We start from the raw sequence: 71629 nt of genomic DNA, 5'->3' as shown, positions 1-71629 counted from the left end.
AAATCAATAGCTTTCCTCTACACCAATGACACACTCACTGAGAGAGAAATAGGGCAAATAATTCCTTTCACAATAGCATCCAAAAAACTGAAATACCTAGGAATCAACCTAATGAAAGAAATCAAAGACCTCTTCTATGAAAACTATGGCACTCTGAAAAGAAAGAATGAAGATGATATCAGAAAATGGACAGACATCCCCTGCTCCTGAGTAGGAAGGATTAATATAGTGAAAATGACCATACTTCCAAAACTGCTATATAGATTTAATACAATTCCAATTGAGATCCCAGCAGCATACTTCATGGACCTTGAGAAAACAATCCAAAAATTCATTTGGAACAAGAAGAGACCCAGAATAGCAAAAGCAATTCTAGGTAACAGAGACATGACAGGGGGTATCACAATCCCTAACCTGCAACCATACTACAAAGCTACTGTGATAAACAGCATGGTACTGGCAAAGGAACGGACCTGAGGACCAGTGGAACAGATTACAAGATGCAGAAACAACGCCAGACATGCTCAGCCATCTCATCTTCGACAAAGGAGCCAAACACCCTCACTAGAGGAAAGATAGCCTCTTTACTAAATGGTGCTGGAAAAATTGGGTTTCAACTTGCCAAAGATTAAAATTAAACCTATATCTTTCACCATGCACTAAACTAAAATCGAAATGGATTAAAGATCTAAATATTAAAATAGAAACTCTGAACCAGTTGGAACAGAGGTTAGGTAGAACCCTTGAAGACATCAGTGTAGGAAAAGATTTTATGAACAAAACCTCAGTTGGCCATGAACTAGCACAAACAATCAACAAATGGGATCTCTTCTTATTAAAAGGCTTCTGCACAGCAAGAGAAACCACCAGCAGTGTGAAGAGACAACCCACAATGTGGGAAAAAATCTTCACCTGCTTTTGCTCAGACAAAGGTCTACTATCTCGAATCTATAAAGAACTTAAAAAGATCAGACCTTCCAAATTTAAAGACCCAATCCAAAAATGGGCATCTGAAATGAACAGACATTTCTCAGACAAAGAAGCAGAAATAGCAAATAAATACATGAAAAAATGTTCAACATCACTGGTCATTCGAGAGATGCAAATGAAAACAGCTCTTAGATTCCACCTCACTCCAGAAAGAATGGCTGCTATCATGAAATCAACCAATAACAAATGCTGGTGGGGCTGTGGGGAAGGAGGAACAATGCTCCACTGCTGGTGGGAGTGCAGACTGGTGCAACCACTGTGGAAATCAGTATGGAGATACCTCAAAGAACTAGGACTGGAAGTCCCATTTGACCCCACCATTCCACTGCTGGGGATCTTCCCCAAAGAATTAAAAGTATCATACCACAGTGATATATGTGCACCCATGTTCATAGCAGCGCAGTTTGTAATAGCTAAAACTTGGAAACAGCCCAAATGCCCATCAACTGGAGACTGGATAAAGAAAATCTGGTTTTTTTAATAAAATGGAGTACTACTCAGCCATAAAAAATGAGAAATTAGAGACATTTATAGCTAAGTGGATGCACATTGAGGCGATACTCTTAAGTGAAATAAATAGGACACACATGAATAAATACCGAACAGTTTCTCTGGTGTGAGAAACTGAAAGTGTAAATAAGGACTAAATGTATAACAGGTAATGTGAAATAGGAAGAAAAGGGGCAAAGGGGAAGGAAGTGGGAGGGCTAGGGGAAAGGATAGAAGGGAATGGGATTAATATGAGAAAATGGAAAAATAGGAACAAAATCTTTGTAAATAGGGAGGAATGGAGGGGTTGAAGGGAGGGCTGTGCAAGGGTGAAAAATAAGAACCAAGAGAGACTATGTAAAGGTGCAAATTTCCAATGATGAATGTCATTCTATTGTATACCTAAAATGGACCAATGATTAGAATGAATAATTGATAATGTAAAATAGGAAGAAAAGGTCCAAAGGGGTAGGGGTATTGGGAGGGGCAGGGGAAAGGAAAGAAGGGAAAGGAAAAATGCTGAGAAATGGAAAAAATGGAAATAAAGTCTTTGTAAATAGGGAAGGGTGGAGGGGGTGAAGGGAGGGCTAGGAATGAGGGAAAAATAAGAACCAAGATGCATCATGTAAAGGTACAAGTTCCCAATGAGAAATGTAATTGTGTTGTATACCTAAAATGTACCAATAAAAGAATTTAAGAAAAAAAAAAAGGTTTTGTGGCTCTGTATTCTTATGAAAAGTTGATATTATCTCATTTTTTCTTTTAAGTCAATGTAGCAAGTGTAAAATGGTATCTGCATTGCAACTGTAATTTCTATTTGCTAGATTACCAGTAGGCCTGAATTTTCTTTCCTAAACCCATTGACTATTTTTGTTTCCTCTTTTGTTCAATTTCAGTTTATATTTTTCGCCTAATTTCTTTTGGTTCCTCTATCTTTTTCTCTTAAGTTGTACATGTTTTTAATATTTGGATACTCAAAATAATTTCAGGTACTAAAACTCTCTTAATTTATAGTTTGCCTTTGCACTTGGAAAATAGTTGTCTTATGAAGAGGTTTAAATTTTTAGTGTAAGCAAACTTTTTCTCAGTCTTCTAGTGATCAATACTCTTTAGACTTCTTAAAAAAACCATTTACCTCCTAAAAGATCATAAAAATATTCCATAGACTATATTTAAGATATTATACTTTTAATCTTCAGTACAAATATCTCATGTTTCTGAAAATGATATTTCGTGCATTGAGTGTGCGATTAAAAAGACACTTGTTGTCTTATTTTTTCTATTTTTTCTCTGGGGATCCTCTATTGCCCCAGCACTATTTATTTAAAAGGTTGTCCTTTTCCTATTCCTCCCCAGGCTACTCATACCATTTGTCAAATTTCCACATGTCATTTTTAGTTCCACTAATTTGTTGTTCAATTTTGCTCAGAAGGACCTGTCTTAATTCCCATCTCTTCAAAATATGTTATGATGGACAGGAACAGACTAGTGAGAAAGTTGCATTGTGGGTGGTGGCAGATTTTAGTTGAAATTATAGTCCAGACTGAGTGCTGGCCTTACCAGGAAGAACATGGCTTAGTTATGGAACCCCAGGTTCATCCACTGTGTGACATGTACCAAGCACTTTGACAATTCTAATGGCAAGATCTGAAGGTGACAAGGTAACACTAACCCTTTTTCAATTGGTTAATACGCTGTAGGTGGAGGTATCCTAAAGGAGCTGAAGGGGTCTGGTACCAACATCAGAGTCAAGAGGGCAGAGATACAATCACAATAGTCAGATGATGTGGAAGCAATTGCTTTTTGAAGCATCTGGAAAAAGAAAGAAAGGAAAGTCCTACAGAAACCATGATTTGCGGATTTGAAATTCCATCTCTGACCCATCCTGCATTTAAAACATCAGGTAAGTTTTACATGTTTGAGCCTCAGTGTCCTTTTCTGTGAAGTGGGGCAAATAAGAAAACTACAATATTGTTTGCAATTTTATCATTATTACTATAAACATTTGTTGCTTCCCTAATAAATACTTTATGTTATTTTATTTAATTTTCCAGACCAACCCTGAGTGGCTGGAAATATCATTCTGTTTTCACAACAAGAAAAGTGAAACTCAGACAAGTTCAGCAGCTGGTCCTAAGTCACACCACTGCTAACTGGAAAAACAAGTTTGACCATATGCCGTACTAGTATTTTCCATATTGCACCAGGCTGTTCTGAGACACTCTGAAGAGTTGGGTCTTGTATCTAAGGAGATGCAAGTTCTCTATCATGGTGGGAAATTACTGTTTAAATGGGAGTAGAGCACTGAGGGAGTTATACCCAACCTCCCCACATTCTCTATATGTTAATCTCATCAGCAGGATCTTGAATGTTTAGTGGATAGTCCTAGAAAAATCACAGTGTGGGGTGATATCTCCAGGGATCCATGGGCCCTCTTACTTAGCTCATCTATTGCCAATTCCAGAATCATTAGGAAGACCCAAGATGCCATCCCAGTGGCTCACCACTAACTAGCATTATGAGAGGGAAAACATTGCATTCCTGAAGAAATTGAATTTGGCAAAAATGTCTCCCTTTTGCTTCCTCACCTCCAAGCCAAGGCAAGCCTGGCTTTTCTCTGCTCAAAGATTTTACTGGAGCCTAGGATTTGGGAGAACAAAGCACTCGCTCTAGAGATTCTGGTCTGGCCTCAGCACCTTAAGATCCATGGGTGACTTTGGAAAGATGAATAGTATTCTCTGGGCTTTGTTGTTTTTGTGTAATAAATGGGATTAATAAGCTCTCTAGCTACCCTCATGGAACTAATATGAAGTGTAGAGTAAGGAGCTGGGTATGAGGCTTTTTTGAGAAAATCAAAAGTATCACAAAGTTATGAAGCATCATTATTTGGTTCATTAAAGGTTTGAGTTGTTTATCAGTTTGTGGCTCTCCAAATTCCTACTCCTCCCTGGGAGGGCTAATTTCTGAGGTCCCAGAGGATAACAGTGCAGTGGTTGGAACCCCATGGCAGGATGATCTCATCTCCCTTTCACTTGTTTCCTTATATATGGCCCTTCCTTATTGACTGAAGGGCGTACACAGAGCCTCTCCCTCTTTCTCTCTCTTCAACAGAAACTTTGCAGCCTGAGGACCTGTAACAAGGTGAGTAGTCTCAGAGGGTCCCCTTCCACTCCTTGAGAAGCCATCTGAGTTGCTACCAAGTGAATCAAACCTCTTATTTCACAGATGATTCATTGTGGAAAAAGTCATGATTAGGATAATACATGACAGAGAGTAAGAAGCTGGGCATGTTGGTGCATGCTTTTATCTCAGCAGTCTGGGAGAATGAAGCAGCAGCATAGCAAGTTCAAGCCCATCCTGGACAACTTAGTAAAACCCTGACTCAAAATAAAAACATAAAACATTAAAAGAGCTGGAGATGTAGCTCAATGCAAAGACCCTGGGTTCAATACCCAATAACTCTGCTGGAATGATCCTATATCAGGGCACACTGCCTGATTTGGCCAAGTCCTTGCTTGGAACCTGCTTTCTGTTTCTATTGGAGTATAAGGGCATTCCAAGAATCCAGCCTTCCTGCCTGGGCCTATTCCTCAGAGAGGAACTTGAACTGCAACCCTACATCAGAGGTCCTGATTAGGTCTTCATCATCGTATGCATAAAAGGTTTAGTTGGGTTGTCAGAGCATGGAGTCATGAACTGGATATAGACAGCCTGAAGTTAATGCTTGATACCTGCGTGTGTTAATCTAGGAGGACCTCTTCAGTTAAGATCACCATCATGACTTCATGAAGACAGATTTCTTGGATGAGCAGAAAAATCCCAGAATCTTGGTAATGATGAGTAAGTCTCACCTCTATAGTTTTAGGGTCATAGGGCTTGTCTGTAAGGTATATTCTTTTTTGCCCAGGCTTATTTATTCACAGGACCTAACCTTCCTACTTGCCAAATTCTTTTGGGCTCTTTTTGTGAAAAGGCATAGGTCGTATGAATGGATTGTTCTAACTGCTCCCAAATGAGTCCTTAGAAATGCTCAATCTAGACAAAGGAAGCTGAAGAGCTGACAGCAATGTATTGGTGCCTTTTACTCAAACCTGTACCTCCCTCAAAGCATATCAATGTCTCATCTTCTTATATCAAGTCCAGCTCATCCTGAAAACCTTTCCCAACTCATACAGCCCAATACAATTCCCATTTCACTGAAAGTTCACTCATTCACTTATTTAGAAATATTATGCACATACTATATAAAAACTAGGATGATAGGCCTTGAAAATGCAAAGCTGAATCAGACAGAAATCTGTCCACAAATCACAGTGGAGATGAATTGTGTTCTACGAAGAAATAAGATAAAACAGGTTAAAATAAGAACCAAGAAGAGTACAGTTAAAGTGCTGTAGAAGTTTAGAGGAGAGGAGTTTGAGATGGAGAACCATGAAAACCTCTATGGAGAAGGAACACTTCAGTCAAAGGATTTGAGAACTTGGAGTTAATAAGAGAAGCATTTCAGACAGAATCAACAGTTTAAGAAAACTGGGGAGGTATGAAATCAAAGAGTAAAAATTTACAATTTCAGTTAAATTGAATTGGAGCAGGCAAATAGGAGGTAGTTTAGTTAGCCTTTAATTGTTTTATACGTATGGGAGCTGCTTTGCTCCTAATATTAATATGTCAACTCATATAGTATTTAGTGAATAAGTTAGAGATGTATCATTAGGACCCACAGGAAGACACAGGAATCACTGATGTAAAATTTTTCAGGACAGTAGAGTGAATGTCTCACCCATACAGAGACCGCTACACATTGACTGCTACCACATTATGGGGACCTAATGGGATTCTGGCATAGAGGCCTTTACCAGCTATTCCTTTGGGTCTGTAGCTGTTCCTCTGCTTTATAATTGCATATAAAAAGTGAATCTGTTTCAAAAAGGCCACACATACAGGGTCTAGATGCTGGTTGAGCAGGAGGTAGAAGAGAGGCTCTTCTTAATCTGAATGCATTCAGAGCAGCTCCGGAGAGAACTGCACAAGAACATAGAATTTTTGGAGGGAACTTTTTAGTTGGAGACATTCCTGAAATGTGTATAAACAGAGAAATTTTAATTGTCAACATTTATCCTGCCAAAAAGGATAGAACATTTGTGACTGTATGTCATTATGAAGATTATTCCCTGCTATTTATGCTGTCAAGAATGTACAATTACATGTGTACCGATAATAACTTCTGCATTAAGTCCCACTGCCTCATTTTATAGTGGCTCAATAGCTTTCAGAATATTAGTGAGAATCCTTCTGTCAGTGATGGAAAACATTCTAGAACTCAGGGACCTTAACCCCTACGCAGGTATTTTTCCTACCTCTCATCTCCAACTACTTCTGAAAGAAGAAATCCTGAAGAAACTTAATTTCCTAGTGTAATCCTTTGTTTATGTGACATGAGTAAGTACATTTACTGCCTTTGACATCTTTTCTATGGCAAAATGTGAGGGATTTTGGCTCATATGAATATATGAGTGTTCATTTCATATATTTGTTGACCATTTATTTGTATGTCTTCATTTAAGAATTGTCTGTTCAAATCATTTGCCTTTTAAATCAGATGTCATTTTTGTTGTTGTTTTGTTTTGCTTTTGGGTTTTTGTTTGTTTGGGGGTTTTTTGTTGTTTTGTTTTTTGTTTTTTGCTTGATTGGTTTTTGTTGTTCCTTCTGCTTGAATTCCTTAAATATTCTGAATATTAATTCCTGTCATATGAAGAGTTTGCAAATATTTTCTCTCATTCTGCTAGTTGTCTCTTCATGCTGCTGATAATTTCTTTTGCTGTGAAAAAACTTCTTATTTTAATATAATCTCATGTGTCTATTTTTGCTTTGTTGCTTGAACTTTAGGGTCTTATTTAAAAACTCTTTGCCTATACCAATATCTTCAAGTAATTTATAGTTTTGAGTCTTACATTTAGGTGTTTGATCCATTTTAAGTTGATTTCTGATGAGAGGTAGGGAACTAGTTTTGTTTTTCCACATGCATATGATAGATTTTCTAGTGCACTAGGTATCAGTAAGTGCCTCTTGGGACTTAGAAGCAGTCATGTTGACCTGGCCAGATTAGTGGACAAATTACAGATGTCTTCATACAAATGCTTTCTCTGATGACCTCATGGTTGCTTAGGCATTAGCAAGGATACAATAAGCTGGCCCAGCAATAACACTACTTTAAAAGACAGAACATCAGGCATTTTATAAGTACATTTAGTATTCATTCTAAACTTGATATCCAACTCAACAATGCTTAGGGGGTAGATATTATCCAAAGTCTAAAACAACTTGGACTTTGGACAGGTTCCAAGGTCCAATGCCACTGGTTACAGAGGATACTAAATACATAGTACACTGAGTATACCATTATGTGCACTAATAGGGCTAATTTTGTGGGTGAGGTGGTGGTAAAATTATTTAATAGGCACTAAACTGCTACAGTAGATTACAGCTAAATATTACCCTGGATGTGAGATCCCCAGAGTGACTCAGGGTCAACATTATTGATTTTTGAAAAACTGACACTGTGTCTTGGATTTAAAATAATTATAATAATTTGGAATCTATCTTCATTATTCCTAGATCATGGTAAATACAGTTGTAGAAATCATAACTTTTAATTATTGTTATCTACAATGGTTTAGTTATACTCAAAAACAATTTAACTATTTCTAGGTACCAATAATATTTGGTTACTATTTTTTTTGTTGTTTTTAAATTTTAAAATTTTTTATTTGTACATGCTTGTGTATGTGACTACATTCCCGGTGGGAAGTTGGGGCATGCATGTAACATATCTTCATTCTTTTTGCATCCTCTTCCTCCTCCCTCCCTCTACCCCTTGGTTCCCTTACCTTTTACAAAAGATTTCCTATTTCCCTTATCTTTTATTTTGCTCTTTATTTATATATTGAGTTTCTCATATAAGAGAAACTATGCGATATTTAAGCTTGTGTCTGATTTATTTCACTTAACATTGTGGTCTATTTTCTTTTCTTTTTGTGGTCTATTTCCTTGAAGTTTGCTGAAAAGTTCAGTGTTTGTTCAGTAAAACTTCTAGAGTTTATCACTTTGGTAAGTGCTTTTCACTTGCTAATTCCTGAACTGTAGCCTTGTGTTATCTCAGAGGGGTCCATTTCCTCCTTGGGTACTTGCTTATGTCTTTCTCCAGTGAGTTAGTTCTGGTCACCATGTAGGACCCCATTTTCCAGCTGCCACTGTCCCAGATGATAAGCAAGATACAGCTTCATTCTTGCTCATCACTTACTGTCTGTCCTGTTTCTGGTCCACAGTGATGCTTACCTTGTTGTTCAGTCCAGTTATTTATTTTGGACTCTGTCTCTTCCTAAACCTATTTTTTGCTACTCTGTATGCAACTATATCATCTGACTAGAACTCTGGGGTTCTCAGAATGGATATTCTACATTGCTGTGTTAAAGCAGATGGATGAATGATTAGGGCACTTTCAAAATCTATCCTTGGATTAAGACTCGGGAGTGGTGGACCTGACTGCTTTTACTCTATTATGCCATCCACTTAAAGTGAGAGCCAGACACCAAGCAGCCTGAGGAAGTTATTTGTGAAGTTTTAGAGGTGTCAAGGACACTATTTTTTTTAGATAGCCTTTAAAGAATTAAGGTCCCATGGGAGAAACTGTCAGTGATAGGAATAATTATGCTTGGGGATGGAGGCAAGAAGACTGAATTGTAACTGATGCTCCCCTTCGCCATTGGTCTTCTGATGTTTAGAGTCAAACTGGTGACCCACAGGTGGCAGGAACACCCTATGCAGCCTTTTTGGGTGCTGATCTACCTTCAACTTCTGTTCTCTGCCCTTATTTTAACAAGGATATTATTGGGTGAGTTTGCGTGACTTACCTTATAACCAGCCCTTTTTGCACGAAGGCTTAGTATAATCTAATAAAAACAGCCTCACCCACTTTCCCAGCTGGACTGGACAGAGGCTGTGTCAGTGCCTACCTGATTCTCCAGAGGTCTGGTCAGCACATGCTGCCTATTTATGTTACAAACACAGGCTCAGCCTCTTCCTCAATCTGTCTCCTCACCCCAAACTACCAACCGATAATCCTCCATCCCAAGAGCAGCCCCCTCTCCGCCTCCCTGGCTCCTCACAGTCCCTCCAGCCCAGTGTGCTCCTCCTCCTTCCTCGGGGACAGCCTAGACCTCTTTGGCCTCCATGACCCTCATCACTTGGCCCAGCCCCCTCCCTCTGGCCTGCCCTCCCTCCCTTCCACCCCCTTCCTACTCCAGCCTCGATACCTCTCCATCCTCCATCACTCATAGCTGCAAGAACTCCCCCTAGCTGCCTCTTCTCCATCACACACATACACACACACACACACACACACACACACACACACACACGCCATCTCTGTATAGCCTCCTTTCCCCTCCATCACTCACACAGACATGCAGACACACCGACAGACACATACACCAGCCACTCCACAGCATCTCTTCACACACACACACCAAGCAGCCGCTCTGTGTTATGTACATGCGCACAAGCATACTGGTTACTGTATTTTTTAAGATGCATCAAAAAGAAGAAAGTCAAAGAAAGGAATTTGTTTGATAAGCAGAGGGCAAATATTCTGTAAATCCATCTCTTGCTAAAGCATGCACACAATGAATACAACAAACCATTGGCAAAAAACCCCAAACCATTAGCTTCCATTATATTTTTGGTAGAAACTGATAGTGCAGTTGGTTGTTTTGTTATTACATTTTCTATAAAGAGGACCTAATGGAATGAATTGATGTTATTACTTCATAGAGCATTGAGGTAAATTCATGTAGCATTCTAAACCTTTATTAACATGCTGGGGAGTAACATCCTATACCTGCTGGAGACACAAGAAAGAGGCAGAGTCATTGAGCCACTATCACTGGTCATTAAGGACCTCTGTAATCTTACAAAACCAGTATACATATATATAATGTGTGTGTGTATACATATACATATATATATATCTGTATATATACTGTGATTATAAAAGTACACCAGTTCATTGTAGATTATTTGAAAGCAAAATAAGAGAAAAAAGGAGTTCAAAATCTCCTATGTTCCTACCAGTTGGTGGAACTGACAGGCATATTCTTCCTGCCATTTTTCTAGGTACTTGCCTACATGGTTCAGGTACAAATTTACTTCCTGAGAGCTCTTAATTTTATATCAAATGTATCATTTGTTATGAATTGAGACTTTTACATTTTATAGGTGATTACTTGTGGTTTGTAAGAAATCTACTGACCTGTGTATAATTACTTTTGACCTACCTTGCTAATTTTCTATTAATTCTGAGTTTTCTGGTTTCTTTCTTCCCCCCTTGGGTGTTTATTTATACAATTGTATTGTTTCCAAATTATTTTTTCTTTCTCTTCTTTTCTTTTTTAATGTTTTACTTATTTTTCATTAGTACATGTTTGCAGTGCATAATGATAACAATTATGAGGAGGAGTTAGTATATAATACATCTTAATTTTTTTCTCTCTTTTTTTTTATATGCCACCCTTCCTCTCCTTCTCTACTCCTTCCAACCCTTGCTCCTGTTCCCAATTGCAAAAGCTCTATTTTAATCATTTTTTTCTTTCAATTCTTTTTTTCCATTCCCTTTTCTTCCCCTCCCTCCCTTCCTCTTCCCTCCATTTCTTGCTACCCTATCCATTTGAAAAGATCTCCCTACTTCCTTTATAATATTCAAGCATCTTAGGTCTCTTGCCTCAGACTTTTACAATAATGAAAAAATACTTAAAGTAACGAAGGTCATTGCTTTTGTTGCTTTTGATTTTAATAGAGTGTCAGTACTACTTTGCCACTGTGAAGGATATAGACTTGCAAGAGGCTTGCGATAGGCATGTCTTGTTACATAAAGTTACATATTTCCATTCCCTGTAACCACTAGAGTTTTGTTGTCATTTTTTATTTTTTTCTTTTCTTCTCTACATTACAAACAGATGTAGATATTTATGAGTTGCCTTTTTGAAAATTTTCCTTTTTAAATCTAATTAATATGTCTAGAATGTTAAATTATCCTCTCTTTTCCATAAATCTATTTGATTATGGTGAGTTTTCTTTATTATACTTAGGATTTCTGCATTCATCTTGCCAAATAAGGGTCATGAAAAATAACTCATTTTTTAAAATCATTGTTACATTTTATTATCAAAATTTGCAAATTTGATGAATGTCATTATATTGTATACCTAAAATGTACCAATAAAATTAATTTTAAAAAGAAAAAAATTTGCAAATTTTGAAAAAAATAAATGGGAAATTTTTCTTTTTTTTCTAACCTAAGGAAGGCTTATATGGAAATTCTATTTATATTAACATGTTTAAAATAGGTTGTATATAAGAGGAATAAATTTGGAGCCTAAAAGTGGATGTACATTTTGGACAGGTTTTTTTCTTTTTCAAGTTGTAGCTGGTTTACTGTATTTGGGGGCAGTTCAAACAGAAGCAGATATTATTGTGTTATTATTGGAATTTATTTTTGGTCTGTGAGTATCCATATTTTTTTATTCTTCATTTTATATATCTTTACTTCTTTTCTCTCTTGGACATGCCAGATATTTATTTTATTTATAACAGATTTGTATGAATCTGTGGCCAATTGTTGTGTCCCTTTCTGCTTTACCATCTATTCATTTTTTCTTTGAGTATAATTTTATTCCCCAAATTTCCTCATAGAGGTCCTTACTAGGAAGACCTCATTTACTAATTCTAGGATATAAAATAGGTAAGGGTTATAAATACCTTTTATGAGGAGAGGAAGGAATTCCTGGGTAGCAGGATCAGACAATGCACACAGAAGTCAGGTAAGGATACAGAGTTGAAGGCAGAGAGAGGGTTAATGAGTGAGGTGTGGCCTGAGGAGTGAGAAAATACCCACTGGGAAACATGGAAATTTACCCTGGGGCTTGGTACATGAAAGTAGGTCCACATATTTTTATTGAACACTAAATAGTGAAGACTGATCCCTCCCACTCTTCAATTTCTTCTTACAGGGACTTATGGAGCCAGAATCTGGGGTCAATGGAACAGCCATTGCTGAGTTTATTCTACTGGGCTTGGTGGAATCACCAGGGCTTCAACCAGTTGTCTTTGTGGTCTTCTTTGTTGCCTACCTGGTCACCGTTGGGGGCAACCTCAGCATCCTGGCAGCCATCTTGGTGGAGCCCAAACTCCACATCCCCATGTACTTCTTCCTGGGGAACCTCTCAGTGCTGGATGTTGGGTGCATCAGTGTCACTATTCCCTCAATGTTGGGTCGTCTTGTGTCCCACAAGCGTACAGTTCCATATGGAGCCTGCCTCACACAGCTCTTCTTCTTTCATCAGTTGGCCGGTGTAGACTGCTTCCTGTTGACTGCCATGGCCTACGACCGGTTCCTGGCCATCTGCCGGCCCCTCACCTACAGCGCCTGCATGAATCACACAGTCCAGAGAATGTTGGTGGCTGTGTCCTGGGTGTGTGCCTTCACCAATGCACTGACCCATACTGTGGCCATATCCACACTCAACTTCTGTGGCCCCAATGTGATCAATCACTTCTACTGTGACCTCCCACAGCTCTTCCAACTCTCCTGCTCTAACATCCAACTCAATGAGCTGCTGCTCTTTGGTCTGGGGGTCCTCATGGCTGGTGCACCTGTGATTCTCATTGTCACTTCCTACACCCATGTGGCAATTGCAGTTCTTCGAATCCGCTCTGCTGAGGGCAGGAAGAAGGCCTTCTCCACGTGTGGTTCTCACCTCACTGTGGTGGGCATCTTCTATGGGACTGATGTCTTCAGCTACATGAGGCTGGGTTCAGTGGAGGCTTCAGACAAAGACAAAGGCATTGGCATCCTCAACACTGTCATCAGTCCCATGCTGAACCCACTCATCTACAGTCTTAGGAACCCTGATGTGCAGTGTGCCCTGCGGAGGGTGCTCACCAGAAAGCAAGCTATGGTGTGAAAGGTGTCTCAGGATGGCCAAAACTACACAGCAGCAGTCCCTGTCTCTCCTAGATCTCTGATCAAGATGACTTTTGTTAGAAAGTAATACTCTTGCTTTCCAAAGGGGCTCTACTTAATAGTAGGTATACACATCCTGCAGAACAAACCCCTTGACCAGCCATTTGGTCCTGGGAACCCTTCCCAGTTCTGGAATGAGGTGGAACTCAGAAAACTCTGTATCCTGGGAGGCTCAAGTCCTGCAGGGAGGGCCCTTCATTTCTATTTTTACTAAGATTCTCTAAAATACTAGCAAAGATTCTCTCCAAACTGGAAAATGAAAAGTCACAGCTTAGTACAAAGAAGTGGCACATCCTGGCATCAGGCTTCCCCTGAAAGCAGCTCCTCCACCTGCTTTCACAGTGAGTCCCACGAAAGGATTCAGAACTTGTGCAGTAGAACTGGGAACATTAGTTTCCAGTACCCTGCTGACATTGGAAGATTCTTTATTTTATTGATTATAAACAGAGTAAATCTAAAAACAATCTGAACTCTATCAAAAGGTATATGGTTAAAGGATATTCTTTATAGGTGTATTATTTTTCAAGCATTTTTATAAGTTCTGATAAGTAAAATTCCTAAGTTAAATGAAATAAAAATTTAAATTTATATGAATGTATATTTTTCCTCTTACTCTACAAAAATTTTGGATATTTTATGATTCCAGTGGTGAATAAAACTACTTATTCTCCAAACATCTGATAACAGTGAGTGGGTGCTATGAATAACTTCTTTTAACTTTTGACAATATAATGATTGAAAATTACTATCATTATTTTGATATGCACTTTTGATGTTCACAAAGTTGAATATATTTTCAAATATTATCCCTGATATGGTCTGAATTGTGTTTCCCTCAAATTTCATATGTGGAAGACTTCATCTCCAATGTGATTTATTTGGAGATATGATCTTGGATCTCTCTTCTCCTCCTCTCCTCTCCTCTCCCCTTCTCTCCCCTTCTCCTCCTCCTCCCCCTCCTCTTCTTCCTCCTTCTTCTCCTCCTTCTCCTCCTCCTTTTCCTTTGTCTCTCTGTCTCTCTCTTTTCTTTTGCTTCTTTCTTCCCCACCCCTCACTCCCTGCCACATGAGGATGGACTGAAAAGGTGCACATCTGCAAGCCAGAAAGAGAACCTTTACCAGAATCTGACCGTTTTGGAACAGTGATCTTGGAATTTCAGCTTCCAGAATTGTGAGAGAATACATTTCTTCTGTTTAAGCCACACAGCTTATAGTACTTTGTTATGACAGCCTGCAAAGACTAATACAATCCATTTGTATTTCTTTGTTGGTAACTATCTTTTCATATTCTTTTCTCTCTTTCTGATGGATTGTGTTTTTAATTGATTTACAGGAATTTTATTCACTGTACATTTAAATCCTTTGCCATATATTTTGCAAATAATTCTACACAGTCTCTCAACTTGCTATTTTTCTTTCACCTTTGTTTTTTATACCTTCTACCAATTGGAATTTTATATTTTCATGTCAGCTCCCACCAGAGGCAGGGTTATATTCTTTGCAGTGAGAGCAATAGATACAATAGAAAAACTAGAGTTAAGCTGGAGTCAGATTTAATGCTATGGACTTGACTATTGGGGATGGAACATGGTTACTGTTATTGAAATAGAGATGTTTTAAGATTATCCCTGGAACACAGTTCTTGGTATACTGGAAGCAATAGTCATCACAGGCAGAAGCTAAAAGTACACTATTTGGGCAAAGGGGGCTAATGCAAGCAGGGGGAGAGTAAGTCATAAGCATTATTGTTGAGATTTTGTGCTTGTAATCAAACAAACACAAGCTTGAACACCTACTTCTCAAATTCCTATGTAGTCTTAGACAAATTACTAAGTTACTTTGAGCCTCAAGTTATTTATTTATAAAATGAGTATAATAAAGGTACCACTTCAGAGAATTGGTGAAAGAGTTGATTGGGACTTAATACATTTAAAGCTCATGGAATAATGCCAGGTCCATAACAAACACAAAATAAATCTTATCAGTTAAGTAAAGTATGTTACAGATGGTTCCCTACCAAGAATTTTGAGTGTTATTCCATTTAATTCTCCCAACAACTCTAAGAGGGTATATTACACACACTTCACAGATAAAGAAACTGAAGCCCAAAGATTTTTAGCAGTTGCTAATAAATGGAAGACAGGCCTATCCATCTACAAAGGCCAGCAAGCTTCCGGAACAAACCATGCTGTCACCTAGGGCTGGGTAGATAATTAGTTGTCTGAAGAGGGCAGGAGAATCTGAGGGTTGTAATACATAATCACACCAATTTTCTGTCTTTCCTCGTTTCTATCAATAGACTAAACTTCTAAGTGCCTGGCCTGAAAATCATAGTAGGGAGAAACTTTACAGTTCATCCCCCCTCCCATCCAGCTTCTCCTAGCACAACGCAATGATTCTTCTTCCTCTCCAGGATCATTATGAGACTCCCGAGATTCAGTCCCTCTAGCCCTAACTAACAAGGCCCAGGGTGGAAACTTTGTTCTCAAGGATTCATAAGAATTTGAAGTTGTAAAGGGCCATTATTGCCCCTTTCTTTTGTTTCCCTCTCATCCCCGGATCTAAGGCAAGTTTCCTTCTTATCCTTAGATTTAGAAGTCAGTCTGCCTCAGCTCCCAAATCCTGTTTGAAACAGGCAGCAGGGGGGAATGATACTCTCAATCTTAGAATCCAGATTCAGTTCTGTCTCCACCTCTAGCTCCCTTGGGTGACTTTGGGAAAGCAGACTGCTTCTCTATGTCCTCATCTTTTAACTGAGTTTTTGTAATATCTCCCTTCACTATCCCCATAGACTAATATGGGAAGGGGGTGGAAATGAAGACATTGGAGAAATTCTAAATTCCCTGAGGTGTAAGGCCCCACTGCTTCACTACTGCAGTATTTATTAGGGCTTGTATTATTGACCTGTCTTTGGCCCTCCCCATAGCCACCTCCTCCTTCATGGGACTAATTTCAAGGTCCCAAGAGGCTAATACTATGAAGGAAAAGCCACACAACAGACATGGTCTCAGACTCCCTTTATCTTAGTTCCATACGTACAGCCACCTGTTGCTTTCAGTATAGCCAACTAGTGTGGTTTCTTGCCCCTTCACATCCCTTTCCAGGAAACCTCACTGGCCTCCGAGCCATCACAAGGTGAGTTCTTTTATGGCTCTCCCTGCACTCCCATGTCACAGGAGAGAGATGTTAGCTATTTCTTAGTGAGTCAGATCTCGTTTTACAGATGTGAGAATTAAAGACTCAGTAGCAAAAATAAGAGACCTGCTCAGGATGACATCAAACAGGTAAAAGAGCTGAGTCTATCACCCACTGAGGCTCCTTCTCCGGGCAACTTTTAAATCCCATCTTTTTTGGGTGAAGTTTATTTCCAGATTCTCTTAGGAGGTCCGGAGGTAGATTCAGTGTTCAGTTTCCCTGCCTATAACTCTATCGTTACAGTGCAGCCTGGCCGGACCCCCAGTACCAACCTTGATGCATGAGGGACCGAGGGGAGCCTCAGAGCAGGGGATGGTTACAGCATAATTAAGGGGCCCTGGGGCTTGGGTGGGCCCTCAAGAGAGGTACTGTAAGGGTATTTCTCATCAGTGACCACACTTGTGATCCTATCATTTGAGACAGCCTGGTAGAGTCCAGTGGACAATACAGAGATCCCACATTCCCTTTATTTCCTGTTCATTGAGCATTAGACAACAGCTACAAATCTGGCCACAATTTTAAAGACTATCTCTTCTGATTGCAAAAAATATTTGTGATATTTATATAAAAAGCTATGTCCAAGTGTGGATTGCTACAACTGTATACCCCATTTGACAAAAAGAAGCGTCATCCCTACAACAATAACCTTGTGCCTTTCACTCAAACCCCTCCTCAAAGCAATCCTTCAGTTTAGCACAAATTCCAACTTGTCCAAAATATCCTTTTTTAATTCCTATTAGTCACATTGATACCTCTTTGCTAGAAATTCTATTTGTCAAGTAGTGCAGCCATTCATTTATTTATGAAATGGTTCATAAATAAAATGGGTTGATGTATATAGGTTCTAAAGATCAATCAGCCATGAATGTTGTCCTGAAATTGGAATAACTAGACTAAATGGCTAAATGATTATGCTAAGAGCTAAGTGCCATGTAGAATAAAATATAAGTCAATTTTAGAATTTGGAAGACACAAATGCCATTTTAAAATGGGCACAGACCAATCTGGGAAATACTTCTTCAGGAGATAGCATTTGAGCTGAGTTATGAAGACTTTGGCTATGTTACACTATATAGAAAGTGTAACATATACAAGGATGGGGTATAGGAAATCCCAGCTATTGTAATCTGATGACATGGTTAAAACGAAGAAGGGTATCAGGGGGCAGCTACTGACTGGCCATGACCCACCTACAGCACCAATTTGAACTTGAGTGATCACAGCCTACAAGGTAAGACATTAGATCTACAAGGGAAGAGCTATAAAGACCGTGGGCTGGGTCTCTGAGTCTTAGAGTGGGTCACAAATAAATTCAGGGAGAATTAAAAGAGAAGGACAAGGCTTTATGAGACACCTTGGGTTCTCAGAGTGGCAGTAACTATAGTGGTTAAGGAAAGAGACTCTGAAGACAGAATGCCTGGATTAAAACCCTTCTATGGCTCTTGCTTTCTGTGCTCATATTTTTCTTCCTATAAAATAGGGATTAAGAATTGTACTCATTTCATGGGGATGCTGGGAAGATTAAATTAACAAATACAGAAGTACTTACATTGTTGTGACCTTATAACCTACTTTAAAAGCTGAAAGACATAATCTATGCTCACTGATTTTTCTAGCTAGTCTTCTTGTTTTTATATATGAACTTTAGAACTAGTTTCACACTTACTTTTTAACCTGTTGGTATTTTTGTTTTGAATTGTTATAATTTATTAATAATTTTAATTATAATATTAATAATTAGGATGTAAATGAAATTCTACTGATACAGACTTTTACCACCAAAGAACATGACTTATTTTCCCATTTGTTCAAATACAATTTTGTGTCTTCCAGAATATGTTGCTTTCTTTATGAAATTTTTCACAACCCTTGTTAAGCTTAATCTTTGGAAAGTATATCATATTCGTTATTATAAGAACTTTCCCCCTACCATTATATCTTCTAATCTTTTAATAAAAGCATTCTTGTTTTTATGTATGTAAACTACTGACATCTGTATGTTAATCTTGAATCTAGCCACTTTGCTGAACTGTTTTTATTGATTTTAATAGTTGTTCTCATCCTTGGTTTCTAGAGTATCTGCAAATAATTCTGATTTACCTCATTCTTTCCCATTTTTATACCTTAATTTCTTTCTGTCATATAATTGCTTTGCCCAGTATTCCAAGAACTATATTAAATAACAGGTGTAATTAGGCTTCTTTTCTTTGTTGTTAAAGGGAATACTTTTTATATTTCCCCAAAATGTACTACCTTTGGAGATGAATTAGTTCTATGATTACTGTAAGTACATCTTCACTTATATCTATTTTTAAATAATTTTAAAATTAATAATAAAAGTGTTTTCTAAAACCTTTGCAAATCTAGAGATAATAATGGTTTTCTCTTTTAATCTATTAATATAATCAAATATATTAACATTTCAAATTATTTTAAAACAGCTTTACATTCCTGGAATAAACCAACTATCACAATGAATAATTATTGCTTCATATTTATACTTACTAAGTCTTATTATTTCTCTTAGGATTTTGTTTCCATGTTAATAACTGACACTGGCCAATATTATTCTTTTCTCTTTCTTTTTTGTTAGGGTATTACTTTTTGTTGGGAATCAGTTTTATGCTTCTTTCATAAACATAGTCTGAGAAGTTTTTCTTCTTCAACCTTCTGGAATTGTTTAAATAACACTGAAAAAACTCTATTCTTTAAATGTTGGACACCCTATTTTTGCAGGGGAGGACGGATGATCGTGGTAGAGTAATAAAATGGAGTAACAGATTGAACAACTTTCTCTATTTTTCCTATAGTAATTATTAGCTTGTTTCAATTTTCCATTTTATCAGAAATGAAGCTTTATAAATTCTATTTATATCAAACTTTATCCAGTTTTTCCAATTTTTAAAAACTTTTCACATAGACCAGGAAAAAGTAGACTTTTAAGTAGATTTTTGTCTTTTAAGGTAACTGGGGTTTTTACCTTTATAATTTATCATTTTTTGCACTTGTGATTTTCATTTTTATTGAGTTAATTCAAAATTTAACTATTTCTTTATTAAATTCTTTTACCGGTACATTGTAGGTATACAACACAATTACATTTCTCATTGGGAACTTGTACCTTTACATGATGCATCTTCGTTCTTATTTTTCCCCCATTCCTAGCCCTCCCTTCACGCCCTCCACCCTTCCCTATTTACAAACACTTTATTTCCATTTTTTCCATTTCTCAGCATTTTTCCTTTCCCTTCTTTCCTTTCCCCTGCCCCTCTCACTACCCCTACCCCTTTGGACTTTTTCTTCCTATTTTACATTATCAATTATTCATTCTAATCATTGGTACATTTTAGGTATACAGTAGAATGACATTCATCATTGGAAATTTGCACCTTTACATAGTCTCTCTTGGTTCTTATTTTTCACCCTTGCCCAGCCCTCCCTTCAACCCCTCCATTCCTCCCTATTTACAAAGATTTTGTTCCTATTTTTCCATTTTCTCATATTAATTCCATTCCCTTCTTTCCTTTCCCTTACCCCTCCCACTTCCTTCCCCTTTGCCCCTTTTCTTCCTATTTCACATTACCTATTATACATTCTAGTCCTTATTTACACTTTCAGTTTCTCACACCAGAGAAACTATTCAGTATTTATACATGTGTGTCCTATTTATTTCACTTAAGAGTATTGCCTCAATGTGCATCCATTTAGCTACAAATGTCTCTAATTTCTCATTTTTTATGGCTGAGTAGTACTCCGTTTTATTAAAAAACCAGATTTTCTTTATCCAGTCTCCAGTTGATGGGCATTTGGGCTGTTTCCAAGTTTTAGCTATTACAAACTGTGCTGCAGTGAACATGGGTGCACATATATCACTGTGGTATGATTCTTTTAATTCTTTGGGGAAGATCCCCAGCAGTGGAATAGTGGGGTCAAGTGGGACTTCCAGTCCTAGTTCTTTGAGGTATCTCCATACTGATTTCCACAGTGGTTGCACCAGTCTGCACTCCCACCAGCAGTGGAGCAGGGTTCCTCTTTCCCCAGAGCACCACCAGCATTTGTTATTGGTTGATTTCATGATAGCAGCCATTCTTTCTGGAGTGAAGTGGAATCTCACCATTGTTCTCATTTGCATCTCTCCAATGGCCAGTGATGTTGAACATTTTTTCATGTATTTATTTGCTATTTCTACTTCTTTGTGTGAGAAATGTCTGTTCATTTCAGATGCCCATTTTCAGATTGGGTCTTTAAATTTGGGAGGTCTGATCTTTTTAAGTTCTTTATAGATTTGAGATAGTAGACCTTTGTCTGAAGAAGAGCCCATGAAGACTTTTTCCCACATTGTGGGTTGCCTCTTCACACTGCTGGTGGTTTCTCTTGCTGTGCAGAAGCCTTTTAATAAGAAGAGATCCCACTTGTTGATTGTTTGTGCTAGTTCATGGCCAACTGAGGTTTTGTTCATAAAATCTTTTCCTACACCGATGTCTTCAAGGGTTCTACCTAACCTCTGTTCCAACTGGTTCAGAGTTTCTATTTTAATATTTAGATCTTTAATCCATTTTGATTTTAGTTTAGTACATAGTGACAGATACAGGTCTAGTTTTAATCTTTGGCAAGTTGAAGCCCAATTTTTCCAGCACCATTTAGTAAAGAGGCTATGTTTCCCCTAGGGAGGGTGTTTGGCTCCTTTATCGAAGATGAGATGGCTGAGCGTGTCTGGCGTTGTTTCTGCATCTTCTAATCTGTTCCACTGGTCCTCAAGTCTGTTTCTTGCCAGTACCATGATGTTTTTATCACAGTAGCTTTGTAGTATGGTTGCAGGTTGGGGATTGTGATACCCCCTGTCATGTCTCTGTTACCTAGAATTGCTTTTGCTATTCTGGGTCTCTTCTTGTTCCAAATGAATTTTTGGATTGTTTTCTCAAGGTCCATGAAGTATGCTGCTGGGATCTCAATTGGAATTGCATTGAATCAATACAGGAGTTTTGGAAGTATGGCCATTTTCACTATATTAATCCTTCCTACTCAGGAGCAGGGGATGTCTGTCCATTTTCTGATATCATCTTCAATCTCTCTTTTCAGGGTGCCATAGTTTCCAGAGAAGAGATCTTTGATTTCTTTCGTTAGGTTGATTCCTAGGTATTTCAGTTTTTTTGGATGCTATTGTGAAAGGAATTATTTGCCCTATTTCTCTCTCAGTGACTCTGTTGTTCATGTAGAGGAAAGCTATTGATTTTTTTGTGTTGATCTTGTATCCAGCTACTTGACTGAATTTGGTTATTAAGTCTAGAAGACTTTTGGTGGAGTTCTTGGGGTCTTCTATACAGAGTATCATCATCTGCAAATAATGACAATTTGACTTCTTCATTTCCTATCTTTATTCCTTTTATTTCTTTCTCTTGTCTAATTGCCGTGGCTAATGTTTCCAGAACTATATTGAACAAGAGTGGTGATAGTGGACATCCTTGTCTTGTTCCTGATTTGAGTGTGAAGGATTTCAGTTTTTGACCATTTAGTATGATAATGGCTGTTTGTTTTTCATAGATGGCTTCTATCAGTTTGAGGTAGAGACCATCTATTTCAATTTTTTGTAGGGTTTTTATCATAAATGCATGTTGGATTTTGTCAAATGCTTTTTCTGCATCTATGGAGATAATCGTATGGTTTTTGCCCTTGGCTCTATTGATATAGTATATTACATTGATTGATTTTCATATATTGTCCATCCCTGCATCCCTGGGATGAATCTCACTTGATCAGGGTGTATGATCTTCTTGATGATCTTCTGCATTCTGTTTGCCATTATCTTATTAAGGATTTTTGCATCTATGTTCATTAGTGAGATTGACCTATAGTTCTCTTTTTCAGTTGGGTCTTTCTCTGCTTTGGGGATCAAGGTGATACTTGGTTCCAGGAATGAATTTGGGAGTATTGCTTCCCTTTCAATTTCATTGAAGAGTTTAAACAGTAGTGGCAGCAGTTCCTCTCTAAATGTTTGTAGAATTCAGCAGTGAAGCCATCAGGGCCTAGGCTTTTCTTAGTTGCTAAGTTTTTAATTACATTTTCAATTTCATTGGTTGATATTGGGTTGTTCAGAATTTTCAGGTCTTCTTCGTTCAACTTTGGTAATTCCTATGTATCTAGGAATCTGTCCATTTCTTCTGTGTTGTCCATCTTATTGGCATATAGGTGCTGGAAGTAGGTATTGATGATCCTCTAGATTTCTGCTGGGTCTTATGTAATTTCACCCTTTTCATTCCTAATTGCATGGATTTGGGCCTTTTCTTTCCTTTTTCTGACAAGGTTGGCTAAGGGTTTGTCAATTTTGTTGACTCTTTCGAAGAACCAACTCTTGGCTTCACTGATTTTTTGTATCATTCTCTTAGTCTCCATTGCATTGATTTCTGCTCTGATCTTTATAATTTCCTCCCTTGTATGAGCTTTGGGGTTGTCCTGCTCTTCTTTTTCTAGAAGCTTGAGGTTCAGCATCAGGTTGTTTAATTGGGCTCGCTCTGTTTTCCTAATATGCATATTCACTGCTATGAATTTCCCTCATAAGGCTGCTTTCATTGTGTCCCATAGATTCCAATATGTTGTATTGTCATTGTCATTTAATTGAAGGAACTGTCTAATTTCTTCTTTAATTTCCTCTGTGACCCATTGGTTATTCAGAAGTGTGTTGTTCAATTTCCAAGTGTTTATGAAATTTTTCGAGTTTCTTTTGCTTTGGATGTCCAATTTCATCGCACTATGGTCTGATAATATACAGGGGCTAACTTCAATTCCTTTGCACTTACTTAAACATGTTCTATGTGTGAGTATGTGGTCTATTTTGGAGAATGACCCATGTGCAGCTGAGAAGAATGTGTATTCTGATTTTGTGGGGTGGAAGACTCTGTAAACATCTGTTAAGTTCATTTGTTCAAGAGTTCGATTGAGTTCTAGTATTTCATTATTTTTTGTCTAGTTGATCTATTGGTTTGAGAGAGTGGGGTGTTGAGGTCCCCCACTACAATTGTGTTAGTGTATATATGATTTTTCATGTCCATTAGTATTTGTTTTATATAGTTGGATGCACTAGTGTTTCATGCATATACATTAATGATTGTCATCTCTTCCTCTTGGATTCTTCCCTTTACAAGGATGTAGTGTCCTTCTTTGTCTCTATTAATCAGTGTTGGTTTGAAATCTACTTGATCTGCAAAGAGGATAGCTACTCCTGCTCTTTTTCAGGTTCCTGTCACATGGAGTATTGTTTTCCACCCTTTGACTTTCATTCTATAAGTTTCTTTTTTAATTTAGTGTGTTTCTTGTATGCAGCATATTTTTGGATCTTACTTCTTGACCCATTCTGCCAGTCTATTTCTTTTGATTGGTGAATTGAGACTATTAATATTGATGGTTATAACTGATATGTGTTGACTTATCCTTGTCATGACTTTTTCTTTTTGTTGGATTCTCCCCGTTTGCGTTTTCTTGTTATGCCTGACGGATTCATTCTCAGGGCTTCCAGAGGTTTTGATCCTCATTGTCTTTTCCTAGGATATTGTTTAAAACTTTTTGTAGTGCTGGTTTGGTATTCATGAAGTTCCTAAGGTGCTCTTTGTCATGAAAGTATCTTATTTCTCCATCAAGTTTGAAAGATAGTTTTGCAGGGTACATCAATCTGGGTTGGAGGCTGTTTTCTTTTAGGGCTTGGAATATGTCACTCCAAGCTCTTCTTGCCTTGATGGTTTGTGTTGAGAAGTCTGCTGTGATTCTGATGGGCTTTCCTTTATATGTGATTTTTTTCTTTTCTCTAACTGATGTAGAATTTTGTTCTTTTGTTGGGTTTCTGGAATCTTAACTACTATATATCTATGTGTACATTTTTTTGATTAAGGCTAGGTGGAGTCCTATATGCCTCACTTATCTCTATGTCAAGTTCTTTTCTGCTATTTGAGAAGTTTTCTGCCATTATTTCTGTGAAGAGATTTTTTATGTCATCTCCACTCTCTCCTGTTTCTTCATTGACTCTGATCAGTCTTATGTTATTCTTCTTTGCATCGTCTAGCAGCTGCTGGATTTATTTCTTGTGGTCTCTTACTATTTTCAAGAAATTTTTCTTTTCCTGATCACTAATTGCAATCTTATCTTCTATATCTGAAATTCTATCTTTGCATTGGCTCATTTTGCTACATAAACTTTCAATGGCGGTTTTTAATTTTCTGGAAATCTGTTTGCATCTGTTTTATGGATTCCCTTTGTTTCCTATGTTGGGATTCCATCATGTTTCTCAGCTCCTCTATTTTATGTCTTGTTCTATGGGCACAATCTCTGCTGTTATCTGATAAATTATTTCTGATTTCATTTTTTCCAGATCCTCTCTTTTTGCCAGTTCAGGGAGTCCAGGAGGTCGAGTATCAGATTGTTCCATCTCATTTCCCTTTGGGGTTGCCTTAGGTGAACTGGGGGTCTGATATTGAGACTTATTTATGTGTCTTCTCATTTCAACAGATGCAGCCTGCTGTGCCTTTGTTGAGGGGACTTTTTGCTCACCCAGTGTTCTTGAATTCTCAGCAAGCACCAAACAGCCTTTACTCTACTCCTCACCAGTACACCAATTCCTGGGTTCAGAGTGGTGGCCTTCTGGATCCCTGAGCTGACCTGTTGCCTGGGCGGGCTTCTGACTGAGGCCTGTGCACACTTGGAATGGTGTCTAGGCTTGCCTCTCAGAGGGGACCCCATGTAGCTGTTGTCTGGGAGGACCTTTGGTTGGGAGCTGTGCATCCCAGTTCCTGTTGTCTGCACAGGCTTTGGCTAGGGTGGCCATGCACTTATCAATGGTATCAGACAAGCCTCTGGGTATTGCTTGTGTGTCTGTACAGCTCTCCTCCAGGCAGATCCCTGGCTGTGGCTGATGGCATGCTGGGCCTCTGGTGGAAGCCCGCATGCCAGTGCAGCTCCTTTCTGGGTGGACCCCTGGCCTGGGTGGGTCCCCAGGGGCCTCTGAGTTCGGGATGGACCTGGGACTGGGATCTGCCTGCAGCTGCACGGGTCTTGGCCACACAGCTGCTCCCCTGGATCTGCACGCACTCACAGATGGAACAGTGGGGCCTCTGGTGGAAGCCTGCTCGCCCATTCAGCTCCTTTCGGGGCCTGTTGGATTTCTTTTGTCTTGTCCTGTACTCAGCATTTTCTCTTTCATTTTGTCATCTTTTCAAACACTATTCATTTATCTGTCTGAATTTCCCACTATGCTTTCTAATTTTGCTTTTATTTCTGTGGTTATTTTTTTATATCCTTTAACATTTTTTGCAATCTTTTCCTAGCTCATATTTCATGTCCTTCTTATCATCTGTTTCCTTGACTCTTATATTTTTATTCTGTCCTCCTGTTTTATAGAGGAAAATATTTCCTTGAGCTTTTTAAATGGGTTGAAATTATTTGGTCACAATTTTCATCTGTTCCATGTTTCATCTTCTCCTGTTTCATCTGTTCCATCTTTTTCTATGGAGTGAATTTTAGCTTCTGTTTGTTTCTTTCCTTCCTTCCTTCTGTGGAATCCTTGTATAGATCCTATACTTAGTTTTTGCTTTCTTTCTGAAGTGGCTTATTGCTAAACAAGATGTTTGGAAGTCATTTGTATTAACATGTTTCAGGTTAAAAAGAACCTTCTTTGTGATTCCAAGTTGGAGGTAACTTTACTTGTTTATGCTCAACATAGTCAGGTAACTGTAGAACCATTATGGTACTTTCCTCTCACTTTTAGTCTCATTCCTTATCTGTAACTTGCAACTACAACCTGCCTGGGTTTGATTCTTCGTTTAGCTCTATCTCTGATTCTTGAATCCAACTCAGGATCACAGATAATGGCTCTTTACACTCCACTGCCTTTATTGCAAACAAGCACTTTTGGCTTTGTTTCTCATTGGTTTCCCTTTTCCTTTATAGAATTGTGCTTATCTCTATCTTTATGGCCATAGATTCCCATTTACTTCTTCTTGCCACTCTTCTATTTGAACTCCACTATCATCAAAGCCTTCCCTTCTGGTTTATGCATTGGAATTTTGGATATTTAGTAATTTTTTGAAGACATAATTTGTGTTTATTCTTCTGCTTGGTTTGGTAAGGGATAAATTCTGAGATGAGAAAGTACCAGATTTACTCTGTTGAATTGAAAGCAGAAGTAAACTGTCTGCTTATTCATTTTTCCCAAAAGTCTTGTTCTTATCTCTACAAAGAGATTCTTTCAGATAGGGGAAGGAGGGAGGACCAGAGTGTTAATGTTACCTGTTCTTGTGCCTGAGGATAAAGCAAAGGTATTGAGGTAAATGTAGCAAGAGAGATGCATAGTACAACCTAGAGAGTAAAAGAATCCTTAGCTGGAGAGAGGAAACTTGGCACAGAGTTGGACATGTGAAAAAAAAAGATCTGTTTCTTCTTTTCAAATAAATAAACTAATTGAGAATGTTGATTTTTTTCCTCTTTAATGTTTCTTTGTAGGAACTCATGCAGCCAAAATCTGGAGCCAATGGAACAGCCATTACCGAATTCATCCTGCTAGGATTAGTGGAAACACCAGAGCTATGGCCAATTGTCTTTGTACTTTTTCTCTTTGCCTATGTGGTGACAGTTGGAGGCAACCTCAGCATCCTGGCAGCCATCTTGGTGGAGCCCAAACTCCACACCCCCATGTACTTCTTCCTGGGGAACCTCTCAGTGCTGGATGTTGGGTGCATCAGCATCACTATTCCCTCAATGTTGGGTTGTCTTGTATCCCACAAGCGTACAATTCCATATGGAGCCTGCCTCACACAGCTCTTCTTCTTCCATTTGCTAGTTGGGGTGGACTGCTTCCTGTTGACAGCCATGGCCTATGACCGATTCCTGGCCATCTGCTGGCCCCTCACCTACAGCACCCGCATGAGCCAGACAGTCCAGAGGATATTAGTGGCTGTGTCCTGGGTCTGTTCCTTCACCAATGCACTGACCCATAGTGTGGCCATATCCACACTCAACTTTTGTGGCCCCAATGTGATAAATCACTTCTACTGTGATCTCCCACAGCTGTTCCAACTCTCCTGCTCTAGCACCCAACTCAATGAGCTGCTGCTCTTTGCTGTGGGTTTCATAATGGCAGGTACTCCCGTGGCTCTTATTGTTACCTCCTATGCCCATGTGGTAGCTGCAGTCCTTCGAATCAGCTCTCTTGAGGGCAGGAAGAAGGCCTTCTCCACATGTGGCTCCCACCTCACTGTAGTTGCCATCTTCTATGGTTCAGGTATCTTTAACTACATGCGACTAGGTTCGGCCAAACTTTCCAATAAGGATAAAGCTGTTGGAATTTTTAACACTGTTATCAATCCCATGCTGAACCCAATCATCTACAGCCTCAGGAACCCTGATGTGCAGGCTGCACTCTGGAGGGTGCTCCTGGGGAGGTGGTCACTGGCTTGAGGAGAGTTCAAATGTCCCTTCCTCCCTGTATCATTCTGAACTTTAAAAAAAATCCTCTACAGCCAGGGTCTAGAACAAATGGCCAGAACCTCTTCTATCTCCCTGAGCTTGAGGACTTTTATGGGAATAATAATTATTGTATCCCAAAGAAGTCCTCTACTCAATCATAGCCAATGAGTTTATTCTCTTTGACAAATTACAGTTTCATTTACGGTGTCATCATTTTCTGAGAAAAGGTGAAATTTAGAAAGTTGTGAATACTTAGAGGTTCATGCCATAGAAGAAGTGACTCCTTGATCAGATACAGCTTGGATTCCCAAGAGTACCCCAAAACTTCACCACCACCACCTCCACCACCACCAGTAGGGTCCCTATTTTTCCCTCAGGTTCATTATGATTGAGCTGTTCTTAAAACATAAGCTTACAGGGAAAAATAGGTCTTTCTATAGGATGTAGAGGAAACAGACAGGAAGCTGGTTGTGTGTTCTATAATTCTAAAGAACAAGATACCTGTATTTAGGACACAGATCTGTTTTTAAATTGTAAAACTTCACTCACATATGATACTATATCTTATGATACAAAATGATGTTTCTTATCCATCTGTCCCCATATTTCAAAATCTTCAAATTATTCAACATAAAATTCTCCTTTAAATTCTCACTCTTAGTAACCAAACCTCCTAGCTGTATCATTATGTAAATGAAATTAATATAGTGATACCTCACCCTAAATTCCCAATCAGTAGGGGAGTGTGGGCTATACATTATCTCATCCCGCTTTCAGCTTGTTGGGCTTTAGTCCAGTCACCATTTAGATGTATCTTCCTTCTAGCATTCTTTTAGGTAACTATCACATCACTGATTATTCCTGATTCATTTCTCCAAACCTTTATTTTTACCTACAACTGTGAGTTGGCTTCTCCTTGCTATTTTATGTGGGCGAAAGGACTGGGAACCTAGAGTGAGAAAAAGGAAGGGAAAGGAAGTGAAAGGGGAAAGAAAATCAAGATTGTTGGAGAGTGGAAAGTTTGTGGGGAAATTAAAATGAAAGATAGAGAATAGGGCAAAATTGGGAAAGAATTGCACTCAAAGAGAACTGAAGAGAAATAATGAATGTATTGGAGAGCACCAGATGGGGTACAGAGATAGGGTGGGAGATGAGAGAGAATGGAAGAGTTTGATAAGATGCCTTGAAACTGTTATAAGATCAGAGGAAGAAATTAGGAAGATAAAATTAGTGGTCAGAGATTGGAGATGTGGGTTTCCCATTTTATGTTGTCCACAGATAGCCAATTCTGGCACCTCTGGAGCCATTATTGTATTCCATCCTTTCTATTAAGAAGAAAATAAGATTCTAAGATGTGCTAAAGAGAGCACAGGGCCTGGCTTTCCTTTTCTCTAAACAGAGGTGCTCCTTGAATGTCAAGAAGAGAGTTTATCAAATGAGAAAAGACAAAAGAAAAAGAATGTTGGGTATTTCACTCAACTTTATATCTAAAACATCATCAAAGTTTATGACTAACTGCCCAGCTGGATCATGTCTACTACCAGTGTCAAAAGACAAGAGAAAGATGATTCTTTCCCCCTCCTTTAAAAGTTATCAGACAAAGTTTAGGGATATAAAGACTGAGATTCCACAAAGGTCAGGAAAATTGTTAGCAGGCCTGTGATGTGACATGGCCCTCATACTTCCATCCACAATGTTCTTTCTTGACCTTGAGTAAACTCCTTACCTTCTCTGGGCCTGTACTTGGTAGGAAACAAAAGGTAGTCATGTTCTTCCACCACTAATGTTCTCTGGTTTCACTAGATTGAATGAACAGAAAGATTGTCTCACTCTGTCAACCCTGAAAGCATTATCATCACTTCTACCACTAGCCATTAGCACTGCAACAAAACAGATCTTGTCATTTACCCCCAAGATCCCTCTGCCTCTGGCATTTCTTTCTTTTTTTTTTTGTACCAGGGATCAAACTCAGGACCTTGGGCTTGCAAGGCAGGCGGCGGCACCACTGAGCTAAATCCCCAGCCTGGCATTTCTTTCATCTGGAAGTTCATATCAAGCCTTGGCATCATTACTGGGGAGCAATGGAGCAGCTGGGTTTAGTGTCACAGAGAAGGGCCCTTGATAAAAGCTCTCCATTCACCCTCCAGGATCAAAGGATTTCTTTAACAGTTTGAAGGATTCCTTTTGTTTTGAACTTTATCTCCCATTTTTTTCTCCAAACTAGAAATCTCCTTGTGTCTTAAAATTTCCAGTAGTGTTGTGAGTCTACTTCACAAGCTCATATGAAATACTAGTTACTTCTTTTTCATTAAAATAACAATATATGAGAAAAAAAGATATAAATGGAAGTGTCTGAAATGTTCATCTATTCAAATAAGAAATCATGCCTAAAATAATACATTGTACAATTGTAATCAGTTATTTGTAGCAATACTGAACAAATTTGTATTCCTTTTGACACAAAATCATGCTATCTACTGGAAATGTAAATAAACACATTGAAGATAGTGGAATAAACAGTAATTGTTCAAAACAAAAATATTTTTCATTAGACATGAAATTCACGATGTTGTATAAGTTGAAACAGTGCAGAATGTCATTGCCACCCTTCTACAAATAGCCAAAAAAATAAAATAAAACAACTAAATACAAATAGCCAAAACAATGTCATTTATTTTTCCGGTACTGAGGATCAAACTCAAGACCTTCCACTTGCTGCGAAGGGGCAGGGCCACTGAGCTACATCCCTGACCCAACAACATCATTTTTTAATACTAATTATTGTTAATAGTTTGGAGTTTAGCTTTCTAGGCATGTGAATACATACACACACATTCAAAACATCATATTATTTTGTAATTTATTTTTCTCTCTCCACATTGCATAGTAAAATTTTTGTATCAACCTACACATCTAACTTATCCATTTTAAAAAATACACAATATTTCACATTATGCACAAACTATAGTCTATCTAACCAAATCACATAGAGGTAATTTATTTCCTATTTTTGCAATTGCAAATAATATTGAGATCCATATTTATATATCTTTCCAAAATTTTAAATTACTTTCTACTGCTTAAATTCATGAAAATAATTTGTATGGGTACTAAGAAAATATAAATGCAAAGTTAAAATTTAATAAGAATTCTTTTTTTTATCAAAAACTGTGTGCAATTTTTCATCTTTATTGGCAGTGTACGAGAGTGCTTGTTACCATGCATATTTGACTTCACTAGTGTAATAGATATATTCTTTTTCTTTAAAAGTTAACTACTGAATTATGCTCTAATTAGAATTTCTTTGTTTATGTGTGTGATTAGACTTTATATATTTATCATTTGCATTTCTTATTTGCAATTTCTTTTAATTTTAATTTTTTAATATTTATTAAATTAATTTTAACTGTTACACAGAAATTGCACTATTAAAATTGTACATTGTATAATGTTTATAATGATTGCTAGACACTCTTCATGTTTTATGATAGTAACTCTGCCATATATGTTACAAATACAACCCCTGTTTTCCAATTTGTCTTTGTCTTGGCTTAGAGCATTTATGTTTCACTTTTCCATGAACTTTACCTTCTTTGTTTTATGCCATAGTTATAAGAAAGGACATTTCCATCTTAATGTTGCATAAATAATCTGTTGGTGATATTTTTCCAGTACTTTTTACATTTCTAAGGCAAATATTTGATGTATGTAGAACTTCTATTTATGTATGTTCTAACTTTTAGCCAACTGATAATAATTGTCCTATCACAATAACATGTATGTTTAATCACATGGAAATGTTTAAACAAGAGCTTCTACCTGAATAGCAAGCTTGTAAGCCTTGCTAAGAGAATTAATTGCTCAAACATAGGAAATAACACTCAATAAATAACCAAATACAAAACTTCCAGAATTTAAACTCATAATGTTCAGAATACAACCCAAAATTACCCAACATAGGAAGAATCAAGAAAATGGTGCATACTTTCTAGAAAAAGGAAATCTATCAAGTTCAATTCTAAAACAAACTAGAAATCAAAGATAACAAAGATTTAAAGCTCATATTATAATTATCCAAAATTAAGTCTTTAAAGCAAAAACCATACTTTCAATGAATGAAAACATCAGCAAAGAAATTGAAACAATTAAATTTTGAAACTGAAAAGTACAATTTCCAAAATAAAAATGTATTCAAAATATTTAACAATGAAATGGATATGCCAGGAAAAAGACTAAATAAACTTGACAACCAAGAAATATTATCCAAGGTTAAGAACAGAGAGAAGTAAGATTTTTTTAAAGAGCAGATAATATTTTTTAAATCTGGCGTATGAGGAATTAGAATATCAATAGAAGAGGGAGAAAATGAGGCCAAAGAATAATGGCAAAAACTTTCCAAATTTGATGAAAGATACTTACAGTATGACAAGCTAAATAACAAATGGGAATGAACACACAGAAGCCCATATTAAACCATGCTGCAGTCAAATTGTTCAAATTCAAAGGTAAGGAAAAAATGTTGAAAGCAGAAAAGAAGACATAACAAACTAGAAAATGATTATCTGATCAACACCTGACTTCTCTTGAGAAATCGTAGGAGACAGAAGAAAGTGACATAATATCTCACCATGCTTTTAAAAATACTGTCCAGTGGAATTCTATATCCATGAAAACATCCTACAGGATTGACCACAAATAAAGACATTTCCAGATCAAAGAAAACTAAGAGAATTTGTCACTGCTTGTTGCTACCAAATCTACACTACAAGAAATTCTGTAAAATTCTTCAGGAAAATGATAACAGATTGAAACTTTGATCTTCTTACAATTCTAAAGGGAAGACCAAAAATGCAGTAAAAATGGACAAAAGATGTTTTTTTAGTTACATAGCAAAAGAAGATATAGAAAAATGCTCAACATCACCAACGAGTAGAGAAATATAAATTAAAAATTTAAGACAGCTAACACTGAATGTCTCTGCTTCTCTTTACTCCTCACGAGCGCATTTCTTACTGTTTTAATAATGGGCCTTCTGCAGAAACTTAATCAAGTAATGGTTCCTCTGCTCCCATAAGTTCCTACCCCCTACCTAAGCCTTCTGACCCTTTCCTCAGTATTTTTCAAGGGCAGAGCTGGCACGTCCACTATCATCTTGCCCCAAGCTTCCAGGATACATCTTAGCATTTCATTAGAGTGAATTGCAGGCATTCTGGCCAGTAAGTTAAATTCTGAGCTGTGACAAAAAATGCTCACATGTTAATTAACTCCCCCTATGCACCTTTACATTCAACCCCACTGCCTTGGGCCTCAGGATCCACTCTCACTATTGCTCCTCCATGAACTGGAAAAACTTCTAACTCTGTCAGGATGTATTGCTCAGTGAATCAACTTCCTCCTGCTGCTGTAACAAATCATCACAAACTTAATGGCTTAAAACAACAAAAGGTTTTTCATGGTTCCAGAGGCAAAAAATGAGTCCTACATAGTTCATTCACTTCAAGGTGTCTGCAGGGCTGGATCTTCTTGAAAGCTCTAGGGGAGAATCTATTCCTTGTCTCCAGTTTTGGCAACTGCTGCCATTCTGAGGGTTGTGGCCACATCATTCCCATCGTCATTTGCTCTGCCAGTTTGCCTTCTCCTCTTCTGTAGTCAAATACCCATCTGCCTCTCTTAAAGAACACTTGTGATGGCATTTAGGCCCTACTCAGTAATCCAGGATAATATTCCCAGGTCAAACTCTCTGACTGCAAAATCTGAGAGTATGCCACAGAGACCTGCTTATGCTATACACACAGTCTCCCTGTGTAGTGCTTCCATCTTACCACTAAGTCATGTGGCTCATCCACTGTCACTTCAGAAGGTTTCTGGCTTTCACAATGCACCCTGGGTTGACAGTTGGCTGACCTCGGCCTATTATACTGTTTATTCCAGTATTGCAAGGAAGTTAACTAAAGCTATCTCTATTCTTAAAATTTCATGAGTTTCACAGTTGTCATGGTTCACATAACCCAGTATTTCACTATCCACCTGTACCTCATCCACCAGTGAGTCTTAGAAATTAGGATGCTATCACATGATGGGAATTATCATCAACCCCACCAACCCCAGCAGTGGTGAAAATGTTCCAGAATTCCACCCAGAGGGTATTCTTCCTAGAGCTACTCCCAGGCCTGCCTTAGTTGGGTTCAGGTATGTGTGTGTGTGCGTGTGTGTGTGTGTGTGTGTGTGTGTGTGTGTGTGTGTGGTTTAATCATCTCAAAGAGCAAAGGTAAGGGTATTTATTTCAAAGATGGTTCTAGGAGTAAAACCAGTTTATAAAGACAGCAAGAGAGAAAGAAGACCTATGCCTCACTGAGGAACATAGTATGGCTCCTGGAATTATATGAAGAAAAGGGTGGGGCATTTACCCATTGGCTCCCTTTCTCACTGTCAAACTGCCCCTGCTCTTCTGAGCACCATATGTGCTCAGATGGAAAAGCACCCCCCTCTCCCTGGTTCATGGCATCAAAGGATTCCAAGGAAGAGGTTTCACTGTCAGCTTGCAGGGAGTAGAAGCTTGCAGGGAACTGTCCACTCCAGCCAGGGCTAAGCAGATGTGAGTCAGAATATCAGCTATATCTGTGATAGTCTGTTTTGTAGAATTATGAGAACTGACAGGGACTTTAGGATTGTAAAGTTTCTAGTAGGTGTCCACAAGTGTAACAAGCACTCTTTAAAGTTACCAATCCATACAAATCTCTACCAGAAACTCAGTGAATCTTACTTCATTTAATGATTACAACAGTGTCCTGTGGATTTAATGATCATGGCAATGTCCTGTTGTTGAGGATGTGCTTACTTCGCAGATGAGTAAATGAGGCCCAAAAGGACTCAGTAGCTTACACAAAGTCACACCACTAATAACCAGTAGAGCCTGTCCAACTATAAAGTTTTTGATGTAGCACTAAACTCCTAGGGGAAAGAAGAAAGGTTATTCTCTTGTGAGAGGGGCGTTGGGTGAAGAACTATTAGAGGGAATAGGAGTTAGAGGAAGACTCCTCAGCCTTCCCACATCTTCATTAATCTGTGATGTTCACCACGGCTCTCAAATTTTAAGGGCCTAGCTTAGAAAATCATGTCGGTGGATAGCTTCCCAAGAGTCTCTCAAGCATGCTATGGCTCCTCCACCACCAGTTCTAGAATCTCCTAAGATCTCCATGCCATACTCCCAGGGGCCCCAACTAACAAGGCCCTGAGAGAGAAAGCACTGCATTCTTGAGAACTCATTAGGAAGCTAGGTTTGAAGAAAACCTTTCCTCCCTCCTACCTCCCTCTTGGGGCCTCCTCTTGCTCCTCATGTCCTCATGTCCAAGGCAAGTCTGGAAATTGTCTTGTCTCTGCTCAAATGCCTTGGATTGACATCTGGGGGGAAGAAAACCTCTCTTGGGAAGCCATACCTAGTCCCCAACTGCACCTCTCACTTCCTGGAAGACTCTGAGGTTATGGACAAGTCCTCCAGGCCTTATGACCCCACCATTATGACCTCATTCCATACCCTCAAAGCCAGGGCTAGAGGAACTCTCAATACTAGAAAGCTTTAGCTACTGTTGCCATATTATGAAGAGCTTAGGATGTTTCTTTTTCCATCTTTTTCCCCGTCCTTTTCCTTTTCCTGGGAGGGCTCATTTCTGGGTCCCCCAGAGGATGACACTGTAATGCAGACAGCCTTGTGACACAGGAGATGTCAGCTTGCTTTTTCTTATTTATACTCCGGACATACAGCCCTCACTTACTCTCTAGATAGGTAACTGGGACTCCACAGCTCTCACTCTTTCTGAAGAAATCTAACTGGCTCCTGTGCCCGTTCAAGGTCAGTACTCCCACAGGCCCTTCTGCTCTTTCAAAACAGACAAGGTGCTCCTGTTCAAACTTGGCATTATTCATGGTACAACAATGCCCCTGAAAGAGAAAAACACTTGGGGGCGGGGGGTGCTACGCCAGTAGTCAAAGGCTTCTTTTCTGGTCTCATTTGCTCAAGTGAAGTCTGCTGTCTCTTACTTTTATGAGTGAAAAGGAGAGGCTGGCTGAGTTTGGTGTACTGCCCAGAGCCCCTTGCAAAAGCAGCCTACAAGCTTCTCTCCTCTGAAGACTTTGTTGAGCTATGGCTGGGAGTATGTAGGGATGGCTTGAGTTCCAGAGCAGGGCTGTCACCATTCAGTGAGGGGAGCCTTCAGAGTGGTCATGCAGGAAGGAGGATTCTCAGTAAATCTCAGGTGACCATGTAGGACTTTCCAGACAACTGAGGTGAAAGTCAGAGGTCATCTCAGTACCTCACTGGTATTAAGACCCCTGCATGTCTAGCCATGTGAGAGTAGGCAGCAGCCACTTCTCTGGTCTTCGATCTTGTCTGTGATTCTCTTGTCTGCAAGGTGGACACTTCCTAATAATAAAAGCCTTATTAGGAAGCAGTTTATGTGAAAAGGAACAAGTCAGTGTGTAAATTGCTATACAACTTATTTGTCTCTTCAACATAAAGCAATCCCTACTGTAATCTTGCCCCTGGTACTTATCCTTTGCCTGCCTTAAGCCCTACTAATCCATAAAGGTCTAGCCCACATTCCAATGTTCCCAGAAGTCTTCCATAAAAACTGCTCTCTTTCTCTGGGATCTTATGGACATTTCAAGGATTCACATGTGTTTGAGAAATACTTGGGTACCTACCATGAACAAAGTATTACGATGAATATTGCTACTTTTATAAAATGAATTCAACATTTGTCCTGTCCTTAAATCACTCCCAGAGAAGTAAGGATAGATGTGCTATAGGGAAGTGACTGCTGATTTATTGAACTAGAGATTTTGAATGTATTCTTCAGAGTGTGGCCTCTCGCCTTGGAGATATGTACTTGCCTGATCTTTCATTCACAGTCACAGGTACCTTTTCCCTGATTTTTACCATACATGATCTTCACTATTTCAAGAAATTTTTAAAACTAGGTTATGTTTTTAAGTACTTTCTACTTTCTCTGAATACATTAATTTTTGTATTTTGTATTTTTGTATTGATTTCTGTATTGGTTTAGGTTGATACTAGACAGGAAAATAGGAAAATTCCATCTAAATCTTACTATATTTGAAGAAACCTGCTTTTAATGTATTTTTCCAAGTATTCTAGCTTTTTCATCAGGGAGACAGTGGGAGTAAAGAGGTGGTGGCGGCACTGGGCGTCTCAACTAAGAACAAGATTAAAGCCTTAAGGTGAATGAGGAGGTCATTGAATAAGATGTAGCCTGAAGAGAGGCAAAATATTCACTTAGGTGGAAACATCACCATGGGGTTTTGAATGTAGACAATTTAAAGGATTTCATTGAATAAATGAATGAGTGGTCCGACATTTCCTCTTCTAGAACATTCTCTTAAAGCGACTCATGGATCCAGAAGCTGGGATCAACAGGACAGCTATCACCGAGTTCATTCTACTGGGCCTAGTGGAAACAGAGCAGCTACAGACTGTGCTCTTTGTGCTCTTCTTCTTTGCCTACCTGGTCACAGTTGGGGGCAACCTCAGCATCCTGGCAGCCATCTTGGTGGAGCCCAAGCTCCACACCCCCATGTACTTCTTCCTGGGGAACCTCTCAGTGCTGGATGTTGGGTGCATCAATGTCACTGTTCCTTCAATGTTGGGTCGTCTTGTGTCCCACAAGCATACAATTCAATATGGAGCCTGCCTCACACAGCTCTTCTTCTTCCATTTGCTAGCTGGAGTGGACTGCTTCCTGTTGACAGCCATGGCCTATGACCGGTTCCTGGCCATCTGCCGGCCCCTCACCTACAGCACCCGCATGAGCCAGACAGTCCAGAGGATATTGGTGGCTGTGTCCTGGGTCTGTTCCTTCACCAATGCACTGACTCATACTATTGCCTTAACTACCCTCAACTTTTGTGGTCCCAAAGAGGTCAATCACTTCTACTGTGACCTCCCACAGCTGTTCCAGCTCTCCTGCTCCAGCACCCAACTCAATGAGCTGCTGCTCTTTGCTGTGGGTTTCATAATGGCGGGTGCACCTGTGGTTCTCATCGTCAGTTCCTATATTCATGTAGCAGCTGCAGTTCTACAGATCCGTTCAGTAGAGGGCAGGAAGAAGGCTTTCTCCACATGTGGATCCCACCTCACTGTGGTTTGCCTTTTCTATGGGACAGGTATCTTCAACTACATGCGCCTGGGTTCAGAGGAGGCTTCAGATAAGGATAAAGGGGTAGGGATTTTCAACACTGTTATCAACCCCATGCTAAACCCACTTATCTACAGCCTCAGGAACCCTGATGTTCAGAGTGGCCTGAGGCGAGTATTGGTAGGAAGACAGTCACTGACCTGAGAGATAATAGGATCCCTCCTTTCCTTCCTTTTCTGGACAGGAACATTTCCCAGGAAGACAGTAATAAAAAAGAATGGCCCATAACCATTTTTCCTATTTCCTGATGTCTGAGGATTGTTGCTACCTGATCGTCCGACAAGGAAAGCCTGCCTACTTCTTCATTTATTTATTCAATAAATATTTTTTGAATCACTTCCATAACCCAGTCTTATAGAGAACTGGTGAGCAGAATAAACACATCTGCACTCATGAAATTCACGTGGTATAAAATTCCATATAGTAAATAAGCATCACATACACCATATCACCTAATGATACGTACTACTGATAAAAAACAAATATTGAGGACATATTTTTCTAGTACCTTCTTTTTTTGCGGGGGTACCTGGGATCAAACTCAGAATTTCTAGTACTTTCTACATTTCTCTTTAAGACTACACATCTCTCTTATGCATTTTAAAAGATAAACAATATTTTGCTTTATGTACAAACTAAAGTCTTTTAACCAAACCCCATAGATGGAATTTATTTTCTATTTTTGCAATTGCAAATAATAATGAGATCAATACTTATATATCTTTCCACACATTTTAAAGTACTTCTACTGCTAAAATTCATGAAAAAAATGTGTATGTGTACTAAAGGAAATATAAATGCAAAGTTAAAATTTAGTAAGTATTCTCTTTCTTTTCGTCAAAAACTGTGTGCCACATTTCATCTTGATTGGCACTGTATGAGAGTGCTTGTTTCCACACATCTTTGAACACACTAGTGTAATAGATATATCTTTTAACTTTAAAAATTATCTATTGCATTATGCTCAAATTAGAATTTCTTTGTGTGTGATTAGTTAGACTTTATATATTCATCATTTGCATTTCTTATTTGCAATTTCTTTTAATTTTAATTTTTTAATATTTATTAAATTAATTTTAACTGTTACACAGAAATTGCACTATTAAAATTGTACATTGTATAATGTTTATAATGATTGCTAGACACTCTTCATGTTTTATGATAGTAACTCTGCCATATATGTTACAAATATAACCCCTGTTTTCCAATTTGTCTTTGTCTTGGCTTAGAGCATTTATGTTTCACTTTTCCATGAACTTTACCTTCTTTGTTTTATGCCATAGTTATAAGAAAGGACATTTCCATCTTAATGTTGCATAAATAATCTGTTGGTGATATTTTTCCAGTACTTTTTACATTTCTAAGGCAAATATTTGATGTATGTAGAACTTCTATTTATGTATGTTCTAACTTTTAGCCAACTGATAATAATTGTCCTATCACAATAACATGTATGTTTAATCACATGGAAATGTTTAAACAAGAGCTTCTACCTGAATAGCAAGCTTGTAAGCCTTGCTAAGAGAATTAATTGCTCAAACATAGGAAATAACACTCAATAAATAACCAAATACAAAACTTCCAGAATTTAAACTCATAATGTTCAGAATACAACCCAAAATTACAAAACATAGGAAGAATCAAGAAAATGGTGCATACTTTCTAGAAAAAGGAAATCTATCAAGTTCAATTCTAAAACAAACTAGAAATCAAAGATAACAAAGATTTAAAGCTCATATTATAATTACCCAAAATTAAGTCTTTAAAGCAAAAACCATACTTTCTTTTTTTTTGTATTAAATTCTTTTATTGGTACATTGTAGGTATACAACACAATTACATTTCTCATTAGGAATTGTACCTTTACATAATGCATCTTGGTTCTTATTTTTTCCTCATTCCTAGCCCTCCCTTCATGCCCTCCATCCTTCCCTATTTACAAAGACTTTATTTCCATTTTTCCCATTTCTCAGCATTTTTCCTTTCCCTTCTTTCCTTTTCCCTGCCCCTCCCACTACCCCTACCCCTTTGGACCCTTTCTTCCTATTTTACATTATCGATTATTCATTCTAATAATTGGTACATTTTAGGTATACAATAGAATGACATTCATCATTGGAAATTTTCACCTTTACATAGTCTCTCTTGGTTCTTATTTTTCACCCTTGCCCAGCCCTCCATTCAACCCCTCCATTCCTCCCTATTTACAAAGATTCTGTTCCTATTTTTCCATTTTCTCATATTAATCCCATTCCCTTCTATTCTTTCCCCTAGCCCTCCCACTTCCTTCCCCTTTGCCCCTTTTCTTCCTATTTCACATGACCTATTATACATTTAGTCCTTATTTACACTTTCAGTTTCTCACACCAGAGAAACTATTCGGTATTTATTCATGTGTGTCCTATTTATTTCACTTAAGAGTATCGCCTCAATGTGCACCCACTTACCTATAAATGTCTCTAATTTCTCATTTTTATGGGTGAGTAGTATTCCATTTTATAAAAAAAAAAACCACATTTTCTTTATCCAGTCTCCAGTTGATGGGCATTTGGGCTCTTTCCAAGTTTTAGTTATTACAAACTGTGCTGCTATGAACATGGGTGCACATATATCACAGTGGTATGATTCTTTTAATTGTTTGGGGAAGATCCCCAGCAGTGGAATAGTGGGGTCAAATGGGACTTCCAGTCCTAGTTCTTTGAGGTAGCTCCATACTGATTACCACAGTGGTTGCCACAGTCTACACTCCCACCAGCAGTGGAGCAGGGTTTCTCTTTCCCCACAGCCCCGCCAGCATTTGTTATTGGTTGATTTCATGATAGCAGCCATTCTTTCTGGAGTGAAGTGGAATCTCAGCATTGTTCTCATTTGCATCTCTCAATGACCAGTGATGCTGAACATTTTTTCATGTATTTATTTGATATTTCTACTTCTTTGTGTGAGAAATGTCTGTTCATTTCAGATGCCCATTTTTGGATTGGGTCTTTAAATTTGGGAGGTCTGATCTTTTTAAGTTCTTTATAGATTCGAGATAGTAGACCTTTGTCTGAGGAAGAGCAGGTGAAGATTTTTTCCCACATTGTGGGTTGCCTCTTCACACTGCTGGTGGTTTCTCTTGCTGTGCAGAAGCCTTTTAATAAGAAGAGATCTCATTTGTTGATTGTTTGTGCTAGTTCACGGGCAACGGAGGTTTTGTTCATAAAATCTTTTCCTACACCAATGTCTTCAAGGGTTCTACCTAACCTCTGTTCCAACTGGTTCAGAGTTTCTATTTTAATATTTAGATTTTTAATCCATTTTGATTTTAGTTTAGTGCATGGTGAGAGATACAGGTCTAGTTTTAATCTTTGGCAAGTTGAAGCCCAATTTTTCCAGCACCATTTATTAAAGAGGCTATCTTTCCTCCAGTGAGGGGGTTTGGCTCCTTTATCGAAGATGAGATGGCTGAGCATGTCTGGAGTTGTTTCTGCATCTTCTAATCTGTTCCACTGGTCCTCAAGTCTGTTTCTTTGCCAGTACCATGCTGTTTTTATCACAGTAGCTTTGTAGTATAGTTTCAGGTTGGGGATTCTGATACCCCCTGCCATGTCTCTGTTACCTAGAATTGCCTTTGCTATTCTGGGTCTCTTCTTGTTCCAAATGAAATTTTTGGATTGTTTTCTCAAGGTCCATGAAGTATGCTGCTGGGATCTCCATTGGAATTGCATTAAATCTATGTAGCAGTTTTGGAAGTATGGCCATTTTCACTATATTAATCCTTCCTACCCAGGAGCAGGGGATGTCTGTCCAGTTTCTGATATCATCTTCAATCTCTCTTTTCAGAATGCCATAGTTTTCAGAGAAGAGGTCTTTGATTTCTTTCATTAGGATGATTCCTAGGTATTTCAGTATTTTGGATGCTATTGTGAAAGGAATTATTTGCCCTATTTCTCTCTCAGTGAGTCAGTCTGTCATTGGTGTAGAGAAAAGCTATTGATTTTTGTGTGTTGACCTTGTAACCAGCTACTTGACTGAATTTGCTTATTAAGTCTAGAAGACTTTTGGTGGAGTTCTTGGGGTCTTCTATATACAGTATCATGTCGTCTTCAAATAATGACAATTTGACTTCTTCATTACCTATCTTTATTCCTTTTATTTCTTTCTCTTGTCTAATTGCTGTGGCTAAGGTTTCCAGAACTATATTGAACAAGAGTGGTGATAGTGGACATCCTTGTCTTGTTCCTGATTTTAGTGTGAAGGATTTCAGATTTTCACTATTTAGTATGATATTGGCTGTTGGTTTTTCATAGATGAATTCTACAAGACATTTAGAGAGGAACTGCTGCCACTACTGTTTCAACTCTTCAATGAAATTGAAAGGGAAGCAATACTCCCAAATTCATTCCTGGAACCAAGAATCACCTTGATCCCCAAAGCAGAGAAAGACCCAGCTGAAAAAGAGAACTATAGGCCAATCTCACTAATGAACAGAGATGCAAAAATCCTTAATAACATAATGGCAAACAGAATGCAGAAGATCATCAAGAAGATCATACACCCTGATCAAGTGGGATTCATCCTAGGGATGCAGGGATGGTTCAATATAGGAAAATCAATTAATGTAATACACTATATCAATAGAGCCAAGGATAAAAACCATATGATTATCTCCATAGATGCAGAAAAAGCATTTGACAAAATCCAACATGCATTTATGATAAAAACTCTACAAAAAACTGGAATAGATGGTCTCTACCTCAAACTGATAGAAGCCATCTATGAAAAACAAACAGCTAATATCATACTAAATGGTCAAAAACTGAAATCAGGAACAAGACAAGGATGTCCACTATCACGACTCTTGTTCAATATAGTTCTGGAAACCTTAGCCACAGCAATTACACAAGAGAAAGAAATAAAAGGAATAAAGATAGGTAATGAAGAAGTCAAATTGTCATTATTTGCAGACGACATGATACTCTATATAGAAGACCCCAAGAACTCCACCAAAAGTCTTCTAGACTTAATAGCGAAATTCAGTCAATTAGCTGATTACAAGGTCAACACACAAAAATCAATAGTTTTCCTCTACATGAACAACAGAGTCACTGAGAGAGAAATAGGGCAAATAATTCCTGTCACAATAGTATCCAAAACAGTGAAATACCTAGGAATCATCCTAACGAAAGAAATCAGAGACCTCTTCTCTGAAAACTATGGCACTCTGAAAAGAGAGATTGCAGATGATATCAGAAAATGGACAGACATCCCCTGCTCCTGGGTAGGAAGGATTAATATAGTGAAAATGGCCATACTTCCAAAACTCCTGTATTGATTCAATGCAATTCCAATTGAGATCCCAGCAGCATACTTCATGGACCTTGATAAAACAATCCAAAAATTCATTTGGAACAAGAAGAGACCCAGAATAGCAAAGGCAATTCTAGGTAACAGAGACATGGCAGGGGGTATCAGAATCCCCAACCTGAAACTATACTACAAAGCTACTGTGATAAAAACAGCATGGTACTGGCAAAGGAACAGACCTGAAGACCAGTGGAACAGATTAGAAGATGCAGAAACAACACCAGACACACTCAGCCATCTCATCTTTGACAAAGGAGCCAAACACCCTCACTGGAGGAAAGATAGCCTCTTTAATAAATGGTGCTGGAAAAATTGGGCTTCAACTTGCCAAAGATTAAAACTAGATCTGTATCTCTCACCATGCACTAAACTAAAATCAAAATGGATTAAAGATCTAAATATTAAAATAGAAACTCTGAACCAATTGGAACAGAGGTTAGGTAGAACCCTTGAAGACATTGGTGTAGGAAAAGATTTTATGAACAAAACCTCAGTTGCCCATGAACTAGCACAAACAATCAACAAATGGGATCTCTTCTTATTAAAAGGCTTCTGCACAGCAAGAGAAACCACCAGCAGTGTGAAGAGGCAACCCACAATGTGGGAAAAAATCTTCACCTGCTCTTCCTCAGACAAAGGTCTACTATCTCATATCTATAAAGAACTTAAAAAGATCAGACCTCCCAAATTTAAAGACCCAATCCAAAAATGGGCATCTGAAATGAACAGACATTTCTCACACAAAGAAGTAGAAATAGCAAATAAATACATGAAAAAATGTTCAACATCACTGGTCACTGGAGAGATGCAAATGAGAACAATGCTGAGATTCCACCTCACTCCAGAAAGAATGGCTGCTATCATGAAATCAACCAATAACAAATGCTGGCGGTGCTCTGGGGAAGGAGGAACCCTGCTCCACTGCTGGTGGGAGTGTGACTGGTGCAACCACTGTGGAAATCAGTATGGAGATACCTCAAAGAACTAGGACTGGAAGTCCCATTTGACCCCACTATTCCACTGCTGGGGATCTTCTCCAAGGAATTAAAAGAATCATACCACAGTGATATTTGTGCACCCATGTTCATAGCAGCACAGTTTGTGATAGCTAAAACTTGGAAACAGCCCAAATGCCCATCAACTGGAGACTGGATAAAGAAATATTTTAAAAATAAAATGGAGTACTACTCAGCCATAAAAAATGAGAAATTAGAGACATTTATAGCTAAGTGGGTGCACATTGAGGCAATGCTCTTAAGTGAAATAAATAGGGCACACATGTATAAATACCGAATAGTTTCTCTAGAAGGGAATGGGATTAATATGAGAAAATGGAAAAATAGGGACAGAATCTTTGTAAATAGGGAAGAATGGAGGGGTTGAAGGGAGGGCTGGGCAAGGGTGAAACATAAGAACCAAGAGAGGCTATGTAAAGGCACAAATTTCCAATGATGAATGTCATTATATTGTGTACCTAAAATGTACCAACGATTAGAATGAATAATTGATAATGTAAAATAGGAAGAAAAGGTCCAAAGGGGTAGGGGTAGTGGGAGGGGCAGGGGAAAGGAAAGAAGGGAAAGAAAAAATGATGAGAAATGGAAAAAATGGAAATAAAGTCTTTGTAAATAGGAAAGGGTGGAGGGCATGAAGGGAGGGCTAGGAATGAGGAAAAAATAAGAACCAAGATGCATTATGTAAAGGTACAAGTTCCCAATGAGAAATGTAATTGTGTTGTATACCTACAATGTACCAATAAAAGAATAAACAAAAAAAATACTTAGCAAAAGAAAATACAGAGAGATGCTCAACATCACTAATCACCAGAGAAATATAAATTAAAATTATAAGACAGCTAACACTGAATGTCTCTAAGTTTCTCTTTCCTCCTCACCACTCCATTTCTTATTGTTTTACTAATGGGCTTTCTGCAGAAACTTAATCAAGTAATGGTTCCTCTGCTCCCTTGAGTTCCTACCCCTGCTGACTCTTTCCTCAGTATTTTTCAAAGGCAGAGCTGGCACTTCCACTATCATCTTGCCCCAAGCTTCCAGGATACATCTTAGCATTTCATTAGAGTGAATTGCAGGCATTCTGGCCAGTAAGTTAAATTCTGAGCTGTGACAAAAAATGCTCACATGTTAATTAACTCCCCCTATGCACCTTTACATTCAACCCCACTGCCTTGGGCCTCAGGATCCACTCTCACTATTGCTCCTCCATGAACTGGAAGAACTTCTAATTCTGTCAGGATGTATTGCTCAGCGAATCAACTTCCTCCTGCTGCTGTAACAAATCATCACAAACTTAATGGCTTAAAACAACAAAAGGTTTTTCATGGTTCCAGAGGCAAAAAATGAGTCCTACATAGTTCATTCACTTCAAGGTGTCTGCAGGGCTGGATCTTCTTGAAAGCTCTAGGGGAGAATCTATTCCTTGTCTCCAGTTTTGGCAACTGCTGCCATTCTGAGGGTTGTGGCCACATCATTCCCATCATCATTTGCTCTGCCAGTTTGCCTTCTCCTCTTCTGTAGTCAAATACCCATCTGCCTCTCTTAAAGAACACTTGTGATGGCATTTAGGCCCTACTCAGTAATCCAGGATAATATTCCCAGGTCAAACTCTCTGACTGCAAAATCTGAGAGTATGCCACAGAGACCTGCTTATGCTATACACACAGTCTCCCTGTGTAGTGCTTCCATCTTACCACTAAGTCATGTGGCTCATCAACTGTCACTTCAGAAGGTTTCTGGCTTTCACAATGCACCCTGGGTTGACAGTTGGCTGACCTCGGCCTATTATACTGTTTATTCCAGTATTGCAAGGAAGTTAACTAAAGCTATCTCTATTCTTAAAATTTCATGAGTTTCACAGTTGTCATGGTTCACATAACCCAGTATTTCACTATCCACCTGTACCTCATCCACCAGTGAGTCTTAGAAATTAGGATGCTATCACATGATGGGAATTATCATCAACCCCACCAACCCCAGCAGTGGTGAAAATGTTCCAGAATTCCACCCAGAGGGTATTCTTCCTAGAGCTACTCCCAGGCCTGCCTTAGTTGGGTTCAGGTATGTGTGTGTGTGTGCGTGCGTGTGTGTGTGTGTGTGTGTGTGTGTGTGTGTGTGTGTGTGGTTTAATCAGGAAGTCATCTCAAAGAGCAAAGGTAAGGGTATTTATTTCAAAGATGGTTCTAGGAGTAAAACCAGTTTATAAAGACAGCAAGAGAGAGAGAAGACCTATGCCTCACTGAGGAACATAGTATGGCTCCTGGAATTATATGAAGAAAAGGGTGGGGCATTTACCCATTGGCTCCCTTTCTCACTGTCAAACTGCCCCTGCTCTTCTGAGCACCACATGTGCTCAGATGGAAAAGCACCCCCTCTCCCTGGTTCATGGCATCAAAGGATTCCAAGGAAGAGGTTTCACTGTCAGCTTGCAGGGAGTAGAAGCTTGCAGGGAACTGTCCACTCCAGCCAGGGCTAAGCAGATGTGAGTCAGAATATCAGCTATATCTGTGATAGTCTGTTTTGTAGAATTATGAGAACTGACAGGGACTTTAGGATTGTAAAGTTTCTAGTAGGTGTCCACAAGTGTAACAAGCACTCTTTAAAGTTACCAATCCATACAAATCTCTACCAGAAACTCAGTGAATCTTACTTCATTTAATGATTACAACAGTGTCCTGTGGATTTAATGATCATGGCAATGTCCTGTTGTTGAGGATGTGCTTACTTCGCAGATGAGTAAATGAGGCCCAAAAGGACTCAGTAGCTTACACAAAGTCACACCACTAATAACCAGTAGAGCCTGTCCAACTATAAAGTTTTTGATGTAGCACTAAACTCCTAGGGGAAAGAAGAAAGGTTATTCTCTTGTGAGAGGGGCGTTGGGTGAAGAACTGTTAGAGGGAATAGGAGTTAGAGGAAGACTCCTCAGCCTTCCCACATCTTCATTAATCTGTGATGTTCACCACGGCTCTCAAATTTTAAGGGCCTAGCTTAGAAAATCATGTCGGTGGATAGCTTCCCAAGAGTCTCTCAAGCATGCTATGGCTCCTCCACCACCAGTTCTAGAATCTCCTAAGATCTCCATGCCATACTCCCAGGGGCCCCAACTAACAAGGCCCTGAGAGAGAAAGCACTGCATTCTTGAGAACTCATTAGGAAGCTAGGTTTGAAGAAAACCTTTCCTCCCTCCTACCTCCCTCTTGGGGCCTCCTCTTGCTCCTCATGTCCTCATGTCCAAGGCAAGTCTGGAAATTGTCTTGTCTCTGCTCAAATGCCTTGGATTGACATCTGGGGGGAAGAAAACCTCTCTTGGGAAGCCATACCTAGTCCCCAACTGCACCTCTCACTTCCTGGAAGACTCTGAGGTTATGGACAAGTCCTCCAGGCCTTATGACCCCACCATTATGACCTCATTCCATACCCTCAAAGCCAGGGCTAGAGGAACTCTCAATACTAGAAAGCTTTAGTTACTGTTGCCATATTATGAAGAGCTTAGGATGTTTCTTTTTCCATCTTTTTCCCCGTCCTTTTCCTTTTCCTGGGAGGGCTCATTTCTGGGTCCCCCAGAGGATGACACTGTAATGCAGACAGCCTTGTGACACAGGAGATGTCAGCTTGCTTTTTCTTATTTATACTCCGGACATACAGCCCTCACTTACTCTCTAGATAGGTAACTGGGACTCCACAGCTCTCACTCTTTCTGAAGAAATCTAACTGGCTCCTGTGCCCGTTCAAGGTCAGTACTCCCACAGGCCCTTCTGCTCTTTCAAAACAGACAAGGTGCTCCTGTTCAAACTTGGCATTATTCATGGTACAACAATGCCCCTGAAAGAGAAAAACACTTGGGGGCGGGGGGTGCTACGCCAGTAGTCAAAGGCTTCTTTTCTGGTCTCATTTGCTCAGGTGAAGTCTACTGTCTCTCACTTCTATGAGTGAAAAGGAGAGGTTGGCTGGGTTTGGTATACTGCCCTGAGCCCCCTGCAAAAAGCAGCCTAGAAGCTTCTCTCCCCTGAAATCCTACATTTTTAAGTAAGTGACATGTATGTAACTGGACCTCAGTTACAGCAAGTGGGTATTTCAGTGACTAGTCTCCCCAGTGAGGTCTCCACGGTGTGTGCAAGCTACCACGTGGGTATTCAATGGGTTACCACGTGGATGAGAACTTGGATATGGTCACCTCCAAGACCCCCTTAAATTCTAAGATCACATGATTTTGGAGCAGTGTGGACATCATCTTTGTAGTTTCTCTGAATATATTATTTTTTGTATTGTGAAATCTATGTATCAGTTTAGGTTGATCCTAGAGAGGAAAATAAGAAAATTCCACCTAAACCTTACTATATTTGAAGAAGCCTGTTTTATTGTATTTTTCCAAGTATTCTAGCTTTTTCATCAGGGAGACAGTGGGAGTAAAGAGGTGGTGGCGGCACTGGGCGTCTCAACTAAGAACAAGATTAAAGCCTTAAGGTGAATGAGGAGGTCATTGAATAAGATGTAGCCTGAAGAGAGGCAAAATATTCACTTAGGTGGAAACATCACCGTGGGGCTTTGAATGTAGACCATTTAAAGGATTTCATTGAATAAATGAATGAGTGATCCGACATTTCCTCTCCTAGGACATTCTCTTAAAGCGACTCATGGATCCAGAAGCTGGGATCAACAGGACAGCTATCACCGAGTTCATTCTACTGGGCCTAGTGGAAACAGAGCAGCTACAGACTGTGCTCTTTGTGCTCTTCTTCTTTGCCTACCTGGTCACAGTCGGGGGCAACCTCAGCATCCTGGCAGCCATCTTGGTGGAGCCCAAGCTCCACACCCCCATGTACTTCTTCCTGGGGAACCTCTCAGTGCTGGATGTTGGGTGCATCAATGTCACTGTTCCTTCAATGTTGGGTCATCTTGTGTCCCACAAGCGTACAATTCAATATGGAGCCTGCCTCACACAGCTCTTCTTCTTCCATTTGCTAGGTGGGGTGGACTGCTTCCTGTTGACAGCCATGGCCTATGACCGGTTCCTGGCCATCTGCCGGCCCCTCACCTACAGCACCCGCATGAGCCAGACAGTCCAGAGGATATTGGTGGCTGTGTCCTGGGTCTGTTCCTTCACCAATGCACTGACTCATACTATTGCCTTAACTACCCTCAACTTTTGTGGTCCCAAAGAGGTCAATCACTTCTACTGTGACCTCCCACAGCTGTTCCAACTCTCCTGCTCCAGCACCCAACTCAATGAGCTGCTGCTCTTTGCTGTGGGTTTCATAATGGCGGGTGCACCTGTGGTTCTCATCGTCAGTTCCTATATTCATGTAGCAGCTGCAGTTCTACAGATCCGTTCAGCAGAGGGCAGGAAGAAGGCTTTCTCCACATGTGGATCCCACCTCACTGTGGTTTGCCTTTTCTATGGGACAGGTATCTTCAACTACATGCGCCTGGGTTCAGAGGAGGCTTCAGATAAGGATAAAGGGGTAGGGATTTTCAACACTGTTATCAACCCCATGCTAAACCCACTTATCTACAGCCTCAGGAACCCTGATGTTCAGAGTGGCCTGAGGCGAGTATTGGTAGGAAGACAGTCACTGACCTGAGAGATAATAGGATCCCTCCTTTCCTTCCTTTTCTGGACAGGAACATTTCCCAGGAAGACAGTAATAAAAAAGAATGGCCCATAACCATTTTTCCTATTTCCTGATGTCTGAGGATTGTTGCTACCTGATCGTCCGACAAGGAAAGCCTGCCTACTTCTTCATTTATTTATTCAATAAATATTTTTTGAATCACTTCCATAACCCAGTCTTATAGAGAACTGGTGAGCAGAATAAACACATCTGCACTCATGAAATTCACGTGGTATAAAATTCCGTATAGTAAATAAGCATCACATACGGCATATCACCTAATGATACGTACTACTGAAAAAAAACAAATATGGAGGATATGAAGTTAGGTCCTGCCAAGCAACAACCCAGGGAAGTAGCTACCTTATGTTTGGCTGGTATCAAATTTCTAAATTGATGCTTTAGCCACCCTGTATGTGTGGGAAGCAGTATCCCATGTGGAAGAGGCACTGGGTTCTTCACAGCCTAAGAACTAAGAATATCACTGCAAAGTGTCTTTCTAGTGGTGGTGTATGATTCCCTCCAGATCAGTGTTGAAAAAAAATTGTTAAACACAGGCTCAGTCCCAGAGATTATCTCATTTAACTGTTTGCCTTTCACCTAAAGAAAATCAGTTCTTTTCCCTACTATCTCATAAGAATCACAAGGGGATGTAGGTGGCAGGAAAGGTCTAGATAAGGAAAGGGCCTAATGAACAGAACGTACATTGATGTATACATTTTTCCAAAAAAAGAATGTTCTATATTTATTCCTACCATATCTTTTTCTCTTATTTGATAATTTACCTTCCTCAAACATATGATAAAGCGTTTGGAAGAGTATGTATGTATGATTTGTATTCCAACCAGGTCCTAAGAATCTCTCTCTCTCTCTCTTTCTTTCTTCTTTCATGGACTTAGTTAATTATTTAATTGAAGGTATACAAAGATGTTGTACATGTTCGTTAAAACTTGTCTTTAAATATGTTTGTGTTTATTATCTCTACTTATAATTCCCTAACATTTCCTATGTTTACCAAGTATAGACTACATCTTTTTTCTCTCTATCTGCCCTTCTCTTTTTCATTATCCTATTTCTAACCATTCAACTATTGGAGATACCTCTTTCAAACTTTATTTTGTTAATACATCAGTACGGCTCCCATGGCTTCTCGGCCTTTTGGCTAAGATCAAGTGGAGTACGGCTCCAACCCAAAGAATTTCCTCATATTAATGTTTATCTAGGCTTTAGCCCATTCATTCCCAGTTTGTACCCTCTCCAGCCCACCTAGGAAGCTACTTAAATATGGAAATACAAAGAGAAATGGGACGAGGGTGAGCAAAAGAGGTAAGGATGAGGAATAAGGGCCAGAAATGGAGCTCAGTGGTTTGGCATGTCTCTAGCATGTACAAGGCCCTGGGTTCAACCCTCAGTACCAACAGAAAAAGAAAAAGAAGGGCAGAAGTGAAGGAAAGGATACAGTGAGAGAATAGGGAGATGAGAAAGGATAGGACAATTCCAGGTATTAAAAAAGATGCTTCAGAAATGCCAGTCAGGTAAAAACTGGGCATAGAACAAATGAGCAGAGATGGGAGATGAAAAATAAAATTCATTCCATGGAATCACTTCCCCTCAATGTGTGGCCATCTAATGATCCGCTTCTACATCTTTGATGTTGTTGAACTCCACCCTCTCCCTAGGAAAAATAGTTTGTTTTCCTGAAGGTATGATGATGTGAAACAGTCTGGGTACTCCCCTTGCTTCCTCTGACTAGGAGATGGATGCAGACAGTCAGAGTAAGACTGACAGCAGGCATACAGGAAAAAGGGTTGTGCATGCTGAGAGTTCGGCCTCCACAACCCTCAGCCAACAAGTCCTCAGCCTCCCTGCCTTTGGGGCTGACCTACCAATTGTGTGTAAAGCACAGGGATGAAGTTAAAGTAGGTTTCTTCCATGTGCCTCTAGATACTCTGGGCTAAAGGAAGTGCTTCCCTCAAAGGGCAACTTCTTGTGAGTGAAAACTAGAGATGTAGTTTGTACTTGCAGCAACCCCGTTCATCCACTTGTCTGTGATCCTGGAAATTTCCTGACTGTGGTTGGTCTTGTTTCCACCTATAGCAAAAGGAACTGGGACAAGATCATCTCTCCACAGTTCTTCACATTCAATGACATCTGAATACAATTGTCTTACTGACATTTTTCCCGGGTCTGAACACATAAGAAAATGTTTGGAGAATGTTACCGCTACCATTTCCACCACTCGGTCTACCCAGTGAACATTTAACACTTTTCCAACTAATCTGACCTGAAGAGGTCTGTGGGCCTTGGCATTGCATCACTTCCTCCTGAGCAGGGATCCCTTCCCTGTGTTCTGTTTGTTTTCCGAGGCCAAAGAGTTTCTTCAACAAATGCAAAATTATATTTCCTCTGAGTGTTCCCTTTGTAATTCTCTTATTTGCAGATGCCCCCACATTTAAATACATTTATTTAAAATTATTCAGACATATTATACCCAATAGAGGAAGCATACAGGCATCAGCTTGTCAAGTCAAAACTTGAAATCCAAGTGTCCCTTCCCTGCACCAAAATTCAAAGTTAACAGCTCTGAAGAATTTTGTGTTAATTCCTCCAGAGATTTTTTGCATATATGATAAGAACATTTCATGTCAGTGATCTCTTGTTTTTCCTACACATCCCACAACATTTTCCATGATAAAGATGAAAATCATGCTTTATCTATTTTAATGGCAGCACAGTATGTCATTAAATATATAAAAAAGGATTTATTTAATTAAACTACTCATTTAACTTGGGTTATTTCCGATTGTCTTCCAATAACAATGATATGATGAATTTGGAAAAAGCTGTTTTTCCAAAGTTATGTAATTATTTCCCTGATTAATTCCGATAAATAACATATTGGATTAAAGGAAATCCAAACATAAATTTAAAACACACACACACAGACACACATATCCTCTTAATTTCCAAAAGTTTTGCACCAATTTATAGATTCATTGAGTTATTGTAATGTTTCTTTGTCCACATCCCTGCCATTAAGAGTCAATACAAATAAATGTCATATTTTTATAACCTGATGGTTGAAACTTTTCTGGCTTTCCTGAGGTATACTTCACAAATAAAAATTAGATTTATTTATCAAATACAATGTGATTTTTTAAATTAAATTCTTTTATTGGTACATTGTAGGTATACAACACAATTACATTTCTCATTGGGAATTGCACCTTTATATAATGCATCTTCGTTCTTATTTTTTCCCCATTCCTAGCCCTCCCTTCACCCCCTCTACCCTTTCCTATTTACAAAGACTTTATTTCCATTTTTTCCATTTCTCAACATTTTTCCTTTCCCTTCTTTCCTTTCCCCTGCCTCTCCAACTACCCCTACCCCTTTGAACCTTTTCTTCCTATTTTGCATTATTGATTATTCATTCTAATCACTGGTACATTTTAGGTATACAATATAATGACATTCATCATTGGAAATTTGCACCTTCACATAGTCTCTCATGGTTCTTATTTTTCACCCTTGCCCAGCCCTTCCTTCAACCCCTCCATTTTTCCCTATTTACAAAGATTCTGTCCCTATTTTTCCATTTTCTCATATTAATCCCATTCCCTTCTATCCTTTCCCCTAGCCCTCCCACTTCCTTCCCCTTTGCCCCTTTTCTTCCTATTTCACATTACCTATTATACATTTAGTCCTTATTTACACTTTCAGTTTCTCACACCAGAGAAACTATTCGGTATTTACACATGTGTGTCCTATTTATTTCACTTAAGAGTATCACCTCAATGTGCATCCACTGAGCTATAAATGTCTCTAATTTCTCATTCTTTATGACTGAGCAGTACTGCATTTTATTACAAAACCACATTTTCTTTATCCAGACTCCAGTTGATAGGCATTTGGGCTGTTTCCAAGTTTTAGCTATCAAAAACTGTGCTGCTATGAACATGGGTGCACATATATCACTGTGGTATAATTCTTTTAAAGCTTTGGGGAAGATCGCCAGAAGTGGAATAGCAGGGTCAAATGGGATTTCCAGTCCTAGTTCTTTGAGGTATCTCCATACTGATTTCCACAGTGGTTGCACCAGTCTACACTCCCACCAGCAGCGGAGCAGGGTTCCTCCTTCCTCACAGCCCTGTCAGCATTTGTTATTGGTTGATTTCATGATAGCAGCCATTCTTTCTGGAGTGAAGTGGAACCTCAGCATTGTTTTCATTTGCATCTCTCGAACGACCAGTGATGCTGAACATTTTTTCATGTATTTATTTGATATTTCTACTTCTTTGTCTGAGAAATGTCTGTTCATTTCAGATGCCCATTTTTGGATTGGGTCTTTAAATTTGGGAGGTCTGATCTTTTTAAGTTCTTTGTAGATTCGAGATAGTAGACCTTTGTCTGAGGAAGAGACGGTGAAGACTTTTTCCCACATTGTGGGTTGCCTCTTCACACTGCTGGTGGTTTCTCTTGCTGTGCAGAAGCCTTTTAATAAGAAGAGATCCCATTTGTTGATTGTTTGTGCTAGTTCATGGCCAACTGAGGTTTTGTTCATAAAATCTTTTCCTACACCGATGTCTTCAAGGGTTCTACCTAACCTCTGTTCCAACTGGTTCAGAGTTTCTATTTTAATATTTAGATCTTTAATCCATTTTGATTTTAGTTTAGTGCATGGTGAGAGATACAGATCTAGTTTTAATCTTTGGCAAGTTGAAGCCCAATTTTTCCAGCACCATTTATTAAAGAGGCTATCTTTCCTCCAGTGAGGGTGTTTGGCTCCTTTGTCAAAGATGAGATGGCTGAGTGTGTCTGGTGTTGTTTCTGCATCTTCTAATCTGTTCCACTGGTCTTCAGGTCTGTTCCTTTGCCAGTACCATGCTGTTTTTATCACAGTAGCTTTGTAGTATAGTTTCAGGTTGGGGATTCTGATACCCCCTGCCATGTCTCTGTTACCTAGAATTGCCTTTGCTATTCTGGGTCTCTTCTTGTTCCAAATGAATTTTTGGATTGTTTTATCAAGGTCCATGAAGTATGCTGCTGGGATCTCAATTGGAATTGCATTGAATCAATACAGGAGTTTTGGAAGTATGGCCATTTTCACTATATTAATCCTTCCTACCCAGGAGCAGGGGATGTCTGTCCATTTTCTGATATCATCTGCAATCTCTCTTTTCAGAGTGCCATAGTTTTCAGAGAAGAGGTCTTTGATTTCTTTCATTAGGATGATTCCTAGGTATTTCAGTTTTTTGGATGCTATTGTGAAAGGAATTATTTGCCCCATTTCTCTCTCAGTGAGTCTGTTCATTGGTGTAGAGGAAAGCTATTGATTTTTGTGTGTTGACCTTGTAACCAGCTATTTGACTGAATTTGGTTATTAAGTCTAGAAGACTTTTGGTGGAGTTCTTGGGGTCTTCTATATAGAGTATCATGTCATCTGCAAATAATGACAATTTGACTTCTTCATTTCCTATCTTTATTCCTTTTATTTCTTTCTCTTGTCTAATTGCTGTGGCTAATGTTTCCAGAACTATATTGAACAAGAGTGGTGATAGTGGACATCCTTGTCTTGTTCCTGATTTGAGTGTGAAAGATTTCAGTTTTTGACCATTTAGTATGATATTGGCTGTTGGTTTTTCATAGATGGCTTCTATCAGTTTGAGGTAGAGACCATCTATTTCAATTTTTTGTAGGGTTTTTATCATAAATGCATGTTGGATTTTGTCAAATGCTTTTTCTGCATCTATGGAGATAATCATATGGTTTTTGCCCTTGGCTCTATTGATATAGTATATTACATTGATTGATTTTCATATATTGTCCATCCCTGCATCCCTGGGATGAATCTCACTTGATCAGGGTGTATGATCTTCTTGATGATCTTCTGCATTCTGTTTGCCATTATCTTATTAAGGATTTTTGCATCTATGTTCATTAGTGAGATTGACCTATAGTTCTCTTTTTCAGTTGGGTCTTTCTCTGCTTTGGGGATCAAGGTGATGCTTGGTTCCAGGAATGAATTTGGGAGTATTGCTTCCCTTTCAATTTCATTGAAGAGTTTAAACAGTAGTGGCAGCAGTTCCTCTCTAAATGTTTGTAGAATTCAGCAGTGAAGCCATCAGGGCCTAGGCTTTTCTTAGTTGCTAAGTTTTTAATTACATTTTCAATTTCATTGGTTGATATTGGGTTGTTCAGAATTTTTAGGTCTTCTTCGTTCAACTTTGGTAATTCCTATGTATCTAGGAATCTGTCCATTTCTTCTGTGTTGTCCATCTTATTGGCATATAGGTGCTGGAAGTAGGTATTGATGATCCTCTAGATTTCTGCTGGGTCTCATGTAATTTCACCCTTTTCATTCCTAATTGCATGGATTTGGGCCTTTTCTTTCCTTTTTCTGACAAGGTTGGCTAAGGGTTTGTCAATTTTGTTGACTCTTTCGAAGAACCAACTCTTGGCTTCACTGATTTTTTGTATCATTCTCTTAGTCTCCATTGCATTGATTTCTGCTCTGATCTTTGTAATTTCCTCCCTTGTATGAGCTTTGGGGTTGTCCTGCTCTTCTTTTTCTAGAAGTTTGAGGTGCAGCATCAGGTTGTTTAATTGGGCTCGCTCTGTTTTCCTAATATGCATATTCACTGCTATGAATTTCCCTCATAAGACTGCTTTTATTGTGTCCCATAGATTCCGATATGTTGTATTGTCATTGTCATTTAATTGAAGGAACTGTCTAATTTCTTCTTTAATTTCCTCTGTGACCCATTGGTTATTCAGAAGTGTGTTGTTCAATTTCCATGTGTTTATGACATTTTTTGAGTTTCTTTTGCTATGGATCTCCAGTTTCATCGCACTATGGTCTGATAATATACAAGGGCTAACTTCAATTCCTTTGCACTTACTTAAACATGTTCTATGTGTGAGTATGTGGTCTATTTTGGAGAATGACCCATGTGCAGCTGAGAAGAATGTGTATTCTGATTTTGTGGGGTGGAAGACTCTGTAAACATCTGTTAAGTTCATTTGTTCAAGAATTTGATCGAGTTCTAGTATTTCATTACTTATTTTTAGTCTAGTTGATCTATCTATTGGTGACAGTGGGGTGTTGAGGTCCCCCACTACAATTGTATTAGTGCATATATGACTTTTCATGTCCGTTAGTATTTGTTTTATATAGTTGGGTGCACTAGTGTTTGGTGCATAGATATTTATGATTGTCATCTCTTCCTCTTGGATTCTTCCATTTACAAGGATGTAGTGTCCTTCTTCATCTCTCTTAATCAGTGTTGGTTTGAAATCTACTTGATCTGCAAAGAGGATAGCTACTCCTGCTTTTTTTTCAGGTTCCTGTCGCATGGAGTATTGTTTTCCACCCTTTAACTTTGAGTCTATGAGTTTCCTTTTGAATGAAGTGTGTTTCTTGTACGGAGCATATTGTTGGATTTTGCTCCTTGACCCATTCTGCCAGTCTATTTCTTTTGATTGGTGAATTGAGACCATTAACATTGATGGTTATAACTGAAACGTATTGACTTGTCATTGCCATGACTTTTTCTTTTTGTTGGGTTCTCCCCCTTTCCATTTAATTTCCTGTCATGCCAGATGGGTTCATTCTGCTTTGCTTCCTGGGGTTGTGATCCTCAATGTCTGTTCCTAGGATATTGTGTAAAATTCTTTGGAATGCTGGTTTGGTATTCATGAAGTTCCTAAGGTGCTCTTTGTCATGAAAGTATCTTATTTCTCCATCAATTTTGAAAGATAATTTTGCAGGCTACATCAATGTGGGTTGGAGGCATTTTCTTTTAGGGCTTGGAATATGTCACTCCAAGCTCTTCTTGCCTTGATGGTTTGTGTTGAGAAGTCTGCTGCAATTCTGATGGGCTTTCCTTTGTATGTGATTTGTTTCTTTTCTCTAACTGCTTGTAGAACTTTGTTCTTCTGTTGAGTCTCTGGAGTCTTAACAATTACATGTCTATGTGTAGATTTTTTTTGATCAAGGCTATTTGGAGTCCTACATGCCTCACTTATCTGTATGTCACGTTCTTTTCCCCTGCTTGGGAAGTTTTCTGCCATTACTTCTGTGAAGAGTTTTTTTATGTCATCTGCACTCTCTCCTGTTTCTTCATTGACTCCAATCAGTCTTATGTTGTTCTTCTTTGCATCATCTAGCAGTTGCTGGATTGATTTGTCATGTTCCCTTATAATTTTGAAGCAATTTTTCTTTTCCTGGTCACTAATTACAATCTTATCTTCTATATCTGAAATTCTATCCTCACATTGGCTCATTCTGCTGTGTAGACTTTCAATGGAGTTTTTCATGTCCTGGAAATCTATTTGCATCTGTTGTATGGATTCCATTCGTTTCTTATGTTGGGATTCCATCATGTTCCTGAGCTCCTCTCTAGATTTATTAATCATGTCTTGCGCTAGGGGCACAATTTCTCCTGTTACCTGAGAAATTCTTTCTGATTTCATTTTTTGCAGATCCCTTTTTGTTGCCAGTTCAGTGGGTCCAGGTGGTTGAGTATCAGAGTGTTCCATCTCATTTCCCTTTGGGGTTGCTGTAGGTCATCTGGAAGTCTGGTTTTGAGATTTATTTACGTGTTTTCACATTTCGACTGGGGAGGGAGCAGACTGTTGGCACCTGCACAGATTACCTCCTCTTAGCTGGGAGAGGTGGGACAGGGCCTGGGAGCAGCGGTAGGGATGGTGGCCCAAAAGCCCTTTCCTGTAGGCTGGGAGCAGTGGGAGGGATGGTGGCCATGAAGCCCCTTCCTCTGGACCTGGAGCAGTGGGATGGTGGCTCAGTCACCCCTACCTCTGGGCCAGGAGTGGTGGAAGGGATGGTGACCCAGAAGCCCCTTCCTCTGGGCCAGGAGCAGTGGGACAGAAGGTGGCCCAAAAGTCCTATCCTCTGGGCTGGGAGCAGCGGGAGGGATGGTGACTGGGAAGCCCCTTCCTCTGGACCAGGAGCAGTGGGACGGTGGCTCAGAAGCCCCTACCTCTGGGCTGGGAGCAGCAGGACTCAGTACCATGGTCTGGTGGCCTGGTGTCCTCTACGTCTTCGTAGTGTGGAACCAGGTGGCTGTACAGTGGAGCAAGGAGGGGGTGGGGGTCCCGTGGATTTTTGCCGGGGCATGGGCTGATTCAGCATGTTCTGTGTGACTCGGTACCTACCTGTCTGCAGCAGGCTGATTCTTCTATTCATATTTTACCAGTAGTGTTTTAGTAACCAAGTATAGTTGTTGCATTTTAAACAGATTTTTTTTAGGGCCTATCACAGTTAATAGCTTAATATTTAACCACACTTGTCCTCCCAGAATAAACTACTAAAATTGATTTGCTAGTATTTTATGTAGGCTTTTGTAATTATATCTGTAAGTAACATTGGCCCGCAACCTCTTCGTACATGTGTGTATCAACCTCATGGGTTATTTAGAAGTATGGTGTTTATTTTCAAGTATCTGGAAATTTTTCTCATATCTTTCTGTCATTCATTTCCAGTTTGATTTCATTGTGGTCAGAGAACACATTGAGTATCATTTCAATTTTAAATGTATTGAGGTTTATTTCATGGCCCAGGGAATGGTCTATCTCAGCATATGTTTTGTAGGCACTTGAAAATAATGCTTGTTCTGCTGTTATTGAAGAGAGTGACCCATAAATGTCAAATAGATACTGTTAGTTGCTGGTATGATAGAGTTCTCCTATATTCTTCTTAATTTTCTATCTGGTTGTTTTATCCATAGTTGAAGAAGGGGATCTGAATTCTACAGTGACCCTTCCAGGTCACACCCCCAGTGACCTACCTCTAACTAGGCCCCACCTCCTAACAGCAAGCCAGCTGTAGTGCCCCAATAATCCAGTCAACTTGCACAAGCCTCTCCTCTAAGTGCCTGAGGCTTTGAGGGGACATTCCAGATCAAACCATGACATCTGCCAACATAATAGTGTAGGTGAGGGAAATTGAGAATGGGTAGTGGAAAGTGGACATGGTGATCTTCAGTTATATACTTGGGACAACCTGAAGGAGTGGGAGCTATATCTTGTTTCACTACACTTGTATTTAAATTTGTTCTAGCTCATAATTGGCCATTAGCTTGGCCTTTACCTTAGGGGGAATTCTGAATGACAGGATGCATATTCACCCTTTTGGAAAGGACTGAGGCTGAATACATTTTACAAACAACAACAAATGGAGGCCCCATACTATAGGATAGGAAGGAGCTGGATAAAATTAAAAACTACAAATGGATCAATGACTGAAGGCATCGATTGTATTAAACATCAACCTTGTGCATCTCCTCAGCCTCTTTTGACCCCTTCTTCCTGAAAGCATCACCTGCCCTCTGAATCTTGGTACTATCACTGATTGCCTTACTCCTGCCAGGAGAGGGGGCTGCTACTCACCACAAGGAAGAAAAGATGTGTGTGCTCCACCGCCCTCTGTGCCATACTCCCTGAGATGACCAGAATCTCAGCTGAATCTGTAAATTCCTCATGGGCTTGAAGCAGATACACACACATAACATTTACAATCAGCCTGATGTAAGCAGATGAGGAAGCTAGAGAATAGCCACACCCTAGTATCCATAAAATTTAACTTTAATTTATTTAATCAATCTTTGAATTGTAAGTTATCTATAAATCCTTTTACTAAAAAGAACATATATCACCTCTGTATTCTTGACAGCATTGTTTCAACAGCTACAAATATTTTTAATGGTTCATGACCTTGAGTCAGAAAGTGTATAATTTCCTTTTTTTGTTTTGTTTTGTTTTGTTTTTTTGGTACCAGGGATCGAACTCCAGACCTTGCGCTAGTGAGGCAGGTGCCAGAACCACTGAGCTAAATCTCCAGCCCTAATTTGCTATTTTTATGGGGAAAACATATTTATTTTTTCACTTAAATTTGAAAATCTTTACTATCCAACATTGACATCACTTTCTATTTTGTCTTTACCCTTTTTTCCATGACCACTAATCAAGATTTGATAAACTAACACGAAAGATTCACAAATTTTAGAATTATGAGTTTGCAAAAGATATCTCTCTTTGTGAAAAGTTACTAATAAGTAGGGTGATGTGTGTCTCAATGACAAGGATACATTCTGAGACATGCGTCAGACAATTTCATCATTACGTGAACATCACAAAGTGTACTTACACAGACCTAGAAGATATAGGTCAATCACTCAACATTGCCTTTTTCTGCAATGAAAATAATTGATAATAGAGGGTATATGAGGTTTTTGTCAGCCTAACACAGCATGCTATTTTACAGTAAACTTTTATAAGTAGGAATATGCTCCAAAATAATGATTAAAAATATAGTATAGTAAATATAAAATAGTAACTTAATTTTTATTTCACTATCAACTATTATGTACTATACATAATTATATGGCAGTACAGTAGGTTTGTTTACACAAGCATCACCACAAACACCCAAGTAATGCATTGTGCTGTGTTAGGACACAAGGTTGATAGGCAATCAATAGGAATTTTTCAACTCTGTTTTAATTTTATGGGGTCACTGTCATATATATGGCCTGTCATTGACTGAAGCATCATTCTGAAGTACATGACTATAAAATAAATGAGCAAATAAGCAACTCAGAACAGATTAAAGCACAATGCAAAATCTTGATTGTCCTCAACAATATCAAATTCATGGTGGGGAGCCAGAGAGGGAAGCAGCGGATAAGGTACATCTAGGATCAGAAGTGAGACTTGAGGTAGAAATTGCTGGAAGACTTTCAGCAGAGGGAAGAGAGGACAGCTTCAGTTTCTCTGCAGAAATCACTAGCCCTTCAAGGAGATTTTGCCTCTGAGAAGTCTGACCAGTGCCCTCTTCATGTCCTTGTTCCGAAGGCTGTAAATGAAGGGGTTCAGGAGGGGAGTCACCACTGTGTACATGACAGCAGCCGCTGTGTCTTCCGCCACTGAATTGAAGGAAGAGGATGAGGGACACAGGTAAGCCCTGATCACTGTCCCAAAGAACAGGGCAACCACAGTGAGGTGGGAACCACAGGTAGAGAAGGCCTTGCGCCTTCCCTGGGCAGAGGGGACTCTGAGGATGGCTAAAACAATGCAGATATAAGAGACCAGGATTAGCAAAACTGGGATTAAAATGACTGCACCCCCCAAGAAGAGAAGCACAAGGTCATTGACCTGGGTGTCAGAGCAAGAGACCTTCATCAGGGGTCCCAGGTCACAGAAGAAGTCAGGAATGATCTTCTTAGAGCAGAAGGAGAGCTGGAACATGAGGAAGGTGTGGGTCATAGCGACAAGATTTGTAAGAGTCCAGCAGGCAGTCACCATGAAGGTGCAGCGCCGGAGGCTCATAGTCATTGTGTAATGGAGAGGGAGGCAAATGGCCACGTAGCGATCATAGGCCATTGTGGCCAAGAGAAAGATGTCCATGTCCCCAAAAGTCAAGAAGAAATAGAGCTGAGTCAGGCATCCTGCATAAGAGATGGACCTGCTCTGGGTCTGGATGTTCACCAGGGCCTTAGGCACAGTGGTGGAAGTGAACAGGATGTCTGCACAGGACAGGCTGGCGAGGAAGAAGTACATGGGGGTGTGGAGATGCACATCAGCACTGATGGCCAGGACAATCAGCAGGTTCCCAGCCACAGTGATTACATACATCCACAGGAATAGCAGAAAGAGGATGCTCTGTTGCTCTGGCCACTCTGAGAATCCCCAGAGGAGGAACTCGAAACCTTTGGTTTGATTTCCTCCTGCCATGAGCTGAGAGGTCTGAGAAAAAGATCTTAAGTGACCCCTATTAAAGTTATGTTAAAAGTTTCACTTCAGATGGTTGGTGAGGATGCATTTTCTGAACTCTAGAGAAGAAAGAATGACAATGTATGAGGTATAATCAAAATATACAACTAATGTTTAAATTCTAAAAATTTATCACAGTAAAAGACACATCACCATTCATCTCCCTCAAAACATGTCCCCCCCATTTCAAATATGCTTATCTCATCATTCTTGCCACTTTTTAAAACAGTTCTGGAAGTGCTTTTTCATGTCTTAACAACCAATGTGTGATAAAAAAAATATGGTGAATAGAGCCAGGGATTTAGCTCAGTGGTTCTGCTGCCTGCCTTGAAAGTGCAAGATCCCAAGTTCGATCCCCAGTACCAAAAAAAAAAAAAAAATATATATATATATATATATATATATATATATATATATATATGGTGAATGTGTATATATATGGTGAATGCTGATGCCAAGTCCCATTTGATGTAAAAACATCATAATGTGTCCTCATTCACTTTTTCCACTGGATCTGGCACCAGACGACTTCATGGTCAACATGACCATGAAAAGTAAACCTACCATGATTTTGAATTGACTCAGGATAACAAGGCTGCCATAACAGTGCAACTAAAGACACTCATGAAAGAGGACTTCCAGAACTGCTTCAGAAAGTGGCAAAAACAATGGAATAAATGTGCTCAAAAGTAGGGGGAATATTTTGAGGTAGATTAATGGCAGTGTGTCTTTTACAGTGATAAATGTTATAAATTTAAACATTCATTATATTTTAACCAATTTCATATTTGTATTAAAGTTCTTATTAAAGCCTACTAAATAAACCATGGTAAAAAGCCTGGGAGACCCAATTTAAGATCATTGAAATAGATTTTTTATTTGATTTCTCTACCCAGTGATGGCAAACCTTTTAGAGGCCAAGTGTCTAAACTGCAACCTAAAACCCACTTATTTATCACGCAGTGCCAACACTGCAATTAAACCTGAATGCTAGGCTCCTGGGACCATGCTGGGGCAACTTGGCTTGTGTGGCAACAGAGAGAGCTCTGCATACCTACTATGACACTCATGCCATATGTTCACCATCACTGCTCTACACTCCTATCTATCCCAATTTTGTTAGTTGTACTTTCTTTTTCTTTTGTTCTACTCAGGAGAATCAAAAAGTTTTATACATTCACTCATTCAGTCATTCTACGGATATTCAGTACCAACTCTGGACCTGGTACAATGCCAGGTAAATAACATAGGTTAATCCTTAACCTCAGAGAATTTTTCAACCTGCTTATATAAAAATCTTACAAAATTTTGATTCTTTGACCTCAGGCTGTTCTGATCTATCATACCCCAAAGTCAATATTTTGAAGACAAAATTTCTTATTATCCATTCTTCCAGAAACCAGTATTCAACAAACAACTATTTGACAAAGATTTGTTACATACAGATTACTCTTCAAGGTATCAATGAAATAGCAAAAACAAGTCATGATCTCTTGTCTCCAGAATCTCAAAACGAGAAAAAGAAAGAGAGAGAGAAGAGAGAGAGAGAGAGAGAGAGAGAGAGAGAGAGAGAGAGAGATAGATAGATAGAGATTGTAATAAAAGCAGAAAGCAGAGCGGGACAGAATAGGAAGCTTTTTAGGATACAAATGTAGCTGAGTTTTACCAGATGGCTATGCACAGCATAGTGAAGCAAACTTTTGGGGATTGAACTCAGGACCTTGTGTTTGTGACGCAGGCATGGCGCCACTGAGCTAAATCCCTGGCCCAATGAAGCAAACTCTTGACCAAAGGCCAGGAAGTAGAAATTCCTGGTCCAACTTGGGGATGGGAAGCAGAAACTTTGAGCACATGGTGGAAATAAAGCAGGAAAGAGAACAACTTCAGTATCAAATGTGGAAAAGTTCTGAATGGAAAGCGAATATTTGGAATTTTATTCTATACGTTATAGGGAGCTACTAAAACTATTCAAGCAGGTCATGACTTCAGGGTTGAGCAAGCCTGTGCATGAAACCCTGCCTGCCTCTCCAAGGTCTAAAGCCAAGAGTTAGACACGAAATCTGTTAGGTGAAAACAAAGAAAAAAATTACCTTTGTTACAAAAAAGACTAGGTTGAAGAATGTGTCTTAGCTCTGTTCATTAAATGAGATTTTTGATACTCTTCTGGAATTGAAAGCATTTTCTCTTTCATGTGATCAGCACATAGCTAAAATAAAGTAATTCAGAATGATTGAAAATTAAATGATAAGAGGCTAATATGAACAAAAGAACACGATCTTTATGCCAACCAAGACAGAACTCACTCAGGACAAAAAGTATTAAACAATATGCAGGCTGCCTTATGAAAATAAAACCTACATTCACAATGGTATTGTTTTTGTTTTTTCTCTTTGGTACCGGGGATCAAACTTTGGACCTTGTGCTTGCGAGCCAGGCAGCAGAACCACTGAGCTAAATCCCCAGCCCTACAATGCTCTTGTTTAAAATACAATATATATGATATCTGAGTACCAAACAAAACAGCAGAAATTTTCTTGAAGTAGAAACTATAGAAAATACAAGAAAGATAGAAACATGTTGATAAATAGCTGTAAATAAACTTTGTTAGTCCAAGTCAGAGTAAATGGTTAAAAAATATGTATAGAGAACATTAAAATAATAAAACATATGTGTGGATCTGTGTATGTGTACCATGATGTTCCAAAAATAGTAATAAATGTACTTTACTTTAGTTTCTAACATATTTTTAAAAGACAGTATCCAAGGCCACAGAGAAAACTGCAAAGAAGGCTTAGATACAAGGGATATATGTAAAACACATTTTCTCAAGTTTAGCAACCATAAGTTAGAAATATAATTTTTTAAAAATCACAGTAACAAAATGGCAAAAACAAAATCTATTTTAAAATATTTAAAAATAAGTACAAGTGAACCGTAAGACTAAGGAAAGAAAGCTATAAAATTTTGTGAAGAAAGTCAGCAAGATATAAAAATTGGGGGGAAATCATACCATGTTCTAGGTTGGGAAAATTTTATTATCATAAAAATTCTAACCATCTCCAAATCAAAATGTAAACATAATGCAGTACAACTGCAGTTAAATTACTGCTGAGTTGCAACTTTAAAGTCTCAGCTCAAACAAAAAGTGCCAAGTGGCAGTCACTCTCCACTATATTATGTGATTGTTGACTTCATGTAACTCTCTACATACTAAGATTTTCTTGGTTTTGTTTCCTTGACCTTTTTCCTCCATGGAAGTAAATTTCCTTTCAAGCTTGTTTGCCATTATATCTTCATTACCTCACATAGTAGTTGGCACTGGCAGACTAGAAAGACAGTATATACTTGTAACACTTTGTAATAGAGAAATATATAGCATGCCATATAAGAACATATATGCTAGTAGAGGGATATTTAATTCAGCTTCATGAAAAAGAGTGTGCTCTGCATGCTATCAGCAACAGATAAAAGCAGAATGAGTAAAGAGGGACAAGAAACTACTTGAACAGCTAAAGAGAGGAGATTTCAGGGCCTAGGGACTGGTCAGAAACTTCAAGATGCCAGTGATCTCTGAAGGCCATGTCCCCTCAACTACACTAAGGGCTCAACACACTGAGCTCGAAAGCCTGGCTCTGCCAGACCTAAGGCACAGGCTCAGAGCAAGGCCCTTGCCCCCTCCCCAAGAAAAGGGACATTTCCTGTAAAGTAAAACATATCTTCCTGCCAGAGATCCTTGCAGAGCCTGGAGGGGGTAGGGGGAAGAAGGTCCATGTTAAATGGAAAACAATTTGCACTCAGTAAGTCCTTCTAGGGCCCCTGACTCAGAACTCTCAAGAGTCAATAGAGATAGCTCTTGCTATTACCCTGTGCAAAGTGAGGAAATTGGGGCTCAAAGAGGCTCCATGTTTTACCCCAAGTTCACATACCAATAAGTAGCAGTATCTAGATGTGGTCTTTACTCTTTGACTCCAAATACCATGCACTAGTTTGGTGCACTTGGGGAAGGACAATGACCATGTAGAGCCTATCTATGTTCGGACCCAAATTGATTGATTCTCCTGGCCAGCTGTCTAGCTCATAGTATCTCTCTCTCTCTCTCTCTCTCTCTCTCTCTCTCTCTCTCTCTCTCTCTCTCTCTCTCTCTCTCTCTCTCCTTCTGAGTTCCTTCCCTCAGTGCTAATCTGAGCCTGGTGGTCTCCTTATGACCTGTTCCCTATTTTTGCCATCATCAATCTGACACCCTGTGTCTGCTCTGTAGAGCTATATGTGATATTTTTTTAATTCCTTTAACACACAGATTTCTCCCAGTCCCATCCCCAGACTTCACATTCTCACTCTCTCTTCCTTCTGCCTGGACCCTCCACCTCATTCCTTCATTTACTTCCTAGTCATCTCTTAGATCACAATATAAATACCCCAGAGATGCCTTGTAAGCTTTCTAAACCTTATTGAGCATTCTGACATAAACCTTCACTGACCATTTTTAACTATAATTCCCTACTAAAACACTACAGTAATGCATAAGTACTGTTTTGCCACTAGATGACGGCTTCCATGAGTCATGCCCCTGTGTGTTTGGTTCACCACTATGATTCCCAAATATCTAAGATGATGCCTGGCACAAAAGAGATGTTCAATATACCTGTGTGCCTAGGTAAATGCAGAAAGCTGAAGCTTGTGGAAGTGAAAGGAACGAAAAGATGGTTTCCCTGAATTCATGCAAAGGGGGTCCAAAAAGTTTAAAACTCTGTCCTATCTGCAACTGGTGCAACAGATCAATTATAAACTTCCATTGATGCAGAGCAAAGGAATAATAAGCATTCTCCACTCCTGCCCATCCCTAATGGATCAGTCACTCAGGAGGGAATGTCTTAGTCAAAGCACAGATCCTCCCTTTAAATACCCACCATTCTGAGCATCCAGTCTGGAATGAGAATATCAAACCCACATCCATCCTGCAAGATTCACTTGGATTTCCTCTGTGTGAAGGAAAACAGTTATTTCACCAGTCACTTCTAGCCCATGGAGCTGGCTCTACATCACTCCATCCTCCTTGTCTAAGACTTCCAGGGCCACACAAGCCTGCAGGGATCCTCCTTTTTCTGCTTTTATTACCTGTTTCCTAAACTCTGTCCCCCAAAATATTTGGTGACTCCATAGATTGCTTTGTAAATCTATCTTTGGGTTGGAAAAGAAGTCTTCATCTTTCCTACCAAAACGAGTACAATTGTCAAAATTTCATTGTGCTTTCATTATCAAATGATTAGCTCTTTTTTCTCTACTTGACTCAGGCCCATTGGAGACGGAGAGCAAGTCTAATTTGCGTATCCCTCACAGGATCTGAGATATGCTAAGTTTGCCATGGTGAACTGGGCCCTCTCAGGACTGTGTACCATTCCATTTATGAGGCTTACCATGTGGCCTGTGTTTGATCCAGCCACCATCACCATAACCTGGTACTGCTTTTTCAGTCATCTGTATCATCGGAACATCACATGAAAAAGTTGCTTGAGTATTGTGAGGCTGTCCCCCTGGAGCAACGAATCTGATATCAGCCTCCTGGTCTTGGGTCCTCTGGTGCAACAAGGCTGTCCTACAATCCCAACTGCAGCAGGACTGCAGATGAGGCTTTCTGTACATTCACATTAGGACCTCTGATGCAGCCCCAGGGGCCCATCCCCGAGTCATAAGACTTAGCCATCCATTTATCTGTTAAGCGGTATCAGTGTGAGCTCTTGAGTGTCCTGTGGGAGGCTGGAAGTAATTGTTCCATGCCCCACACAATCCCCTCAGGAGCAATTTCTTGGAAGGAAGGACAGTATTGGACTTCCTCCAAGAAAAATTATTAACTCCCTGTTTCTTGGACTGAACTAGATCCAAAAAAAAAAAAAATCTCCTTTGGTCCATGACACTTAAAATTACACTCTTTAAAGTAAATCACAAGAGGCTCGGAGCGGAGCAGGAGGCGGGCGGCTGCTGTCCGGCGTCGTCGCGCCGTCCTCCCTCCTCCGCTCCCTCCGCCCCTTGCCAGGAGCCCGAGACTCCTGGCGCCGCTGCTCCGAGCCCGCAGCTCGGGCGCGGGACCAGCAAGCGGAGCGGGGACGACGGCAGCGCGGAGATCACAGCCCGCTCGCGCCGGCTCGGGAGCCGGGTTGCATCGTGGACCCCGCCAGCCCCAGCCCATCCCAGGCCGGGTGGCCGCAGCCCGGAGCCTCCCCGCCGCCGTCCCGAGGCACGCGCGGCGCAGACATGAACACCAGCGATGCCAAGGAGTAGCTGGCAGGCAGGGAAATCCCTCAGCTCTTCGAGAGCCTTTTGAATGGACTGATGTGCTCTAAGCCGGAAGATCCAGTAGAGTACTTGGAAAGTTGCTTACAGAAAGTAAAGGAACTAGGTGGCTGTGACAAGGTAAAGTGGGACACATTTGTCAGCCAGGAAAAGAAGACCTTACCTCCGCTAAACGGGGGACAGTCGCGGAGATCCTTTCTAAGAAATGTAATGCCTGAAAATTCAAATTTTCCCTATCAGCGGTATGATCGGCTCCCTCCAATCCACCAATTTTCCATAGAAAGTGGCACAGATCTCTCAGAGACTGCAGAGTTAATCGAAGAGTATGAGGTTTTCGATCCTGCTAGACCTCGACCAAAAATCGTTCTTGTCATAGGAGGTCCTGGAAGTGGAAAAGGTACTCAGAGTTTGAAAATCGCAGAACGCTATAGATTCCAGTACATTTCGGTGGGAGAATTATTGAGAAAGAAAATCCACAGCGCCAGCAGCATTCGCAAGTGGAGCCTCATTGCCAAGATCATTACCAACGGTAAACTGGCCCCGCAGGAAACGATTACCGAAATAAAACAAAAATTGATGCAGATACCCAACAAGGAGGGAATTGTTATTGATGGGTTTCCACGGGACGTTGCCCAGGCTCTGTCTTTTGAGGACCAAATCTGTACTCCTGACTTGGTGGTCTGCCTGACCTGTGCCAACCAGAGGCTCAAAGAAAGGTTACTGAAGAGGGCCGAGCAGCAGGGGCAGCCCAATGACAACCTGAAGGCTATGAAAAGGCTATGAACTTCAACCAGAATGCCGCGCCCTTGGTTAAATACTTCCAGGAAAGGGGGCTCATCGTGACCTTTGACGCTGACCAAAATGAGGATGAGGTGTTCTATGACATCAGCCTGGCCATTGACAACAAGTTATTTCCAAACAAAGAGGCTGCAGCAGGTTCAGGGGACCTTGACCCTTCCATGGTGTTGGACCCTGGAGACATCACTGATCCAGGATCTGATTATGAAGACCAGATGGAGAACCAAGGCCCAGACATGTTCAGTAATATACCAGGGATTCAGCACAGGTGGTGTGACTTTACCAAGTTTTCACGGATGGTAGCATGTCTACTGCAGGAGAGTCCTGGGCAGGGGACAGGGCTTTGGAGAGCTGGGGACCCCATTCAGCTCCCGGCTCCAAAGGAAGACAGTGTGGGCCTGGAAGGCATCAAAGGCAATTGAGTGCCCATTTACCTCTTCCTTGGTTTTTCTAGAACCTCCCACAAGATCGGAGCAGGAGTGGGCCTAGAGGAGCAGGCATATCTGGTGTTACTAGGGCTGAGGCTTTTTGTTCCTGCTTTCATTTTTAATTTAGAAGCTTGATGGCCTGTGGGGGGTACACCTGGTTCTAAACAGTAATCTCCACAAGCCTCCTTTCAAAATCACTTTGCTTTTTCATTAATCTTGTCTGGGAAAACCAGCAGAGAAGCCAAACTAACACTTCCAGTGCCTGCCATATATTCCTAACCTTGGAGAAAGTCAGTCAGCAGCTTTGATCAAGTGCCCATCCTATGCCAAAAGCTCCCATGATCTGGTTTAATCTTCACCAGGACTCTGGGAGAATACCATCCCCAAGGTCACACAACTAATAATGTCTTCACTCAAGTTCATGCCTTTCCAATAAGCCGTTTGGCCGCCCCAGAATCCATAATGATCCTCTCCCACCCAAAGCACAACAAACCAAGCAAAATTAACCAACTTGTATTTTATTCTAGTATTTTCACAAGAGCTTATCTCTTCACATGCTTATAAAAGAAGCAAGCTATATAAACAGATGTCTAAGATGGCACAAAAAATCAGAAGTGTGTGATTTCTTGGCTTTCTATGCACAATATACTTCCATTTCCTTGCTATTTTCTTCAACTTCATTACTTTTTTCTTATTTATAAAATCAAAACTACATGTTTTGAAAAATTATAAAAAATATGAAGAAAATTAACATTAGTATTATGAGTGTTTCCTTGACCAATAAATAGTAAATAAAGTTATAATTGGAAGAGAAAAGGAGAAATGTTGATCAAAGGGAACAGAAATCAACAGAATAGTGATTGCAATAAAAAATAATGAATGCACTATACATTTCAAAATTGCCTAAACGGTAGAATTTAAATATTTTCTTTACAGAAAGAATT

The 71629-nt window shown here is 39.4% G+C and overlaps 5 protein-coding genes, 2 long non-coding RNA genes and 1 pseudogene across 8 annotated transcripts; 5 read left to right on the top strand and 3 right to left on the bottom strand.

The window, feature by feature from the left end:
- Positions 1-12313: 12313 nt before the first annotated feature.
- On the top strand, positions 12314-13496 carry LOC101713750 (olfactory receptor 3A1-like). Its single transcript, XM_004857569.3, has one exon. The coding sequence runs from the start codon at positions 12549-12551 to the stop codon at positions 13494-13496; it is 948 nt and encodes a 315-aa protein (XP_004857626.2). The 5' UTR covers positions 12314-12548.
- Positions 13497-27225: 13729 nt separating this feature from the next.
- On the top strand, positions 27226-28185 carry LOC101715496 (olfactory receptor 3A1). The gene has a single exon (XM_004857201.3). The coding sequence runs from the start codon at positions 27238-27240 to the stop codon at positions 28183-28185; it is 948 nt and encodes a 315-aa protein (XP_004857258.1). The 5' UTR covers positions 27226-27237.
- A 6758-nt stretch (positions 28186-34943) lies between these two features.
- Positions 34944-35678, bottom strand: LOC147823867 (uncharacterized). The gene is made up of 2 exons (XR_015443194.1): positions 35501-35678; positions 34944-35145 (listed from the first exon to the last, which is right to left on the bottom strand). It is a non-coding gene; the product is annotated as an uncharacterized LOC147823867 (long non-coding RNA).
- A 1898-nt stretch (positions 35679-37576) lies between these two features.
- LOC147823866 (olfactory receptor 3A2) lies at positions 37577-38764 on the top strand. The gene has a single exon (XM_087192030.1). The coding sequence runs from the start codon at positions 37602-37604 to the stop codon at positions 38547-38549; it is 948 nt and encodes a 315-aa protein (XP_087048156.1). The 5' UTR covers positions 37577-37601; the 3' UTR covers positions 38550-38764.
- Positions 38765-47400: 8636 nt separating this feature from the next.
- On the bottom strand, positions 47401-48208 carry LOC147823865 (uncharacterized). Its single transcript, XR_015443193.1, has 2 exons — positions 47958-48208; positions 47401-47602 (listed from the first exon to the last, which is right to left on the bottom strand). It is a non-coding gene; the product is annotated as an uncharacterized LOC147823865 (long non-coding RNA).
- A 107-nt stretch (positions 48209-48315) lies between these two features.
- Positions 48316-50529, top strand: LOC101713392 (olfactory receptor 3A2). 2 transcript variants are annotated; one of them, XM_087191632.1, is made up of 3 exons: positions 48316-48500; positions 49381-50229; positions 50390-50529. In XM_087191632.1, the coding sequence occupies exons 2-3, from the start codon at positions 49402-49404 to the stop codon at positions 50411-50413; spliced, it is 852 nt and encodes a 283-aa protein (XP_087047758.1). In that variant the 5' UTR covers positions 48316-48500; positions 49381-49401; the 3' UTR covers positions 50414-50529. The 2 variants fall into 2 exon arrangements, with proteins under 2 accessions (XP_087047758.1, XP_087047757.1); XM_087191631.1 differs by having other exon boundaries at positions 49381-50494.
- An 11532-nt stretch (positions 50530-62061) lies between these two features.
- LOC101713024 (olfactory receptor 1P1) lies at positions 62062-63188 on the bottom strand. The gene has a single exon (XM_021238394.2). The coding sequence runs from the start codon at positions 63130-63132 to the stop codon at positions 62185-62187; it is 948 nt and encodes a 315-aa protein (XP_021094053.1). The 5' UTR covers positions 63133-63188; the 3' UTR covers positions 62062-62184.
- Positions 63189-69420: 6232 nt separating this feature from the next.
- LOC110344390 (adenylate kinase isoenzyme 5 pseudogene) lies at positions 69421-71266 on the top strand (annotated as a pseudogene).
- The last annotated feature ends 363 nt before the right edge of the window (positions 71267-71629 follow it).

The sequence above is a fragment of the Heterocephalus glaber genome, unplaced genomic scaffold, assembly GCF_053883595.1.
Source record: "Heterocephalus glaber isolate CG9 unplaced genomic scaffold, H.glaber_assembly_v1.0 deba00001564, whole genome shotgun sequence".
NCBI classification, from domain to species: Eukaryota; Metazoa; Chordata; class Mammalia; order Rodentia; family Bathyergidae; genus Heterocephalus; species Heterocephalus glaber.
The sequence above is the reverse complement of the archived record's forward strand: the minus strand, read 5'-3'. Positions and strand labels throughout refer to the sequence as shown.

Excerpts from the sequence above, each read along its gene's own strand:
- LOC101713750 (XM_004857569.3), top strand. The coding sequence starts at position 12,549 with ATGGAGCCAGAATCTGGGGTCAATGGAACAGCCATTGCTGAGTTTATT.
- LOC101715496 (XM_004857201.3), top strand. The coding sequence starts at position 27,238 with ATGCAGCCAAAATCTGGAGCCAATGGAACAGCCATTACCGAATTCATC.
- LOC147823866 (XM_087192030.1), top strand. The coding sequence starts at position 37,602 with ATGGATCCAGAAGCTGGGATCAACAGGACAGCTATCACCGAGTTCATT.
- LOC101713392 (XM_087191631.1), top strand. The coding sequence starts at position 49,402 with ATGGATCCAGAAGCTGGGATCAACAGGACAGCTATCACCGAGTTCATT.
- LOC101713024 (XM_021238394.2), bottom strand. The coding sequence starts at position 63,132 with ATGGCAGGAGGAAATCAAACCAAAGGTTTCGAGTTCCTCCTCTGGGGA.